The 60,948-nt window shown below is 32.4% G+C and overlaps 2 protein-coding genes across 4 annotated transcripts; both read left to right on the top strand.

Annotated features, from left to right (window-relative positions):
- The first annotated feature begins 996 nt into the window (after positions 1-996).
- Positions 997-36,431, top strand: LOC143058738 (WW domain-containing adapter protein with coiled-coil-like). Of its 2 annotated transcripts, none has more exons than XM_076232189.1 (13): positions 997-1,164; positions 1,319-1,352; positions 5,071-5,236; positions 8,903-9,003; positions 10,243-10,382; positions 11,276-11,334; positions 14,427-14,711; positions 25,121-25,363; positions 26,302-26,367; positions 28,586-29,000; positions 30,442-30,619; positions 32,194-32,321; positions 32,983-36,431. In XM_076232189.1, exons 1-13 carry the CDS (start codon positions 1,124-1,126, stop codon positions 33,074-33,076), a joined length of 1,950 nt encoding a protein of 649 aa, XP_076088304.1. In that variant the 5' UTR covers positions 997-1,123; the 3' UTR covers positions 33,077-36,431. The 2 variants fall into 2 exon arrangements, with proteins under 2 accessions (XP_076088304.1, XP_076088303.1); XM_076232188.1 differs by having other exon boundaries at positions 28,574-29,000.
- A 5,889-nt stretch (positions 36,432-42,320) lies between these two features.
- On the top strand, positions 42,321-47,198 carry LOC143058838 (rhodopsin-like). Of its 2 annotated transcripts, XM_076232315.1 has the most exons (5): positions 42,333-42,428; positions 42,906-42,969; positions 43,505-44,206; positions 45,708-45,813; positions 46,205-47,198. In XM_076232315.1, the coding sequence occupies exons 3-5, from the start codon at positions 43,568-43,570 to the stop codon at positions 46,705-46,707; spliced, it is 1,248 nt and encodes a 415-aa protein (XP_076088430.1). In that variant the 5' UTR covers positions 42,333-42,428; positions 42,906-42,969; positions 43,505-43,567; the 3' UTR covers positions 46,708-47,198. The 2 variants fall into 2 exon arrangements, with proteins under 2 accessions (XP_076088429.1, XP_076088430.1); XM_076232314.1 differs by lacking the exon at positions 42,906-42,969 and having other exon boundaries at positions 42,321-42,428.
- The last annotated feature ends 13,750 nt before the right edge of the window (positions 47,199-60,948 follow it).

Here is a 60,948-nt window from a genome sequence, read left to right as displayed (position 1 = left end):
TATGACTTTGGTCCGATAATCGGCCCTGTGGCACAGAACTCGTTAAATTAGTATACTATGGAGCGCATTAATCAATTTTTAATGCAAACTCATCATGCTCATAGACAAGTAAATTTTGGCTCAAAATGGTCTAGATATATTTCTCTTTCACCAAAAGTTTCATTTCTGCAAATGTGTTGGTTAGTTTAAGTAAACAAGGACATCAAAAACACTATTTTGTGTCAGAGTAGGGCTTCTTTTACCTGTTTACATACGTTCTCAATTGGAGGGAGTAATTGGTGGTCTGTAAATGTAGCCTAGGACATTTGTCCTGAACCAGTCTGCACGGTAAGCCACTAGTCCTATGCCCCAGACTAGTGAAGTTTTATTCGGATTAGTAAGTTTTTGCAAAACTTTGTTTGGACCAATGAGAAAAATGTCAGCGGACTAGTAGTTGAAAAAGTTTTTGGTGCAGACTGCAGTGAACATACATAAAATGTTTTTCACTGTACGTTAAGCAACTAACAACCAATCAATATATTGGACATTGTCTTGGTATAAAACTGGCATTTAAGGTAGCGCCTTCCTCATATAATTTAAGTTAATGTCGGGAAGGCTGTATAGACAGTCAAGGTCGTTAAAAACTTCCATTTGTGGTAAATTTATGATTTTGTCTGATTTATTAAAGGGTGGATGTTGGAAAGAATAAACCGTCTATGCGTGTATTTGATTTTCTTGTTTTATCAGAGGATTTTATTACTATGTACGTCCTTAGTGTATGCTGATACATTGTTAACTGGCGTTGTTTACCTGTACGCAACACGGAGATCGAATCCACCATTTTGAATTTTTAATGTGATCACATGGTTTGTTTTACAACTTTTCTCTGTAATAGGAAATATTTTTTAAGTTTATACTACTGTTGATGTTAAACTACAATTTAGAAGAAAAATCAATTATTTTTTGAATTTTATAAAACCAAGAAAAAGTTTCAATTCATAAATTTTCGTCACCACAGCGAAGACCCGTATGTAATATGGCGTCCAGTCAACTGTCAGGGAATGTTGGACAGTTCAACTAAACTTGCCTATTTCCTCGATATCGATTGCCCGTGCGCTGACGCACTCCATCCGCATATGCATTGATGGTAATGCATGCAAGGAAACAGCCCAGACTCAGTGATGGGTAAAGATGATTACATTTAATATGATTGTAAAGTCGATTGGTCCCTTGTTCCGCCATTTTGTTGTCAATATTTACAAAATTTGCATGAAAAACACATGTTTTAATGTAAAATTACACTTCATATGCAATAATTATGTATTTTTGTGTTTTGCAGGTATACAGATAAGAGAGATTCCCATCTGTACCAGGTAATTTGAAGTGAGAGAAATGAAAATCAGCTTAAAGCATGGTAGAACCAAACCCAGACACTAGAATTATGTTGACATTGCACTTTAATGTTTGACATAGAAGGAACACATAGTTCTTTAGCCATACTAAATATTTACCACACAAAAAAAAGTTTGAGAAATGAAAAAAATCACATTTTCAGAAAACAAATCATGAAAAGTACCGAAGACTTTCAAATCAATTGCAACTTCCCGTAAAGTTTCTATGCCCCAATGTTCACGTTATTCCTTCATAGTAAGAACTGATTGGTAGATGGTGTCATGTTATCCAATTCAGCTTGGGTGAATTGCTGTATCTAATTTTTTAACAACAACATCTTGCAGTCGGCACCGTTGGCCACTAATAGTTTGTTGCCCCAGACTAGCATGACTAGTATAACTTTATTTAGACTATCAAGTAATTTTTAAAATTTTATTTAAACACAAGAAAATGTAGGAATATTGGTCTTCAGGTTTATAGTTGGAAAAGATTGGTGTATACACTGAATTGTGTTTGTCAAGAAAATAATACAGTAATTGATAAACAATGGAGCTAACATGGAAATTTCAGGAAGGTAAAATTATCATCTTGTCATTTCTGCTGCAGCACATGAAAACATCAAAACTTAATCAAGTAAATGATCTGGCTCAATATCTTTAATTGTTTTTCCATAGGCCGTAATGGTAACGTTTTTTCCTGTAGCTCAGTCCATATCGTAAACTTGTATATGTATGACAGCTCGTTTCGAAGCTGTGACATTTTCACATATGTGGTTAAATTTTCGGGGTACGAAGTGAGATTACTTTTTCTGTAAATTAGCAAACCCCGAACATCCTGTTGTGATGCGGCTCCTTGTGGTAAAATATCCCCTTTTTAACACAATAAGTTCTTTGAAAATTTAATACTTTGAACACATTCAATAGCTCCATAGTTTTTACACATTTAATCTATGTTCCTCCAATTTCCTAATCACCACAAATAATTAGGTTCAGTCATTTGTTAAAAATAGAAACATGTCCAATATCACTACACAGAGATTTTTTCTTTACACGTGACTTTTGAGTTCCTCATTTCAAGGCGCATTAGGGATGTTGTCCCATCTAGACAAATCTCAAGTTTGCAGTCTGCACGGTTAGCCACTAGTCCGATGCCCCAGACTAGTAAAAGTTCATTCGGACTAGTAAGATTTTGCAAAACTTTGATTTAACCAATAAGAAAAATTTCAGAATATTGGTCTTCGGACTAGTAGTTATAAAAGTTTTTGGTGCAGACTGAGTTTGATGAATAAGTTATTCAGGTTGACCTTATTCATGTTATTATAAATGATCTTGTTTAAGTTTAATAATTAATTCCTACTGTAGTGTATTTAATTAAGCTTTGGGAAAGTATTTTTTTATTAAGAAATGGTGTTCATCTAAGCATTTGAAATGATGTCATTATGAACTTACCAGAAATTTCATCATAAGCATGAGGTTTACATTAAATAAAATTCTCACTATAACTAAGCCTTACCATATACTATATATGATAAGGTAGTTAACAAATTTAATATATCATGTAGGCGAAACTGTTAACTCCAAATTATGCTTTTTAAAAATAAATTTTCAAAGTTTTAGGCACAGTCTACCATACTGTGGCCTCTAATGTCTTATTAATTTTTTTTTTTTATTTCTTTTGTGAATTTGTATATATGGTTTAAAGCTGATATACAAATAGTATTGCATTTACAAATTAATATATAGTGTTTAGTCTTGATGCTAATTAGTAAACTTGGAATTAATTTCAGAATAATTGGTTTTTGAAAAGTGATTAAATGATGGTGGTGCTTAGTATGACTTAAAAGTTTGTAAATTTTATGAAATGCTTTCATGGTCACCTGTCAGAGTGTCTCAGTATAGATTTTTGGACTGTACACGTAGGTCATGCACACCTTTTCTTGGCTAACAGAGATTCTCAAAACTTTTCAATATTTGTCATGTAACTTATGAAGGAAATGTTGGAAGTGCATCTCGCCATAACAATTTAATCTTTTTCATTTTGGTATAGATAAGTCATTCTTAATTATCTAGAATGTTAAAAAAACATGACTCATCAATCTTTGAGGTCCATGTTATCATGATAATTTAACTTTTAATTCATGTGTAATTTGTCCCTTTTTAAGTGGCAATCGTATATTTCACTCTTTTAAAAACCCATGTCCACAAATTTTACCACTTACACCATGACTAGCATGTATACTATGCATTTATAATTATACCCCCGCTTTAAAAAAGGGGGGGTATACTGTTTTACCTCTGTCTGTCAGTCCGTCCGTCCATCAGTCCGTTCGTCAGTCAGTCAGTCCGTCCCATGAAACTTTCGTCACATTTTTCTCAGGAACTACACATCCACCCTTTCTGTAATTTGGTATCAACATTTATATATGTCAGCCACACCGTGTGATGCGTTTTCAGATTCATCACTTGACAACTTCCTGTTTACCGAACACTTGTCTGATTTTACACATGATAGCCAAGTTGAAAATTTTCGTCACATTTTTCTCAGAAACTACAATACAAGGATTTCTGAAATTTGGTTTCAGGATTTATATAAGTCAGCTATACCGTGTGATGCGTTTTCAGATTCATCACTCGACAACTTCCTGTTTACCGAACATTTGTATGATTTTACACATGATAGCCAAGTTGAAAATTTCGTCACATTTTTCTCAGGAACTACAATACAAGGATTTCTGAAATTTGGTTTCAGGATTTTTATAAGTCAGCTATACCGTGTGATGCGTTTTCAGATTCATCACTCGACAACTTCCTGTTTACCGAACACTTGCATATTTTTACACTATTAATATTATCCACAATACAAGGATTTCTGAAATTTGGTTTCAGGATTTTTATAAGTCAGCTATACCGTGTGATGCGTTTTCAGATTCATCACTCGACAACTTCCTGTTTACCGAACACTTGCATATTTTTACACTATTAATATTATCCACTTGCGGGGTGGTATCATCAGTGAGCAGTAGCTCGCAGTTTCACTTGTTTTTTTCTTAAAATTGTGAAAACCCCAGTTTCTCATTTGTGACAAATAATATGTATTTTAAGTGCATTTAACATGTTTCAATTTAAGGGTATACCATCTTGAGTTAAAATACGAATTCTATGGGTTTTCCGATTTTTATACATACTCCCATGTTAATTTGAACTTCTTAACAAATCCTTGAAGTTTTAGGAAAAGAGAATACATTTTTTTAATCAATGATCTGTCTAATAGTTATGTCTAGCTGTTTGCTGTTAAAAAACTAATGCATACAAATTTTTACCCAAATGTCTTATCAAATTCAAAATTCCATCTAAGGCCTAATAAATGAAGACTTGTGATTCTGCTACATGTACACTATTTTTGGTGGTAATTTTTTAACAAGCAAGTTTAAGGTCAAAAGTGTCCCTTCTGTATAGAAGCAGTCAAAAATTAAAAAAAAAAATCCTATTCCTTATCCTTGTTTGTTCACTAATAACATAATTAAGGGGAAACAGAAGTATTATTTTATTGGGACTAATAAACATTTATATTGTCATTAGAATACATTGGTTGTTTACAGATTTAACAAATGAATTATTCAAGAAAGAGATGATGTAGATGAAATAGTGAATTACAATGTACCATCTGAGACTTGTAAAATTTATTTTCTGTTTATTTCAGTCATCCCAGTACCCATCCAAAAGTAAAGGTGAAGGGTACAGACAGACAGACCGATACAAACGTGAATCCTCGTACGAAAGAGCCAGAGATAGTCCATCACGTGATAGTCCCAGATATCACAACAAAAACTCTTATATTGAGAGGACTAAAGAAAGACTTGAGAAAGGTGTGAATATTTGTTGTTATTTACATGTAGAAACAGTAATACAATAGATAATAATCTTAACACACAATAGTATTACTAGTACTAAACTTACATTGTACATTACTTAACAATAATAAATGGATTAACATGTATAACATCATATCTATGGAATTTGATATACATGTAGTTTACCAGAGGTGAGTATGAATTAAATTTTTGGAAATTTTTTAAATGGTTTGAAATAAAAATTTATCAACTTTTATGGTACCACCATGACCATGATGACACTGGCGTTTTCAAGCAAAGTGATTAATATTCTTTAACAATGAAATGAATGTATAAATTATAAAAATAAGATGATATGGTATTATCAATTAGACAGTGATCCGGAAGGACGTGGGCCAATTGCGCTTATCGACCAGAAATGGCGCATAGATTGACAAATGTAAGCGCCGACCTGGCGCACAATATTTTTAACTTCGTTTGGAAACGTTTAGATATCGTCAAATGGATTTCTGATCGTGTTTCATGTTGCCATGTGTGTGTACACAACTGTGTAGTGTTTCCTCCAATGATTGGAGCACCTATATAATTTTGGGAAGTCTCGGGTGTTGTCCTATGGTAATAATAACAACATGCGATATAACTGATTACCCCAAAAACGTAATAAACCATCATTCATGATATAATTTTTTATAAGCAACTTTAAAGTTGTGAAATTTCGCTATTACAGACGAAAATTTTTCTCTAATTGTAATCTTTCATGTTAGCTTGCTATTGTTTCGATTGAAAAACCCAAAAGCCTATTTATGAATATAGTATTTGTCTCCATAAAAGGCGCTTAACTGTCCTTGTCAATTGTTTTGGTCTTTGGCTCGTTGACATTTGGTAAATTCAGCGAAATTATTTTTGTGTCTTATCAGTTAATGTTACTCTGTACTGTTGTCATTATGATGAAGTAATGATAATACAAGAAGTGCAGAGGAAATGTCAGAAATGTCCTCTAATACAGAACGTCTGGAATAAGTATGGTATCGACGAAGACCCAATTTTAATGTATAAAAAGCACGAACATGAACAAGGCAACAGTACCAGGTTTAACATTCTTAATAAAGGTTATCCTATATACATGATATATATTGCCCGGTTTGGAAGAAGTTATTGTATATTCATTGTAACAAAATCACAGGAACAATATCCATGATATTAATTAGAATCATACAGGTAATTACCACTAGTACTACCTCTTTGCTGAAATATACATTTTTAATTTTTTTTGTAAACAAATGGCCCACTCATTTGACAACACGGCCCATTAATTCTAAAAATGGCCCATTGAATCTATTTTTGGGGGGCCCTGGGCCCATAGAGAAAAAATACTTCCAGATCACTGATTAGAAAACTCTCAACCAGAAACAAAATGACAAAGAAGTGACAACTGCATGTCTACATACACCAATTAACCATGACCAAAACTATGACCCATAAAAATCTAAGAGAAATGCCATAACAGATGTTTAACAATTTAAACAAGAATGGTGTGGGAAACAAAACCCAAATTTACAGCATTAAACAACATTCACTGAATTGCAGGATCCTGATTTCCAACAGGCACATGAATATAACATGTATAACATTTAGTTTAAATATTTAAAAAGTATGAATCACTATATCTAAGTCATGAATGAATGTACATTGTAAGTTGATAATTATAAAATTAAATTCATCATTGAGCTGTATTTATCTACATTGTAACATGTATAAGGTACAATACCTGTTACACCGAAACACTTTCATATTAATCTACTAGTTTCTTTAGGAAAGAAGTACATGTAGGCCCTGTACCACCCCTTTTTGGCCCAAAGTTTTTTACAAAGGTGTAATCAGAGGCGGATCCAAAACTTTTCCTAAGGGGTGGGGGGCGGGCACTGACTGACCTAAGGGGGGCCCGCTCCAGTCATGCTTCAATGATTCAATTTTTCCCACGAAAGGGCCCCCCCCCCCCTGGATCCGCCTATGGTAATATTATAAACTCTTAGTGATTTATTGGAAAGAAGAATACTTTTGTTACATAAATATGGGCTGTTTTTGTTAATACAATGGACATGCATCAGGTACTAGGCTAGCATCATTATTTCATGCTATATAATAATACTGATATCTTCAAAGTTTAAACATTTGTACTAATTTTAAGACAGCTTTTGTCTAAAATGGAAGTGAATGTACTTCATTTGTGTTTGTGTTCATGCTGAATATTTAAAAAGATGTCGTATTTATTGATAATACATATTTTGTCTAAATGTTGAGAGTGAACATATGAAGGCTTCGAATTCCATTTTTGTCGAGCCTTTGACTTTAGTCGAAAAAGCGAGACATAGCGATCCTACATTCCGTCGGCGTCGGCGTCGTCGGCGGCGTCAACAAATATTCACTCTGTGGTTAAAGTTTTTGAAATTTTAATAACTTTCTTAAACTAAACTGGATTTCTACCAAACTTGGACAGAAGCTTGTTTATGTTCATAACATAGTGTGCAGAAGTAAATTTTGTGAAAATAGAATTCCATTTTTTCCGTATTTTACTTATAAATGGACTTAGTTTTTCTGCCAGGAAACATAACATTCACTCTGTGGTTAAAGTTTTTGAAATTTTAATAACTTTCTTAAAACTATACTGTATTTGTACCAAACTTATACAGAAGCTTGTTTATGATCATAAGATAGTATCAAGAAGGAAATTTTGGAAAAATAAAATTCCATTTTTCCATATTTTACTTTAAAATGGACTTAGTTTTTCTGCCAGGAAACAACGTTCACTCTGTGGTTAAAGTTTTTGAAATTTTAATAACTTTCTTAAAACTATCCTGGGTTTGTACCAAACTTAGACAATAGCTTGTTTATGATCATAACATAGTATCCAGAAGTAAATTTTGTTAACAAATAAATCCAATTTTTTTGTGTATTTTACTTTTAAATGGACTTAGATTTTCTGCAAGAAAACAACGCATTCTCTGTGGTTAAAGTTTTTAAAATTTTTAAAATAACTTTCTTATACTATTTTGGACCTGTACCAAACTTGGACAGAAGCTTGTTTATGATCAAAAGCTAGTATCTATAAGAAAATTTTGTAAAAAATTTTGTACCTGTGTATCTGTATTTTACTTATAAATGGACTTAGTTTTTCTTCCAGTTTACGTTACAGACAGTCTGCAGTTAAAGTTTTCAAAACATACTGTATTTTTACCAAACTTGGACAGAAGCTTCTTAGAATCATAAGATAGTATCAAGAGGAATATTTTTATTGATTTTATTCCTCTTTTGTTGAGCCTGCAATTAACAGCATAAGTAGGCGAGACACTGGGTTCCGCGGAACCCTTAAGAATTTTTCTATTCTCAAATTTAACAAGTGGATAGAGTTGTATACTGCTTGATATCAACTCTCATTATTTAATTTAAATAGTACATGTACGAATAAGCATGCACAAGACTGGTTATAATAATGCAAATGTATAATGATATTAAATAACTCAAGCTGTTATCATGTTATCAAGCGATATTCAATTCTTGTTTGTCATGCTTGATATTGAACATATAAGTATCACACTCTGTGTCATGTCTGAGAAAATTACATAAATTTGTAACTTTTAATAGCAAACATATTGTATATAAATATTGTAAACTTTATTTCAGGATCAAGTAATGTCAATCATACATCCAGATCAAATGATAGAAGTCAGAATGGAGGACATTTCAAGTCAAATAGCCAAGACAACAGAGATAAGAAGACTGAGGTGAGAAACAATGGGCCATTCCAGTTAATTTCTAACAGGTGGGGATGGATGGGGAGATTTTTTTTATATACGTATCAGAAAAAAACATCATGAAAAACTACCTATCAGATCTATAAATTAAGACCTATCAGATGTAGAGTTTCTGTTCATATTGGGTGGATGGGCTTTCATGGGAAAAAATGACCCATCAAAATTTTTTACTGCAAGGATTGTACCCATCAGAATTTTAAATACAATACAAGATAATGCATGATACGAAACTGTCTACATTCAAAAGCACCCCTAAGATCTGACATACATGACATAGGCATTTTTGTAACCCCTAAGATGTAATTTTTTTTTTTAATAATTTCCTGCTGAAAGACCCTCAGAAGTTTTTTGTATATAAGTGTACGTGTCAGATGAAAAAACCCAAAATTTCACCCCTAAGATGTATAAAAATTACACCCCTCAGAAAGGACCATCCATCCCCCTTTAGCAGATTATAACTGGAATGGCCCAGTAGCTTGAAATCTAGTCAAGATGTTATGAACTGACATCATCACTAATATACCACTAATTTAAAACTGGGTCTCTTATATTGTAATCACCTTGACTCTTCTCAATGAAATGACTTTTAACCCAAAGTTGTTATGACAAGTAAAGACAATTTTATTGTTAAGGTTGACATGGATGATATCATTGTTGTTAAATTTGATAGCATGTTACAGCAAAATGACTTGAGAATGTTGGTAAAGGTAATTTTTTTGGTAAGCTCACTTGCTAGCTGAACCGTGAGGTCATTAGGTTAGGATAATATCCTCCTTTAAGAGTAATATAATCTGACATATATCAAATATATATGTCTGTAGGACTACACTACTCCGAAAGGAGGGTAGTATACCTAATCTAATAATTATTTGATGGTTCAGCTAGCAAGCAAGCTAGCCAAAGATATTACCTTACATTATGTACTTGCACCATTTGTTTTCATGCAACTAGTATACTGGATAGTGGATTGCTAGCTGTAAACTTTAATGTGTTGCATGCATACATGTAAGGTTAAAATATTAATTATATAAACTGGCTGGACATATTGATATATAAAGAGCATGAAGAGGAGTAGTTTGAACAATCTAAATAAAAAATGAACATGATAAGCATGATAAGAGGTACAAAAACAAGCCGTTGCTTTTTTCCTTGAAAATAAACCGGGTAAATATAGAAAATGTTATAATTTACATTATTGTTATATTTTAGCTTACAAAAACTGCCCTACGAGTATGTGGTGATTGGTCAGAACACATCAGTACCTCAAAACATACAATGGGAAAAAAGTATTACTACAACAGCAAGACTGAAGAATCAACATGGACTAAGCCTAAGGAATGGGTTGATGAGTAGGTTTACCGTTTATATAAAAATAAGATGTGACAACTCTCCACCAGATCAAATATCAGAGAAGTTTACAGGTCAAAGGAGGGCCTTCAACAATGATCAAAACTCATACTGTATACTTGACTTCAAAAGGCCCTTTAACATGTTTAATGACAAATGTAGAACAAGAAAACTAACAGCCTGGATTATGTACTAAAACAAATATTATATACAGCAACACATATTAATCTTGTTGAGATGATCAACAATAATCTATAAAAAAAAGCAGCTGAACTAGGCATTGGATGTTGTTCTCAACAGATATAGGAACCATTCAACATATTGTGATCTATAACAAGTTTACAAGAACATTATAACCATTAACTCATAATTTCATTTGAAAAAGAGCAAAAGAGCTAACAGTATTATACCTATATCTAACAGGGTCTTAGTGATGCTCTTCTTACTTAAACATGTTAAATTTTAATCCAGTTTGATGCATACAATTCAATTCAATTCTTTATCAATCAAATGTTTTACAACATATACATGATATAGGTACATGTATAATAAATATATACTAAATATAGATTACAAAAATATATGATCATGACGAATCAGACAGAAGTATTAAATACACAAAAAATAAATACCTATGAATATAATTGCAAATGGCAAATATTTGTAACAAATGAATTACAAATCATCTTACTGAAAACAGTCATTTCTGAGTTTCAGTGCTCTAAATATATAATTTCCTAAGTTGCATAAGTATACGAATAAAGATAAATATCTTAGAATTTTACTAGCAATGCATAATAATGATGTACCATGTACTTACACATGTAATAAAATTTTAATTGACGATCTCATTATCTGTTTATGCTTGTTACATTTTAACCAATTTGATTTTCAGACCAGCGAACAGGCCAAGAACAAGTACATCAAATGATAAATCTTATACATCCAGCAAATGTAAGTTTATATATGTTACAATTGTTTCAACCTTAAGTACAAAGAATGTAGAATAAACCTTGTGCACTTGGAGTGGTCAGGGGACAGCAAACAGAAATGACAGATTTAAACTAGTTTTGTAAAAATTTATAAGTATACTCCAAGAAAGGTCTCTCATCTGACAATGTCTGATCATTTAAGTTTGGTTGCAAACAGTAAAAAGCACCAATATTGTCATTGTTGGTTGTTAATATGATGTCATCTGAGATTATTAGCACATTTACAGTGAAACAGAATTCGGTTCTTGGAATGTTGTTTTTGGAAAGTTTGCTATAGCTTGCTATAGCTACTTTCCCTAGGCGTCGGCCTCAACTTTCGGTGAGACAGACTATCGCAATGTTCTGCTCCAAGATAATGTAGTACTAGTGTTCGAATTCTGATTCTTAACTCTTTTGAGTTGCTACTCTTTTGAAAAGATTACAGCTTGAATAAAAAAGGAATGAATGTTCACCTACAATTCAGATGAATTTAACTTCATTTTGAAAATAAGTATCACAAACACTACTTTGCAGATCGGCCATTGGCTGAAGAGAAAATCAAAAAAATTCTACGCGAGACCGCGTTTCATTCATGAATATTTCATGAATGAACATTTCCCGCACTATTTTTTTACTATGTACGATATTTACAACTGTTTATTATTGAATAAGTAAAAGCCCGAGTGCATCGAAAGAGTCCAGTATGGGAGAACATGTTGATATTTGACAAATGCAAGTTATCGGATAATTGACAAGTGATAATGGTTTGATTCATTTTAACAATACACTGGTGATAGAATATAAAATAATCGATAATTATACATGGCTTCTGTCTCACGCCAAAGACGAGTAAAGGTAAATACCGGCTTTAATAGAAAAGTGCATTGTGTTTGTTAAACTGACATCGATCTGAAAGTTTTGATGCCAAAAATCATTTGAAAACTTGTAATTCCGTTATTTAAATACAAGCTGTTTCACATTCCAATGTGGATATAAGGACCTTCACTCGTTCAGCATGCTCAAGTTGATCAAACCGACAACAGAAAAACATTGTCTTAATGAGAATTAGTATCATAATAGCATCCGTATAATTTAAAAGCAACCGAGTCATCATCTACTTCTTAGAAGATTATAGTTCAGTGTATCAAGACCGAAATCAAGCTCAGTAAAGACAAGTGCTGTAGAAATTATTAAAATGATTTAATAACATTTGTCCATGTACTAGCAAAATGACTTTCTTAGTGCTTAACAATGCAGAACTTTTTATCCTCACACTTTATTCCTGGGGCAGTATGATTCTTTAAGATTGACCTATAATTAACAATGTGTCGTCCTAACACAGAGGCAATGATTAATAGTATATCAACTGTTTACAAAATTTAGAATTTTTTGAAATTCTAAGGCTTTTCTACCTCGGGCATAGATTACCTTAGCTGTATTTGGCAAAACTTTTAGGAGGTTTGGTCCTCAATGCTCTTCAACTTCGTACTTTATTTGGCCTTTTTGACATTCGTGGATTCGAGCGTCACTGATGAGCCTTTTGCGGACGAAGCGCGCGTCTGGCGTATGTACTAAATTTGGTCCTGGTATCTATGATGAGTTTATTTGTAGCTTTCTTCGGTAATACATTTATCAGGTGAACATAAAATGGTCTTTTGATTTAGAAGTATAGATATATAAAACAAGAATGTGTCCATAGTACATGCATGCCCCATCTGCACTATCCTTTGCTATGTTCAGTTGATTATGAAAATGGAGTAAAAACTCTAATTTTGCATTAAAATTAGAAAGATTATATCACAGGGAACATCTATAATACTAAAATACCGAGGTCCAATTTGTCAGCCGTCATGGGGTAAAAAGGACAAATCAAAGAATTCAATTTCATATATATCCAATATAGGACAATGGTGTTGATTAAAAATTAAAAATTTCACCACTCCAGACCTTTTTGTTTTCCACATAATTAATATTGCCAATAATTAACAAGTTCCAGGTCGAATCCGATACCGATAACAATAGTATATTCACCTGTTACCATTACCTTATCTGTACGTTTCTCATCTGACAGGGACCACCAAATGGTGTATTTCGGATTTTTCTCTATACACGGGTCATAATCACAGGGTTGACACTACTAAATTCAAATATTGTCAAATTGTTCCCTATTGTAGTATTTAAAGCAGTAAGACTTTCTAAGATGACAATACGAATACAAAAATCTGGACTTAAAATAAGGCGTATAGGTACAGTTTTCAACTTGTTAGCAGGCATGACATAATACAGAATTAATAAATGTAGGTCAATGGTTGATTAAAAAATACCCCATGCGTTCCAGGACCTTTTGTTTTCCAAATAATTAATATTACCAATAATTGATAAGTTCCAGGTCGACTGGTTGAAACAGAAAGATTTTGAAAGCAGAGAAAACTGTGCATATTATAATCGGCATGACTTTATCAGATGACAATCCCAATACTAAAATAAGGCTTATATACTTTAATTCAGTCACGGAACCGCGATATCACGGATGTGTTCTAGTATGTACTAAGTTTCAACATGTTCAAATTGATTGGACTTCAACTTTATCAAAAACTACCTCGACCAAAAACTTTAACCTGAATGGGACAGACAGACGAACGGACGGACACACAGACCAGAAAACATAATGCCCATAAATGGGTTATAAAAAGTGATTTTTGAAAAGTGCTGGCGAGACAATTGTTTAGTTTGAAATAATCGAAACTGTGATTAAATACATATTTGAAATAATACACGTCTGTAACCTATTTGAAATAATACACATATACAGTTGCAAAATTTCCAGAGGTGCTATCCAGCACTTTGATTTGTTAAACTAATGAAAGTTTTGAAAAGTTCATAATAAGGTGATCAGGTATGTAATTGTTGCTTTTTACAATGTACATAAGTTTTCAAAATCAACAAAAACAAGAATGAATTTGGACACTGGGGAAACTGAATTTCATATCATCAACATGGAACTATTTGAATGAAATACAAATATAAAAAGGCAGATTAAGATTTACCTAATTGTTTTATTTCTGTGTTTTCTAGCTGCTGATGTGTATAATTCCTCACACAATGATAACAGGACATCAGACAAAAACTCACTTAAAAACTCTGATTTTGATGCCGGGAGTGGAAAACCCGACAAACAGTTTCTTATTAAAAAATTTCAAGAAAGTCAGATCGACTATCGGACTAGTCAGCCTTCTTCTTCTTCTCATAGAAGTGACCATTCTAAGTTGGATCATAGACGAGATAGTTATGACCATAATAGGCGAAGACGAGACAGTGAAGGAAACAGGTCTTATGGATATCGGACTCCAAAAAAACATGGTGAGTTTGTAAAGAAGAGTATCTCTTCTTGGATGATAACATAATGATATTTATATGGATTATATAATTCAAATTTGGTAAGTATACTAGTTTTATTACTTCTTAGATTATAGATACGTGTTTCTCTTTGATTTATTATGATCAGTTACTTTTTGCTGAGCTTCGATGAATGTTGTGGAATGAGCAATCTGTTATTTTCTAGTGCTAGCAGTATTTGAACTTTTTAAGAACTTACAAAATGCCATTGATAGATTGAGCAGAAGATGACCCCTTTTTACTCAGTTCAGTGAATATTTAATATGTAGGAATGCGTTGCATTATCATCCTTGCATTTCAGTTTCATGCAGAGTATCCCCCTTGTAATGTAGTGACCTGAGTACTTTTATATTGTTAGTTAAGATTTCACTGACTTTAAGGGCACGATAGGCAAAGGCAGTTATTGTCATCACTTGTTGCACGTTGTCATAAACTTTTAAAGCTTCTCTGAAATCACTAGGTCAATTTTAACCATAACCTTCTTAAATATTCATAGCATTCCTACAGTAGCAATAAAATACAATTCATTTAGCTTTTGTCATGTTTGTTAGGCCAAACAAAATTTTGTCATTCCAATTTGTTTTCAAAAGGACTGTCAAAAGTTGTTGAAACTTCTAAAATATTTTGGTAGAATATACATTTGTTGTGGTAGATTGTATACTTTAAAAAAAAATTACACGTCTCAAAGTTTAGTAAAGTAAAAAAGAAAATATTATTCACTATTCTTTATGCTAATAAGTCTACGCCATTTTCATTTTACGATTACATAATTGCTTTAAACAAATAAAACATGTAAAAGATTTAAAAGCAAAATGTTGTTGATAATTCTTTCAATTGCACATTGTTGCATTAAAGTTTATAAAAAAAAAAAAACTACTTGGTCTTGACCTCGTTCTTTTTATCTGTAAATTATATTACTCCTGTTACTTACGAAAAGAGACATACTTGCGTAAAAATAAACGGAAACTAACGCTGAATATAAAATGTGAGCAGTTTAAAGAAAATTACATGTCTCAAAACTTGTATATGCAAGTAAAAAAGAAAATACTATTCACCATTCGTTATGCTTAATCACAATGTTAATAAGTCTACAGCATTTTCTCTTTGAGATTTGTTAGCATTACCAGAGACATGTAATACTTTAGGATAAATAATGCATTTCGGCTACAACAGGAATACTTCTATAGCTGCATCAACTCGTCGTTGCATAATATTCATTTACGCACAATGAATGTTAACTTCTGTGTTGTATTTAGGACAGTGTCTGACAGTGATCTTTAAATATTTTTAAAGCAATTAATTGCTGTGGAAAGACATGCACATCTCAGTGATCAACAGGGCGTGGTTAAACTCTGAACTTGTCTTCGCTCACAATATTGAATGCTAAAAATATCAATTTTGTCCACGATATTTTTATTTGGCGGGAAATATTATCACGTAACAGTAAACCTTGGTGACATTTCTGGATGACTGTGGGAAAATTCATTCAGGATTTAAGCTTGCTTTTTAATGATTGACATTTGTTTGCATTAAGATTGAGGCTCTAGAAGGTCCTTTCACAATTGATTAACCGGAATCTAAAATATAATCGTTTTCTGAATAAACAAACACTAGCCTTTTAATTTTACGTTTCTCAGTGAACACAGAACGTAAACGTGGACATTATTTATACGTCCATGGTCAACAATATTCGTTAATGGTAGATGAAAACACGATGCATGTTGTTCAGTTCCTGTTGGGCTTTGGTAGATTTCCTCTGTGAAAATGTGCAGATCGTTAAAATCCAATCCACATTTTATTTTCACGTATTTCTTTCACGATATAATTTCATTTTAATATTCTGTAGTGAAACCCAGTTTAAACATGTTAAATATGGTTTCCTTTTTTAATTTATGGCATGAAAATTACAAAATGGCACGTTATAACTGCATCAGTAGAATTCGTAAATTCGACTTATTAAAAGACTTTTGGAAATACAAAACATGGATATAAAGTGAAGCCTTGTTTCTTCTAGAACTCAAAAAAACATACAAATCTTTGTTTAGGAATCAATTGACCAAGCTGCATGATCCAGATGTAACTGAACATGCTGAACATAACTGAATTATGTTCACTTCTATTGAAAATGTTTATTCATTGAATTTTAAATCCCAAGTGATTAACATACATGTATCTTTTTGTCATCTCATAATTGACAAATGATTGATGATCAAGGTATAAATTGTTGAACAAAGGAATTGTTTTGTTGTGAGTTATGCATCAAATTAGACTTGAAATAAGCTTGGATTTTTTTTAACTAAAAAAAAACTTGCTATCATTAAGCTTTGTTATCATGGTTATCACAAGTAGAATGTGTGCTTTTGTAGATTTCATTACATTAAATGAATAGGAAAAAAAGGAGGTCCCAGGGACTAAACTCGCCCAGTCGCCCATGGCGACCAGATTTTCGGCTGGGCGAATATATTTAGCCATCCTGATTGCCCAGCTGGCGACTGTAAAAAATTGAAGTAAATCCTATTTGTACCCTTCCCCCCCCCCCCCCCCCCCCCGCGATATTAACGAAGACTGTTCCCAAAAGGAAACCTGTTTTGTCTTTTCAAAGTGATGTAGTAATATAGAATATTTCCGAAAACCAGTAGGTTCTTTCTAATAACCTAAACCCAGTCGAACAGCTATGTTTTCAATCCGAAGTGACGATATGTCATATACCTCCTTCAATCAGCATGTTTTCTTAACTCTGCTAAAATTTCTACGATTATTTCATTATTGAATAGTGTTTTCTTCTAAACTGTTCAGTAAGCATCGCGAAAGGGATGTTTTCTAATTGTCCTCGGAGTCATTACAAGCCTGTGTTAGATGGTAACTTGTCCCTGAATCGATATTTACAAAAAATACCAAAACGCAAAGTCTCGTAAATAATTATCCCAATATTAAGTTTGATATCCAATTTTCAATTTAAACTTCTTGCAAAATATATTTTGAACAACACTATTAGAGGATGGCTTGGATTGAGATAGTATTTATTAAAAATAAAAACAGCCATGTTGTCAGGTCAACACTGAACAGGAAGTTGAAAAAATTGAAGGGAGACAATTTTGGCAGGAAATAACCTAAAATAGATATTGTCAAATCTTATAATACATTTCTGGTGGCAATAATTTAAATATAAGCTTTATTAAAAAAAAATGTTTTGTTTCATACCATGAACATACATTTAAAGAAGAATCAGAGAAATTTGTATTTGAACATAAACAAGACTGTACTTCCTGTTTTACTTCTTGTATTTATGATCCACCTTACATGGGGGCACTTATAAAATGCTTTTAATTTTAACAATTATGGAGAGAAAAAGTAACAGTTCTAAGCTTCTGCAATATATGCAATGTATTGTTGCATCAAAGTAATATAATCCTCTCCCATCTCACCTGTTTTATTTATAAAACTCCTTACTTAGGAGCACTAGCACCCTTCTGCCCTGAGATTCAAGCTGGAACACTGTTAGTAAGTATATAATAAGTTATTTTCAGTTTTATTTTCATTTAGTCTTTTTGTATAAAGATTGGTTGGGCTCCTAAAATTTCAACTGGGCCCCTGAAAAAAATATCTTAGGGGCCCAGCTGGCCCCTAGACAAAAACAGTTAAGTTTATAATTAGTCCCTGGGTCCCTGTACATGCTGTATACTGTTTTTTTTTAACACCAAAAAACTGGGGTGTACACTGATTTAGAATACAGGGAATACCCCACTTTTCTTGACTTGAGCCTTATCTGTTGAATTTCGTACAAATTCAGTATAGAAAACCATATCAAGGAATAAAATAAAATAATTTGCCTACCCATACCCTAACAACCTCAGTCGGGAGAGGGGAAACAAAGATATTTTTGATATTGGCTTAATAAAGGATCAATAACAGAGATAAACAACACATGATTTTTTTTCTTCATAAATTAATTAGGTTGTGATTATTGTGTTGTGTTTGGGTGGGGAATGTCTCTCAGTGTTGTGTTTTTATGAATATCATATACATGATATATGAATATAGGGCACATTATTAACAAAACATTTTCCCTTCAATCGACAGAGTTGTCACTTTACAGCAGAGATGCAACTAATCGTCTGACCCGTCGGACCTAAGGGGCAGAATTTATGCAGGTCCGGCAAAACTCGTAGCTGTGCAGGACCTGATGGCCGGCAATATTTAAGTCCGCTTGGGTCCGCCAAAACTGAAATCCCCGTCGGCCCCGGCAGAGTATTTTGTTTATAAAATTGCGATCATCTTTAATAAAAGTAAATGTCCTGTTCCCCCGCATTTTCTAACTCCGGGAACCAGTATTTCCGCCCAGTAATAGTCTTTCGTACCTTGTCCATCTCGCCCCGAACAATTCTCCGTATTTCCGTCATGTTTTTTGTTTTAGAAATTCGCTCTCTAGGAAGGAGGTCTATTAAGCATAGTTGATAAGTTCAGGAAATATGTCATGGCCGATAAAATTTGTAAGTGGGTCGAAACCCGGTAAAAGACCAAACCAGTCACCTATTCAAGTTGATAAAGCTGTAAAGCGGTCTTTGTACGACTATGAGTCAGATTTTGAATTTGAACAGAATGAAACTACCAATGACTATCTTGTTTCCAAGTACTCTTGTGAAGAATAACTTTTAATCAGATCAATATTATGTAATGTATTATTCAATAAACTACAATTGTTATGAATCACAGGTTATTTTAAAATAATAATAATATCAACAAAATCAAAATTAACGTTTGTTCAATAGCATAATTTCATTTGATTTTTGAGTGAAAATATGGGTCTGGCAGAAATTTGATGGGTCTGGCAAAGCTTGGTACCCTGTAGGCCCCATTGTCTGACAGGAAAAAAAAACTGTTTGCATCTCTGTTACAGTTTCCAGTTTCTTTTCTGAATTCAAATAACTCAAGTAGGTAATGTACCGCAGGTAGGGAAACATAATATTTTACATTGCAAAATAAACATGATAAATTGAAAGTAACAGAGTTCACTTGTTGATCCAATAAATTAACTCTAGGGTTAAGATTGGACAAATTACTGTTAAAAAAAACAATTTGTTTTAAGCCAGTTGATTTTATTTATTGAACAATAAACCGGAAAACTTCTCACTGAGTAGGTCATAAAAGATACTAATCGCCTTGTTATTACAGCTAAGATTATCCCTTAATAGCGATGGTTAATCAAAAATGTATTAATTTAATTAAGAAATAAGTTATCAAGGCTATGCATTTAGTTTCTGCCCAAAGTCTCAAGAGTTCCCTAGGGCTAGAGCCAACTATAAATGAAATAATTTTACAAATAACAAACATATGTTATTACCTGATTACAGATTTAGAAAATTTTAGGAGAAAATCTGGAAGAAAACCCAATAGAGTTATATCTCTGACTGTCAATTGATAATGACATTTGGCAAAAACATACAAGAATAATTATCTTATTTTGAATGATAATATCACATTTCTATCTGTCAAAGAAAGGATATTTTAGTACTGTGTTTTAAAGTGCACAGGTGCAATCAAGATTGATTAAATGCACATACTTATTAGATAATAAATCTAACTAATCCGATTATGTTGTCATGTGTCATTAATTTTCAGTACATCAGATGGGCAATAAACCAATTAGCAGCCACACGGTGTTGGGAGAGAATCTTTGGAGGAAATTGGGAGTATAATCTGAAAACGGTGATTAGAGTTAGCGATTACAAACTCTCTGGGCGTACTGTAATTTCACCTGGCCTACATTTATCTATCTATCTAAACCAAACCGGCTTGTGAAATAAAAATAATACGTTTTTATACAACCGCAAAAATTAAAAATTTTGGATTTAAATTCATTCCATTTAACAATGTTTAAGGTACAGTCAAGCATTTGTAAACAATTTTTACTTTTTATTTTGAGAAATGTCTCATGATCGTTCATTGGCTTGTTCAACCATGCAGACAATGTAAAATATGTAAATTAAATCAGCTGTCAAAAATATTGATCTACGCATCACATCGATGTTCTGACATTGACTTCCGGTAAAGTTACTTGTCAAAACAACGGCTCAAAACAATGTTGTATCATAAATCTTCTAGGCAAAACGATGTTTCTGGGATTGAGGGGATACAATTAGGACGCGTCCCAGGGACTCACGGGTTTAAAAAATGATGCGTCCAGCTCAATTTCCATGTGTCCAGGACGCATTACGCTTCTTAACGAGAACCCTGGTCTATAGTAAGGGGTTCGATATACCACAGGGGTCAAAATACCATGGCAAAGTAAAATTTTCAAAACATCTTTTCTATCATGTTTAATTCATACAAACTACTTATTAGAGTATTATTACTATGTAAAGGAGTTAAAATAGCTAGAATTTTTTAAATGAGAGGTCTATAGTAGGGGGTTCAATATACCGCAGGGGGGTCAAAATATCATGGCAAATTAAAATTTTCGAAATATCTTTACCAGCATGTCTAATATGTATATACAAACTTCTTATTGTTATTACACCAATAAGTAGTTTGTATGTATTTTGGTATTTTTACCCCCCTGCAGTATATGGAACCCCCTACTATAGACCTTCAATTTCCTAAATTCTGTCAATTCTAACTCTTTTATGTAGTTAGAATACACCAATAAGTAGTTTGTATGTATTAAACTTGCTGAAAAAGTTATTTTGAAATTTTACTATGCCATGGTATTTTGACCCCCCTACCAAGGTATATTGAACCCCTCTGCTATAGACCTGAAGCATCTTTCAACCCACTGAGTGCACCTTGATTGACTTTGTCTTTTACCTCTGTTCCTGTTTAAAGGATAAAATCTTTGAGTAAAAATGGTCTGAATCGTGCTTTGAAATCAATCTACTTTGTCTTCGACTTCGAACAGGTTGGGCACAAGTCAGAAAATGTTGGATATGTGGATTCCCTGCTTTCACCTCTTGTGTAAACAAGACCAGTTTAAATGTGTTTTTATTTTTCAATTCATGGCAGGAAATTTACAAAAGGGCATGTTTTACGTTATACATGTAGCTGCGTCAGTTGAATTTGTAAATACTTAAAGTATTCTAGGAACAACAAAACATATAACATGTATAAGTGAAGTCTTGTTTTTTCTAGACCTCGAAAAAACATGCAAATCTTTTGTTTAGGAATTAATTGACCAAGCTGTATGATCCAGGTGCCACTGAACATAACTGAATTATGTTCACTTCTATTGAAAATTTTTATTCATTAAATTTTAATTCATTAACATTAAGTCATTAACATATCTTTTTGTCATCTCATAATTGATGATCAAGGTATGAATTGGTGAACACAGGAATTATTTTGTTGTGAGTTATGCATCATGTGCATCAAATTAGACTTGATTTTTAACTAATTAAACACTTGCTTTCATTACACATTGTTATCACATGAAGGATGTGTGCTTTTGTAGATTTCATACCATAAAATGAATAGGAAAAAGGAGGTCCCTGTATACTGTTTTTAACATCAGAAAACTGGGGGTACACTGAATACAGGGAATAACCCACTTTTCTTGACTTATCTTACCTGTTGAATTTTGTAAAAATTCAATATAGAAAAATTATATCAAGAAATAAAATAAAATAATTTGCCTACCTACATGACCTACCTACCCATACCCTGATAACCTCAGTAAGGGAGGGGAAACAAAGATATTTTTAATGTTGGCCTTACAATGTAGTTTCTCTCTTATGAGTAACAATAGGATAACTATATTTGGTATGAGCATTCTTCATGCCTATCAGACAATTTTCACTTGACCTCAACTTGTTTCATGGATCAGTGAACAAGGTTTACGTTTTGGTAACTACATGTCCATGTATAAGCAATATGTATTCCATTTAAAGGCAACTAACAGGCTATTAATTGAACTTGGGAATTATTTTTAATTATGGAATTTGCATAATTTCTTGTCCTTGAAATTTAAAAAAAAAATCCATGCTTATTCTGGACTTGAATGTTCTGTGCTGCATACAACACTTTCCTTTACAAAGAAGATAGTACATTTTCAATAGAAAGTACTGTGGTGGGCACAATACTACATGTATCTTATACAAAATACATTGTATGGAAAGTGTTATGAACCGCTCAAACATTATGATTAAAAATAATTCCAAGTTCAAATAAAAGCCTGTTAACTACATGCAGAAATGATCTTTTGCTGGATGAGCCTGTCAGTGTTTACAGTTTATTCAAAATAAGCATAAACTTAAATTAACTGTTGATCTGGACAAAACCTTAGATCATTTTAACTTTAAAGAAGACCAATAAGGTTACTTTAAATTGCTGACCTCTGTCTGACTGTAAAAGTAGTTGGGGGAAATTAATATACAAAGAAAAAGGTATAGTTGATCGTTGTAGGAAAATTGCAGAAAAATTTGTCAAAATATGGAAAATTAATGAAATTAGCATTTGAAGATCAAAGGAAACACCAAAATCACTTCAATAGGTCATTTTAGGTGATTTATCAAATCACTGAAATAGGTGAAAATGAAATCACTTGTTTAAGTAGTACCCCTAATTTGTTATCAGTAAGGTGAAACCTGAAATTTTACAAGAAAAATAGTCTTAACTACTGGGAAAATCTCTTTCAAAAGAGTTAAATCATTATGTAAAGCCTTCATTATAGCATTTGATTGCATAAAGAATCAAAAGGTTATTTTTTTTTAATTTTACTAATAATTAAATACAATCTTAACCTGTTTGTTTTGAAGATTCAGGTAAAAATACAAAATCACAGATTTTCTTCTTAGCTACTTAAATAAGTAGATATAGGAAGATCTGGTATGAGTGCCAATGAGACAACTCTCCATCCAAATAAAAATTTATAAAAGTAAACCATTATAGGTCAATGTTTTAGAGTTTTGACGTTTAAAATTTCAGGGTCCACTGAACATAGAAAATGATTTTTCATTTTTTTATTATAAGCCTTTTAAAGCTTACTGTGCAGTACGGGTTTGCTCATTGTCACATGGTGATGATCATATATTTTTGGATCCCCTTCATGATTTACCTTTTACACAAAGCTTTGGGTAAAAATGGAGTCACTTTCTTCTCAGATTATGATTTAACAAATTAATGAGAACAATGTTTTTGTCACTTTTTGGCAGCCTTATGACATGTATGATGTCTTGATGATCTATACAGAATTCAGCTAACGTTAACAAGATGTGTCGCACAGAGCATCAGGAGAGAAAATCTTGCTCCTTAATTATTAACATTGATATTATCATCAATACTTGGTTCTTTGGTGAACCAGCAAACACGCTGTTCACTCATAATTACTATCAGTGTGTTTCCATCTTATATTTATATAACTATAAATCAATCTGTTTAACATCACCCTGTTCCACAGTGATTTATCTTCAACATGTTTAAGGTGGTACCCAACACTTTCACTAAAATTAATTTGGTTCGTTTAATTTTCATAAAAGTCTTTACTTTGATATGACCCTTAAGATGGTACCCAACATTTTCACTAAAATTAATTTGGCTCGTTTAATTTTCATAAAAGTCTTTACTTTGATATGACCCTTAAGGTGGTACCCAACACTTTCACTAAAATTAATTTGGCTCGTTTAATTTTCATAAAAGTCTTTACTTTGATATGACCCTTAAGGTGGTACCCAACACTTTCACTAAAATTAATTTGGCTCGTTTAATTTTCATAAAAGTCTTTACTTTAATATGACCCTTAAGGTGGTACCCAACACTTTCACTAAAATTAATTTGGCTCGTTTAATTTTCATAAAATTTTGACAATGTATTTACTTTGACCCTTTAACAAAAATATAAAAATTTCAAAAATTTTGAACCAACCGTTTTGTCAGAAAAATTACACTGGTTATATAGCAGTTTGACAAACACCAACTTTGATCATTGAGAAGCTTGATATTCCCTTTACAACACAATGTAATTAAAACGTTTAGCCGACTTTACAGAGTTATCTCCCTGTAGTGTTAGGTACCACCTTAAACAAAAAAATAAAAATTTCAAAAATTTTGAACCAACCGTTTTGTCAGAAAAATTACACTGGTTATATAGCAGTTTGACAAACACCAGTTTTGATCATTGAGAAGCTTAATATTCCAATTACAACACAACATAATCAAAACGTTTAGCTGACTTTACAGAGTTATCTCCCTGTAGTGTTAGGTACCACTTTTATGCATTAACAAGCGTTCACCCTGTTTCACAGTGATTCACTTAACATGCATAACATCATCAGATGTGTATTTTAAGTAACAATATTGTCTTTAAATTTATAACCTAATATGTTACATGTGTTAGATACATTAAGTATATCAATTAGCAATTTACCTATACATTTTTTATTTCAGAGCATCATGAGGATATGGACATATCACCCAGTAGTACACCTACTAGTTCTCGGCAGTCTAGTTGTGCTGGTACCCCACAGCTAGGACCAGTATCCACGCCAGCCTCCGTCACCACTCCTGGATCACTTAACCTGTCCTCAAGGATACCAAGTACTAGTACGACAGGCCCTTTAATATCAGCTCTGCCACAATTAATTACACAACTCAGTGGTGTCCAAAACAATCAGGACTTAACAAATAAAGGTAGATACATTATAAATTTACATCAGTGCTTCCTGAAAACAATTGAGGAGCATATGTGCGTAGTTATATCTTTCTTCTTAATTGTTACATGTGAATTACTTGCTTGCTTCATTGAAAGTGAACTCACAGAATTTCAAGCCTTTCATTTATTTTCAAAGATATTCTATAAAACTACTGAATTAATTTCAACAAAATTTGGGGCAAAGTACCTTTAGTATAGGGTATAATGTACATGAAGTGCATTAAGTTTTACCTTTGTCTGTCTATATATCCGTACGTCTATCCATTCCCAAAGTTGGTTTCCGTTCTCTAACTTAAGTTTGCCTCTATCAAATGTTATGAAACTTATAAAAAATTATTATTACCACAAAACACAAATCAAGTTTGAATTTCAGTGGTGTCACTTTAACCATTCTATATCTTTATATGCCCCTTTTCAAATGGAAAATTGCTATTTACATTCTCTAACTTTAGTTTGCCTCATGCATCCAAATGTTATTAAACTTATACACAATACTTAATTACCATATAACTGAGATCAAGTTCAAATTAGGGTAACATCAGATTCACTTTTACCGTTCTTCAGTTATGTCCCTTTATAACTTGATATGATATGATATGCAAGCAAAGGCATCATATTTGTCCCATTCCCCATTTTTTTTTTTTTTTTTAGAAAACAAGCATTGCCATCATGGTTTAAAATAGTACATATGCAATGCATTACTGTCCTATATCTTGAAAACCATAATAGATTGTTAAAGCTGACAGGTAAACAAACAAAAAATAGCCTAGAACACCCACCTTCTATTTTCACTAAATTTCTTGTTGCGTTGTATCTATAGATTATATAAGGGAGACAAGCTCTTTGGAGCCTTTTGTTATTTATAATTATCTACAGAAGATAGTTAGACTTAAACACATATATTTATTATCCACAGCATTGCAGACATTACATCAGTTGCAGGAGGTGATAAAAAGACAAATTGCACAACAACAGACTCCAGGTTAGTGGCTATTCATAAATACTGTAATCAATCACTGACCATACCTCATGGGGGATCAAGGTTGCTAGAAACTTCCCTTGTCATAATCAATCTTTAATACATGGTCAGGGTTTAAGCTAGGATTTTGAGGGCTTAAGTCACTTTTGGGCGCTATAAAAATCAAATCTTTTTTTTTGTGTAACAGCAAGGGACCAAGGATTTATATTACTAGCTTCATCTTTGACTTTGTCAGATTTTAAAGGACTTGGGCATGATTGGCAGTCAGTATTGTATGATGTGACTGTATTGGCCCTTATTATGAAAGATTCTGACATGGGATGTGCAAACTTAGTTCACAATTTCTCTTCAGTTTGTTCCAGAGGACATTCCTGATCAACAAAAGTTGGATTCATTTTTTTTAAACAAGGAATCACAGCAGAAATTAACTTGCATTGATTATATCACTGCATAATCCGTATCCTTATAAAACTTCTAAATCTATGTTTGGTTATCATTTCTATTAAGTTGGAACTGTATAAAATCCTTTTTGGAACCAGTATAACGACTGAAAGGAGGTTGTAAACAAATTAAAAATAGATCACGTTTACTACTTTCGGTTTCAAATTGAATTGAAAACGTGAAGTGACACGTGGATGATAAATTCAAAACGAGTGCGGATTCATCAGGAAATTATCATTTTTGTGGTTCAATTTCTTTTAGTAAGAGATATATATTTATACCCCCGCTTTAAAAAAGGGGGGGTATACGGTTTTACCTCTGTCTGTCCGTCCGTCAGTCCGTCCATCCGTCCGTCAGTCAGTCCGTCCCATGAAACTTTCGTCGCATTTTTCTCAGGAACTACAATACAAGGATTTCTGAAATTTGGTTTCAGGGTTTATCTAAGTCAGCTATACCGTGTGATGCGTTTTCAGATTGATCACTTGACAACTTCCTGTTTACCGAACACTTGTATGATTTTACACATGATAGCCAAGTTGAAAATTTTCGTCACATTTTTCTCAGGAACTACAATACAAGGATTTCTGAAATTTGGTTTCAGGATTTATATAAGTCAGCTATACCCTGTGATGCGTTTTCAGATTCATCACTCGACAACTTCCTGTTTACCGAACACTTGCATATTTTTACACCATTAATATTATCCACTTGCGGCGGGGGTATCATCAGTAAGCAGTAGCTCGCAGTTTCACTTGTTGTCTCTCATTTAATTGATTCTAAAGGATTTCGTATTTTACATTATTAATCAAGGTCTATAAATAGTCATAAATACTTTCACGCATGCGTAGCACACAGTACAGGAAGCACCTGTTTAACTCGTGAAGACTCCGGTGACTTTTTAAACATTTTGAATAAAGTTTTTGATGGCATTTATATCAATTATGACGAAAATGCATTTGAGTGACGAATCGACGACAAACGAACTTCAAATTGTGATCATTTGAGAAATATTGAAATTCAAATGCGAACTGTCCGGGGTTAACAATTTCGATCAAATGACGAAAACTATTGTATAATCCTGGTTGTTGAAATGCCAACTGACTGATTCTCCTGGGGAAATAATTATGATGGTCAATTATGAGGTTTATTAATAATTAACGGATTAGTGACCCATCTGATGGCAATAATTGGATTAGTTGTAATCACAACTTATAACACCTGTTGAAAGTGTTAATTACGTGAGGGTCATAAACTTGTCAAAAACATAAAGACAGGTAGATTTATAGTATTTTAATGTGAAAATATTTTTACACTTTCAAAATTTAAGTGACGAAATTGATTTGAAATACTTTCGTCAATGCGAAAACCCCTTCTTAAATTACGAAAGTGACGAGGGCTAGCAAAATCACTGCATGGTTCTTATTCAACATTTACAACAAAAACTAAACGTTCCCCTACAAAACAGTAAAAATTATACACGTTCTGTATGACTTGTTCTTCTGAGACTTAGTCATACATGTGATTGATGCGTTTCAGAAAGCTGTTTTCACTTTTCTGGTGGATAGCAGGTATTTCATTTATTTCTAAATGTGTCTAGTAAGAAACTGTTTAATAATGACTATTATTATTTTAACATAAAAGTTTGTGGAATTTAGACATTTGATCTTCAATATAGATTTATAGCTTTATACATATTATAACTTAAAAAGTTTGTTTTTTTTGTATACAGAATTCCTGTTAATAATAAATGATGAATAATACATTTCAGACTTTGTTTTAGGTCCTGATGGTCACACCCCGGTTACTTCACAACAGCAACCACATCCAGCCACGAGGAGTGCTCCAATTCAAATCCCAATCACATCTAGCCACCAGCACTCAATGAATAGAACACATCCCCAACAGACAATATCCAATCCTCACCTTCAAATGACGTCACATGTGCCAGTCCAAAACCAGGGATCAATTTATGGCCGAGTGATGTCACAGCAACCAACACCTCCTATGAATGGAAGGATGCATGTCCAACAGCATTCCCCTAATATGAGAATGGTAACGCATCCATCACCACACTTAGATATGTTGCAAGAGATATCTATGGATGGTAATCACATGACATCACATCATTTTTCTGTGAAAGGAGATGACAGGCAAGGAGGAGAAAGTCCAGCATCAGATACAAGCAGAACATCATGGTAAATTTATGTAGTATAGTCAAAATAAAGAAAATTATACACAAATTTCTTTGGTAGAGATTATTCAAGAAACATTTTTCAGTCATGCACACTGAAAACAACTTATTTTTCTTACATAAAGAAACTTATATACAAAATGAAACATACTTTTTAGGTTTTATTGCATTTTACATTTTTGTCAAGCCTTCGACTTTAGTCGAAAAAGCGAGACTAAGCGATCCTACATTCCGTCATCGTCGGCGGCGGCGTCCACAAATATTCACTCTGTGGTTAAAGTTTTTGAAATTTTAATAACTTTCTTAAACCATACTGGATTTCTACCAAACTTGGACAGAAGCTTGTTTATGATCATTAGATAGTATCCAGAAGTAAATTTTGTGAAAATAAAATTCCATTTTTTCCGTATTTTACTTATAAATGGACTTAGTTTTTCTGCGGGAAAACATTACATTCACTCTGTGGTTAAAGCTTTTAAAATTTTAATAACTTTCTTAAACTATCCTGGATTTCTACCAAACTTGGACAGAAGCTTGTTTATGATCATTAGATAGTATCCAGAAGTAAATTTTGTAAAACGATAAATCCATTTTTTCCGTATTCTACTTTAAATGGACTTAGATTTTCTGCCAGCACACATTCGCTCTGTGGTTAAATTTTTAAAAAATTTGATAACTTTCTTATACTATTTTTGATTTGTACCAAACTTGGACAGAAGCTTGTTACTGATCAAAAGCTAGTATCTAGAAGGAAATTTTGTTAATATTTTGTACCTGTGTATCTGTATTTTACTTATAAATGGACTTAGTTTTTCTTCCAGTTAACATTACATCCAGTCTGCAGTTAAAGTTTTTAAAACATTTATTAGATTCATTAACTATCCTGGATTTTTACCAAACTTGGACAGAAGCTTCTTACAATCAAAAGATAGTATCAAGCGTAAATTTTTATTGATTTTTTCCCTCAATTTTGTTGAGCCTGCAATTTACTGCAAAAGTAGGCGAGACACTGGGTTCCGCAGAACCCTTACAAATTTTTAAATCTACTGAAATTCTTCAATTGCATAATGAAAGAATTTTAGCAGATAGAACCTTAACATATGAAAAATTTATTAAAATGTGATAGAAATCAGCTGAGGCTCACAACCTATGTATACTTTAAATGGCTGGGTAAACTAATGAAAAAGGAGTGAAAGAAAAGCAAACTCTAGTTTAACAATAATTTGTACCTGAATAAAAAGTTGTATTGTAGACCCTACAGAAAAACATATTCTAAGACAATAATTACTTCCATCTTAGAGCTTGTAAAAAGTAGATTTGGAATGGCTTTACCTCCCTGCATTTTTCCAAGCTTCTTATACAATGTCAAATTGATTCTTTCTATTAAGGCAAACATTTTCATAAATAATTGGTGTTTGTAAATAAGTTTAACTTTTGTATTTCAGCATGAGTCCAAATAGTACAACAAGTTCTCAGAATGCATGTGTAGAGGCAGGTCCACTAACAAACATGGGTGTTACTAAAGATCCAGCAGCTGATATGATGAACTCTTTAAAACAATATTACAATGAAAATTTAGTTAGCCATGTGTCTGGCTGGCAGGCTGAACATGCAGAAAGACAGGTAGGTAGATTTTTAATGCTTCATGTGGATGGCAGATGCAGTCCAACAGGAGTCTACTTTTAAGTGTCGGACATAAATAATCAGATACTACAGTCGAAGTAATTTCTCGGTCCCGGCATAATTCCGGTTTGATCAATGCATTTTAACCTCTGATGAGTCGAACTCGTATGATTCGAATACTCTGTTAAGTCGAGCTAATTCTTAAGTCCCATCGATGTAAAATTGATGTAAATTGACTGCGATGTCTAGAAGTTCAAAATTAAAAAAAAAATTGAAAGAAATAAAAACTTTAAAAATAAAATTCATAACTTATGTTTTCCTTGTTTAACCTATTCATTTCCATAAGTGATTAAAGCTGTGTAAACATACTTGTTTGTAAAACAGTTAAAATGACATGTTTATGATGACAGCTAATCAACACCTTTGTTGATCGTCCAAGCGGAACTTGAATGTGCTGAACCTATTTCACTTGGTATAAAAACGAAATGAATTTTAATGACCCAAGCTGAGATTAAATTAACCAAGAATAAGAACAATAATTAAATGGATTAAAATATTTTATTAATTATCATGAGTCGGTCTTTTTAATCTATGAACACTGTTCACATTCTTTCAAGATTAGTTATGAAAATATTTTCGCGAGTGATTCCATAATTTATAGTGATTGACCTTTGTAAATATTTGTGTATTGATTTTATTTGTGAATGTTGTGGGTTGAATCTTAAAAATACAGAACATAAATACACAATCATATATTATCATATCGAAAAAAGCACAATGGTCAATAAACATGCATCTAGTTTACAGAAATCACATATTGGTATTTCATACATTTAAAATATATGACGTCACACTCGACCTGGGTTGAGTCTAACCTCGATGAGTCGAATACTTTTGTCTGGTCCCTTCGACTACATTTTCGTCTGGTCCCTTCGACTACTTTCGTCTGGTCCCTTCGATTCAACACAACAAGGTTCGACTGTACTTACATTTCTTATAGTTTAAGTATTCTCGATTATTTAATTAATTGATATAGATCTAGTGTGTTTCTAATAATTTCCCAAATATTTTTTATATTTCACCATCACCAGGATTAATGCACAAGGCAATGCCTTTGTTACCCTCTCAACTAATGTATTTCCCAAAACATGTATTCCTTTTTATACCCTCCACAAAGAAATTTGAACATTTTTGTGATGTGGTTGCTTTTGCTTACATCTAAAAGAAAGAGAATAATGGAATTGGATTTCAAATTTTTTAATCATTACATTAACATTTGGGTGTAATAAGACAAATATATTGTGTTCCGAAGGGGATGTTTGGGAGACTTCAGAAGTATTTTGCTTGACATGGCTGCTCAGGAAATTTGACCCTCTTTTGACTGATATGATTACCAATACCCATGATACCCTTCCTGGACATGGCATACATCAATACTATTTTAAGATTTGAACATAAGTAATGTAATTCTATTTTTTTTTTTTTTTACTTACTGATTTATTGTTTATATCTATTGCTGTAAGCATGAAAATGAGTATATAGATATAATGTAAAAAATGTGAATTCTTTTTCAGGCAAATAGATATTGGGAAGAAGGTTTAAAGATTGGTAGTTTTCATTGCAGTCAAGTTAGTGTTAATTTAAAGAGAGCTCGATCATTAGTGAGGCTGGCTGAAATACAATCTACACTTCATGAACAAAGGTAAGAACAAGGTCAATTTATGGCACAAAAACTATTACACACCAAATCTTGCAAGTGTGTTTTATTGACATATAAGGCTTAAGCAATTCAAAGAACATCAGAAAAGGCCAATGAACATGATGAAAATGAAACAGTTTAATTCAGCTGACAAAAAGGCATTTCAGCTACTTTTGCCTTACAAATCCTGAAGGTAGCTGGATAACCAATATATTGTACATAGATGTTTTATGATCTTAAATACCTCATAAGTTACATTTTCTTGAGATCTGTCTCCTTCACAGTTTTCAGGAATAACATGGCTAACTATATTTATTATATTGATTCATTACACAGTGATACAATGTTTAAAACCATCATAATCAGTAAAACAAGGGCTTTGGTTACTCAATAAAATACAACAACTCAGCGACATTTAATTATATAAGTTCAATTATCATGATTATGGAACAGTCCAAAGCCATGAAAGCATTTTAGAAAAAAGTCTACAGAAATGAAAAAGAAGTTTGGTAGATAAGCATTGGATAATATCCTAGTAGAAAGTACACATACTTTTCTTCCCAGGTATCAGAGAAGGGATTTAACCATTTTAATATGTCTGTATTGACTGCAATAGGTTTTATTTTGAAATGCATATTATGTAATAACTGATGTCTTGTTTTAGGATCCTGTTTTTAAATCAACAAGTTCATCAGTTAGAAGGCATGAAGCCGCCATCATTTTCCTCATCACAGCCATTCACGTCATCATCACAGTAACAGGTTATATAGTGTGTATAAATGTGTCCAGTGTAAATGGTCAGATATAAAGGAAATCACAGACTCAACTTCTATCATTTGGTATTTAATATCAGACATTTGTTTTCTGTAAGATGTTGTTCTATCTCATCAATGGTGAGGTATTATTTTTTTCTCAGTTAACATGAAATTTGACTTGTTATAATGAATGAGTATAATATATCATTGAAGTTTTTAAATGGTATTGAGTGAAATATATATTAATTTGGCTTATGTTATTTTAATTCTTAAAGTTATACCTGTTACATCTAACCTGTATTTTTGGAGACAACCCCCAAAATTTGGAAAAAATCTTATTTTCTTTTTCTGTTGTTGTATGCATTTTTATGTTGGTTGCATAATAATTTGAAATATAAAATGTGTAATATTGATTCTAAACTTTTAAAAAAATGTTGAGAGCAAACAATTCATAAAAGTTTTTTTTAAGTGGCAGCTTTTCCTGGTTTTACTTTCAGTTTAGAATTTTTAGAAGTAAAAAAGATATATTTATTACATTTGTTTGTTTGCATGATTAGGGAACTGTCTCAAAGTCTTCATTTATTCTTATCTTATTGGTAGAAAAACTCTTGAGCATAAAAATGTGGAAAAGTGGGAGTTAGTCTACTAAAATTAATGCTCTTATTTGAAGTCCATTGTAAAAACACTACTTAAGTAACATTTTGATTTCAATGACAGAAATGCAATGATGCTATCTTCTTTGATAAGTTTATTTTCATTAGAAGAAGTCACAATATCCCTTACATGTATTGAAATCACATAATGTTTGCATATTCTTGGCTTTTAATAATAATTTTCATAATCCCTGAAGATTGTATCAACCCTGACAGTTAGCAATGTGCTGTCTTTTGTAGAGTTACATATTTTTTATTTATTGACGTCTAACAATGTTATCTAGCTAGAAAGATTGTATTCTGCCATATTATTTATATTATATCACTATAAGATTTTTTTCTTCATTTAATGAAAGCATAGGGAATCCTATTTTTTTTTTAAACATTATATGCACTGGGGGTAAATCAAGATAGAATTATATCAGATTTGGAACATTAAATGTCAGTTTTATAGATATTTTCTAGACCAAGGCCTTATGAAGTAGTTCAAACTCTTTTTCTTCTTCTTCTTATCAGTGTTAAGTTTATTTTGATACATTTTATTGAGTATTACAGCTTGTTAAAGTTATCAACTTCCAAAGCAAATAATATTTCTAGCAGAAAGATATCTTGAGCAAATCTAGAAAATTGGAGATGGATGATAAATGCCTGTATCAACCTCAAAAGTAAACAAATGTATACTATCGTACTAATACTAATATAAAATAGGTGAATTTGTATTAGATAAAAATCTGAATAATAAATACAGTAAAAAAGCACTTCTATACAGTTTTAGTTTATTGTATTGGATATAAAGAAAAACAATGTATTTTTCTGATGAATTATAAAGTCCAATAAAGGTGAGTGTAGATTGACATTTTGTTTCCCACAGTACTAATATTTGTATTATCTCTGTCTGATGGTATTTAATGTATGAATGGAATGAAAGTTAATTATATATGGATACTTTGTATTCTATGTTTGTATATTATGGTCTGTATGGAATGTATGATAACTTGTACAGTTTATAGTTCTTAGCTTTGTCATTTTAGATAGGATTGGATTGGGAGCATTTCATTTTGTGATTTTTATAGGTCATTATTTAGAACTTTCTATATAAATTGGCAAAAATTGCTTCTTAAATTAAAAAAAAAAGAAAATTTGGAAGGAGATGAACTTTTGTTTCACTACTGTTATGCTATATATATATGGGATTTATTGGAAAAAGATTTTAACAATTTACCATCAGTTGTGGATGTTACTATATCTCATATTCCTTTTTTCTTAGCTTTCACAAATTTTACTTCTCTGTTTTATTTTTTCTATAAAAATCTACCTAGCAGAAGTAGCCATGTAAAAACTAAATTCAGTAGCAAACCAAAATTAATCTATGTTCAAAATGATAATGAAGAATGCTTTATTTGATTCAGAATGTAAAGGATGTATTAATGCTGATGTCTTGTCCTGATTAATTAATAAAATAACTTAAGCTTAATAACAGCTTCAATCATAATTAATATTATTGAACTTGCTTCCATAAAAACTTAGTTTCTTGAAATATTAATGGCACTAGGGAAAATGAGTTCCATTTGCCTAATAAGTATTACTGGTTATTTCCCTTAGAACATAATAGCTTTGAAATATATCTGATCTTCAACTATTTTACCTAATAACAATAAAATAACTTATATTTGATGTGTTTTCTAGACTTGATTGTAAGGATTTGGCTTTTTCAACTATATTCAAGATCAATATGGGCTGATTATTTTTCATTGAAAGAATTGACAGCAAACTGAAAAAGTAGTCAAAGCCTTGTTATATAATGGCATTTTATTTTCAAAACTTTCATTGAGAATATATTCAATAACTTTTTAGGAGAGTGAAGTGTAAAAGCAATAAATATTTTGAAAAAAAGAAACAAAATATTCTATGCTCTGTGCAAGATACTTCATCATTATTCTATGGAAGAGTTAGAACTACTAGCTAAAACACAACTCAGATAAAATAATGTATAAGGTACACTTAAGGTTTCTTTTTTACTAAATTTATTCTTAATTTCTTGATTTTATTGATTTAATGATATGAATGACCTTCACCTATGAAAGCTTCCATCTAATTATCTTTAAACCTGAGGTATTTTATAAAGTCTTTGTTATGAATCCATCACCACATTGTGACGGTGGATATCACAAACTTTATTTTTATCAAATGTGTACAACCTGCATTTTTGGAAGTTGAAACTAGCATAAATGTTTTTTCTGCAACTATTACATATTTTTTAACTGACTTGAACCGAACACTGAATATGGGAAAGTGAAAAAAATGTACAATTACCCAAGGAAAACATATAAATAATAATATTTAACAGATTGAAGAGATACTTTCTCATGCCAGTCTGGAATTAAGAATTACTTGTAAACAATCTTGAAACACGTTTTTAAAATGTTTTGCTACTAAATGCTGACATTTACAATGATGTAGGTTGTACACACCAGATACTTACCTTCTGTTTTAAGATAATATTATTTTTATACATGTATATCTGTAAATATCTTAAGTTAAGAATCACTCAAGAGAGTTTCCTATGAAGATATTCATGGTGATAACTCTCAACTATTAGTGCTTTTGTTTCACATTATGTTGTATATAAAATTTTACACTATATGAATATTTTGTCTTAGAATGTGTACAAGAAAATCTATGAAGAATAAAGGTGATTAAATGTTGATGTTTTCTTTTTTGGTTTAAAGCAGGTCTTGTTCTGTTAAAACCGAATGGAGATGCTTTGTAAATGAACACCCTGTTTGCTCTTGTTCCTAAATTTGAAGAGAAACAGAATATAACAATTTCAAGTCTTTGGTTTGACCGTCCTCAGCATGTTGTATCAAGATATACTCTGTTCATGTTGTTCATAAGATTAAAGTTGTTTTTCCTGTACACTAGTCATTTTGTGGGACCTTTATAGCTTGGTGTTCATTGTGAGCCAAGGCTCTGTGTTGAAAGGTGTACTTTGACCTATAATTGTTTACTTTTTTATCATAGCCAGGGGTGGAAATTGGCGCTGGTCTGGAGTTACAAGACCAGTAGAATTTGCGTCAGAGCAGTAGATTTTGTCAGCTGGTGGTCCGGTGAACCAGTAGAAATTTGTCGGTAAAAATCAACGATTGCATTGCAATCTCAGTTTGATTATCCCCCAAAAAAAATTAACTGTGAAATCAATTACACGGTACTTGGGGTACAATGTATTACAATTGATCAAGTTAATAAATATATCTGGTGAGCGTCCTTCACAACACAGACATACATGTGGAAGTTTTGTAATTATTTAAACCACTGGACAAATTTTTAAAAAAAATAAGTGACATTCAAAAGGAAGATCTAAACGTTTATGAAACATTAATATGAATTAAAGATCACAAAATGTTAAATTGTTGTTTCTCACTGAATATATAGCATCATTTGATCTGGTCCCGGCTACCGAAATGTGGAAATTTTTTGGACAGTGCTCCTGACAACCATGTCCGGCACCCTATGGTTGTCGTGAGGATTGTGATGATATGGAAGACAATGTTGACATTTTTCTTGTCCTTGATCCTGATTATGATAAAGAAAATCGTTGAGATTATCAAAGTCTTCAAAATCAGGATCAAGACTCTCTTTTTCTTGTCTTAACTTATGTAAAAGAAAGCATGAAAATAACAGTAAAAAAAGTACACAAAAAAAGTTAAATTTGCCCCCTGATCATAGCATTCTAAACAGCATTTCACTTAACATTTCAAAGTGGGGCAAGCATCAGAGAATGGCCGCTAATTTTAGTTCAAATTAAAAGTGACATGCAATAAATTATAATACTTTTTATACGACTGCAAAAAAATTTTGGGATCGTATAATGGTATGATGACGTTGTCTACATCGTCAGAAGACACATTGGTTGGTGAACAATAACTTTAGTTTACATGAATGGATCTCTCTGAAATTTAAGAAGAAGGTTCAATACCACAAAAGGAAGGTTAGAATTGATTTTGGGGATGATGGTGTCAACTGTTTAGGAATTACAAACCCAAAACAAGCACTTTACTGCTTTGAGGATAATAACTTGTATATAAGTGTTTCAATTGCTCTGAAATTGTACCACAATGTTTAATACCACAAGTAGAAGGTTTGGATTCATTTTGGGGGTTATGGTGCCAACAGCTTAGGAATTTTAAAGGGCCAAAAACAAGCATTTTTGTAGTTTCTGCACAATAACTTGCATGTAAGAGTATGGATCTCTCTGACATTGTACCACAAGGTCCCATATCACAAAAGGAAGGCTAGGATTGAGTTTGGGGGTTATTGCCCCATTCATGCAGGAATTAGGTGCCAAAAACAAGCATATTTGAATGGTTTTACACTAATAATTTTGGGGCCCTTTATAGCTTGTTGTTCCATGTGAGCCAAAGCTGTGTTGGATAGAGAGTTGTCTCAGTGGCACTCACACCACATCTCCCTATATCTATATATCTAGTTTCCAGATAATAACTTGTGTTTAAGTGTATGGATCTCTCTGAAATTTTACTACAAGATTCAATACTACAAAGGAAAGGCAAGGATCGCGTGACGGGGTAATTGCTCTAAGGGGTGGTTCAAAAAGTGTTTGGAGGTCCAATTTTTTATTAGGGATTCAATTTTTTTTTCAAAATTTTTCAAATTTCAAATTTTTTCAAAGTTTCAAGAAGAAATCTTTAATTGCACAGTATTGCACAATAGATTTGTAAGATCTTGACATTTGTTTTGTGTAAGAAACCTATATTATGTCAAAAATTTTGATAATCCAAATTCAGACAGTATCAAACTTGAATATTGTGTCCAAATTTGGCCTGACTGTTCAGGGTTCAACCTCTGGGGTAGTATCAGGCTGCGCTCAGCAAAGCATTTTATTAAAGTTTTAATTCTATATTTTTGAAAACTTAAAATAGATATGTCTACCTCCACTGACATTATTCTTTCTTTGTTGCTGTTAACATCTCAAGATATGCAAAAATGGGTAGAAAATGGCAGTTCCCAAATCTTTTTCTGCATTTTAAACTATAAACATATCTACAGCCCACGATCATATTTATACCTGACATTCCTTGAGTATAAATGTTGATGCAGTTCAAATATCTAAGGGCTTATCATTACTTTTGAGATACACAAAATACAGTGCCATGATATTCTATGAATCCTTTCCATGAACATTTCCAGAATTTTATCAATGAAATTTTATACCTAGATATAAGTTACAAAATAATATTATACTTGTGAAGAAAATTACATAGCTTGTGCAAGGTGCGGGAACCTTAAACCCCATTCTAAAAATATTAATCATGTCATTGTGAAAGTAATCTTTAAAATCAAAGTTATCTTCCTTTGTCCATAATTGTAGTTGAATCTACTACAACCAATGCTTTGTACAATGCAATGTTAAATTTTACTTTTCCCTTACCACTGATAAATTAAAGCAATCTTTACCATTCAGTGCTTACAAGCACTTTGATTTTTGTTATTTGGAGAATTTGATGACAGATCTTTGATAGTTTTTCTTACAAATTTATGAGGACTTAACTAGCATGGTAACAAAAGGCTCAATATACTGATAAACTACAACATGGCCTTTATAAGTAAGAAGATGTGGTTTGATTGTCAACTTCCATGGAAATTGTTTAGCCATGTACCATCAGTCATGGTTCATTGACTTTGAATATTTGCTAAACTGACATGTTAAAGTTTTGCTATTTTTTATTTCAACATTTGCACTATATAAATTACAAAAAAGCGAGACATATCTCTGTGATAACAGTTTATTATTGTTTAAGTTTAAATCTGTTTTTCTTAAGCTATAAGCAATACTATTAAGTTAACTTTATGACTGTAAGATGTATATATCTGTCTGGCATTGTCATCTGACCTTGATCTCATGTTTATGGTTAATCTTAAGTTTTCATGGTAAAAGTTTTATCTTGGACACTAGACATAATATGGCAACCACATAGATCGACTGTAAGGTATACATGTCTCTCTGGCAAATTTCATCTGACCATGACATAATTTTCATTTTTGTCGAGCCTTCAACTTTTGTCGAAAAAGCGAGACATAGCAATCCTACATTCCGTCGGCGGCGGCATCCACAAATATTCACTCTGTGGTTAAAGTTTTTGAAATTTAAATAACTTTCTTAAACTAATCTGGTTTTTTACCAAACTTGGAGAGAAGCTTGTTTATGATCATAAGATAGTATCCAGAAGTAAATTTTGTAAAAAAACTCATTTTTATCCGAATCTTACTTATTTTAAAATGGATTTAGTTTTTCTGTCAGGAAACATTACATTCACTCAGTGGTTAAAATTTTTAACATTTTAATAACTTTCTAAAACTATCCTGGATTTCTACAAAACTTGTACAGAAGATTGTTTATGATCAAATGCTAGTATCAAGAATGCAAATTTTGTTAAAGTTTTGTACTTGTTTTTTCATATAAATGGACTTAGGTTTTCTTCCAGTTAACATTACATACAGTCTGCAGTTAAAGTTTTAAAAAAAAATATTAGATTCATTAACTATCCTGGATTTTTACCTGTATCATGTTAAGTTTATGTAATAGTACTTGTAGTAAATCTTTCTTTCTAGGACTATCAACCCCCAGCTTTGTTTTATGATCAATGCTTTTGAATGGGGACATATGGGTTGAACCCTGCCCCTTCCCTGTTTTTCTTAATTGGTTTAACCCGTCTCTGAGAGGACTTCCATGTTATAGTACGAAGTCAGTAAGTTCATTTAAAATTAGTTTATTTGTTGAAGAGAATATGTTTTAAAATGAATAACGACAGTTAACAATCGTCGACGACATGCAGATGATATCAATTGATTGAAAGAGTAAATCATGACCCCAATGATCCAGATTCATTTAACTGAAAATTCTACCATTCGTAAAGCAATCTTAAATCTCGTAAGTGTTCTTATGAAATTAATTTTATGGCAGTGGCTATTTTGCCGTCTCTGGCAAAATAGCCTATGTGGCGCTATTAAATTGATGAAAACCTGATACAACTTTAATTATAATCTATAGTCTATGGTGCAATAAAATAATATAAGATTAATAAAAAAATATTGTACACACAATGCATAGAAATCTAGCTATTGACAGCATTTATTCTATGAATATTGAATACTGAATGTATATACATCTGCAATTTTTGAAAAAGTGATGCAGACGAAAACTTGAAGGAACAAGTGTTATGTTCAGTTAATGTCTGCAGTGGTAGCACCTTTCTGGTGCCAGATTTTAGATATTCACTAAAAAGCAAAGCACTGGTTTTGTTACGCGCGTTTTTAGCTGTTTGAGGTTGTAGGGTGTTACTTTTTGTTTCAAAACTAATAGGATATTTTTATCAAAAGTTTTAATCAGAATGTCGGATTTTTTTTTATATGTGTTCGTATGCTCTGCTTATGAGTATTGTATATATTTTTAAAAAAGAAATATTTTTTTAGATTTCCTATTAAAGATAAAAAAAAATAAAGTACTAGTAACAATTTTAATATTGAAGCTTTTTTTTTAAATATTCTAAAAAGACATGTTTTATAGAGACTTCTTAGTAAAGTAAAGAATTTCAATGTTTGATATGGACGTTTTGTATAAATGTTTACAGAAGACATAGTTGTATAGAGATTTTTTATTAATTGAAGAATGTTTCAATATCTTTTCTATTATTAATTTATATACTTCTATTTTAATCTTAATTAAAACCGTCGAAATAGCAAAAGTATATAAATTACTATTCTGCCAGAGCCGGCAAAAAAGCGCCACGCAAGGAGGCTATTTAGCCGGAGCTGGTTAAATAGTCCCTAGCTAAGAGCCGAAAAATTTGCCACTGTCTAATTTTATAACCCAAGAAAACATCCCCATAAGTAAGGTAAGTGTTGTGTCATCTTAGAAAATCGGGTATTATACCCAGGTTATAGTTCTAATATAAAGGATAAATCGAAACGGGGGGAATGGGATGAGTTTTAAGATTCAGAAATGCAGTAGATTGTTCAATTTTCCATTCATTTTCTTTTTCTTTAGGGGTTCGACGAGTGGACTTATTAAAGCTTACTAAGCCTTGACATAAGATTTAAACTTTCAAACCTGTTATATTTAAAAAAACTAAATCATGCGCCTTAGTTGTAATTATATTCTGTGGTGTCGGGAAATCCACCATGGCCTTCATTCGATTTTGGGGTCTTCTACCATGTTTGAAATGCCATGTCCAAGTAAAATACACGAGTAATTAGAAAATGTGGCATTTATTTCTGTCCTAATTTGTCAAAAATTTCTTTCATGTCGTCTAGTTGTGAAGAAGATCAACCAATCATATTCATCAGCATAAACAAGTTCTGAATTTTAGACCATGCAATACCTTTTTCATCAAAAACTAAAATGTATAAGTTGCTGTCTTTTAGTCCATAGGTAAACAATTTCACGTGATAAAACATGTGTTGAGAATTGCTTTTCTCACCTGTCTGTATGACACACGCTATTCTGACAATAAATAATAATTAATAAGCACATATTGCTGCCAAAACATTTGAGAACTGTCAACAACAAACTGAGCGATACGACGTTCCTTTCACACTTCATATTTCATCAAATTTTCGAATAACCGTAAATTGCATGCATATAACTAATTCTCACAGTGTACTTTAGAAGAATCGATCATAAAATAGTAAGTTTTTGTATTTAGACATTTTAAATATAATGAATTATATATTTTTTTAAAGATTAAGATTAAGGAAGATAATTCTTTAAATCAGTAACACGTTTGTAATTGGAAAATTTACCAATGCCTCTTTTAAAAGGGACCGTGCAATATTCATCAGCCAGGTGAAACTGAAGAAAAGCTTTCTTGGACGTTTATCTTATATATTGAGCATTGGTTTTATTTTTGGTTTCAAATGGTTAAAAGGGAAATCCCAGAATCTGCATTTGTCAAAAGTAAAATCGATATCTTTGTCAAAGGCATGTTATGACCTATTGAAGTCTTCTATGATCTTCTATGTACAAAAAACACAAACCTTCGAGTCTTACCACGCAATATCAATATCAACATGATCAAGTAAAGTTAATTAGACATTGATCTTAGAATGGTTATAAATAAAATATTGTAATAAAATTGCATTACAAGTTTAACCTTTCTCAAAAGGTATGGAGTGGCAGTATCATAAATTACGTCAACATAAAGCAGATGATCGGATCTTGAATACACTGTATGTAAAATATAAATTAGTCATGATGTAGAATGCGTCCGATCGCAATCTAATTGAAATATTGATCTCTGATTACGTTATACTACATTGATCTCTGATTACGTTATACTACATTGATCTCTGATTACGTTATACTACATTTTGATCTCTAATTACGTTATACTACATAGTATCACGTAATCAGAGATCAATATTTTAATTAGATTGGTCCGATCGGAAACCAATTGCTAGGATATAAATCAATAATTACAGAATTTAAGAGAATACTCGGTCCGATGTTCATTGATAAATTGACAGAACAAGATAGTTTATAGTTAGAGCAATCGTTTGTCCAAAACATCAGAGATCGTAACCACTGTTTCCTCTCCCGTTTTGAATATTTACAAAAAGTAAAATTGATAGTATACATATCAACATAATCAACTTAGCAAATTATACAAGATGTCGACCCCATTGTTGGTCAGTTGGAATCTTAGTCTATCAGTTTACTATTACCTTAATTCAGTTTTAGAGAAGATAATTGTCTTCATTTCAGAAAGCAAGATGTACTGATAATTGGTAACATATAATTATCTTAGCATTGACGAGCATAAATATCATGAATTCTACAGTCCCAGATCTTTTTGAAATGATTGTCGCGCCACAGACTTCACCTTGGTTCCATTACATAACCGGTATTGTATTACTTATAACAAATATCGGATCTGCATTAACTAATGGATCGGTTCTCTTTGTACTTTTCGTAAAAAACAGAAAACTGCTAACACGGGCTAACCAATATATAGCGACAGTATGCTTGATTTCTTTCACAATGTCAGTTTTTGGTGCACCGATGGTGGTCGTGTCATGCTTCAATGAAGGGTGGCTTTTTGGTGACACTGGATGCAAATACTACGCCTTTCTGATGTCATATGGTGGACTAACTTCTATGTTACTGCTCTGTATGGATTCAGTTGATAAATACATTTACGTCGTAAAACGTGAACTTTCAAGTCGATTGACCTCCAACTTTAGTATCAGTGCCATAACTGGGTCCAGTGCTGTTGCTTTAGGATTTGCAGTAGGTCCTCTCGTCGGATGGAACCAGTACATTTACGAAGGAATCGGAACAGCCTGTGCAATAGACACTATTGGAGAAAACAACAATGGTCAATCATTTGTGATTTCATTGCTTATTGTTTTCTTTGTCTTACCTGTTTCAGTAATGATATTCTCATACGGGTCAATTTATGTCAAGGTATGTGCCACGTTTAATAACTGAAGAGTGTTACAACCTATGCTTTTATTTTCCATATAGATTAATTTCATTTGAAATAAAATTTCAGCACTAAGACTTGTCAAAAGTATTACGTATACAGACATTTTCACATTCATTCACATGAAACCAATAGTTTTCAATCTTTCTCTCACAGTAAGCTAAGTTTAGTACTTTCAACAATGAACTGTCACCTAAATATCAGGTCCGAATAAAGTGTAAATGATCAATAGTGTCCTCAATACGATTGAATAAAAAGTGTTTGCTTTGGTAACCTTTTCTATGATGAATAAAAGGAGATATGGGGTATACATCATTGAGTCAGCAACCTACATAAAATCATGATTAACGAACACGAATATTCGTCGACTAATTCCACAGTCACAGGAAGCAACTTCTCTTGCAGAAAGCTCGACATAGGGTTTGTGATCCGGCGGCGGCGTTAAATATAGTTTATTTCAAACCAAAAGCAATACAGCTTACAGGTATAAGGTAGAAGACCAGGATCCTTAAGCTTCATACTTTGTATATAGATGCCTTATGCTATGAAGTTTCCGTCTGTCATATCTACATGCATTGACCTTGACTTTGACTTCATTTTCATGATTCATTGATCAATGTAAAGTTTTTCCTGGTTAAGTTTGTTTCTTAGATATGCAATAGGTCAACCATCATTTGCATAACTAATATCACATTACATATAACAAAAATAAGTATCTTCATTCACAATTCTAATGTAACAACGTTTGTAACGTTAATTTTGATTGGATAACGTCACTTTTTTACATGGCATCAATTGACAATTGATGCTATAGGACGTACGCGCAAGCGCAGACGGCATATGACAGATTTTAATTACATGTTTTAACGGTGTTTTCTGTCAGTTTCATTAGAATGAAGATAACAATATTGTATTTTAAGCTCCGACGGCATCAATTGGGGATTTGATGGTCGCAAATACCCGTTTACTGTCTCCGCTAACGCGTCGCCAGTAAACTTAATTTGCGACCATCAAATCCCCAATTGATGCCGTCGGAGCTTAAAATACAATACAGTTATCTCCTAATTGGATCGAAATCAGCGCTTTCGACCCGATTCGAGAAAAAAAAAACATTGGCCAATCATTTGTGTCTATTTACAGGTTGTCTTCTGCTCTTATGACAATTTTGTATGGATCACTTTATATGTCTAGGTTAGTACGGGTTGGGAATAAAGAGCCATTTAAATATTAATCATACTACTCAAATAATAAACACACACTAGGATTTTTTAAACTCTGTGTAAATTTAGTGAATTAAGGTAACAAAGAATGAACAACGATTTTCCAACACCCCCTTTTGGTTGCGACACTGGAAAGGAATCCTTGGTAAAACCAACATGCAGTTTTATACAATAAGTTGATAATGTAAAAAAATACTTTCAAGATACGAAAGAAGTATTTTGACCGTATGGTTTGACCATCTTATTGACTTGTATGTTATAGGTGATAACGGAGTCCAAAGGTCATTTAAGGTCCAATTGTAAGCGGACAAGGATGAACCAACTGACAATGGAAAAAGAACTGGCTATTACAGTTATAATAATTATAGGTTTGTTGATATCATAACCAACAATTGTTGTGTATTTACTGCTATTTTACTGATTTTTAAAAACAATGATAGAAATGTAAGAATGCTGAATAACGTGCGTAGCGGGTTATTTAACAGTGTGCACCACATTTTTTATGTTATTTCGAATGGACAGAAAAAATATTACAGTCATTTCTTATAACTTAATTCTAAATCCATTTTAAACCGTAGAAAACCTTAAAAAAACGTTGATGACGTCACGGTCACATGACTAAATTATGTCTATGGTCTGATAACAAAATAACGTCAGCCAATCAGAAGACGCAGTTACATCCAAAATTAAATTATTTGAAAACAAAGAAGAAAGCCCTGGATGATTGTGCTGCTATAACCTTTAAATTTATTTTTTCAGGATTTTTTCTGTTATGTTACTCTCCTTACGCAATTTTACTTTTTTGGAAAATATTGAACAAAGACGTTACTATGGATCCCATGTTAATGGCTATTCCTAGCATGATGACCAAAATTGGTGGAATCTTTACACCGTTTGTTTATTTAGGACGTAATAAAAACATAAGGCAACAAGTCTTAGACTTGTACGCATTCTTCAAACAATCTGGTACCGTTACCCCGGATGTCACTCAAATTCGAAGCATTGGACCACCACATCAAATTAAAATCATTATTAAAAAACCAACCCTCACAGAAATCGAATGCATATCGAAAGAAATCACCGAATATGAAATCAAATCTGAGGACCGCCTTCAAACTGCATGTCAATCACACACATGTGATCAACACAGTGATCAACTAGATGTCATCTCAACTAACAGACATTTCATTCGTAATGTACACACATTTTTGCCGGACATACTAGTATCAAAACTGGAACCAAAACCAGAAGCTTGGACCTGAATGAAATGTGCCAAAAAAAAACTTTATGCATGGATAAAATCCTGAAAATTATAGAACTATCACAATTCTTAGCTGCAATGGAAAGGTATTTACTTCAGTTCTGAACTCAAGACTTTTAATTTTTTTGGAAAATTATTTTTTGTTAATTGAAAATCAATCAGAATTTAGAAAAGGCTATTCGACCATAGATGGTATTTTTGTTTTACATAGTCTTTTTCATGTTTTTAAACTTTTGAAGATGCGAAAGAAAACAGTTTTTTGTGCCTTTACTAACTTCGCAAAAGTCTTTGACACAGTCTGGCGATCTGGTTTATGGCATAAACTACTCGCGAATTCTATCAGTGATTATATTGTAAATATGTACAGTAACATTAATTTTAGTATGTAATATCAGTGTATTTTCTGAGTATTTTCCATGTAACGTAGGTGTGCTTCAAGACGAAAGTATCTCATTTATATAGTTTTCATTGCATATCATGATGTTAAGAAAATTCCGGAAGTAATAAATATTTATTATATCATTTATATGTTTCAATTAATTCTGCACTAAAACGACTTGTTTTGGTTGAACTGGATGGCAATACACAATTTGTTCAATTTAGTATGAAAAACCCGTGGAAAACCCACAATGATATGTATGTACAGAGAAGCACAATGTAGCACAAAGGAGCACAAAATCACCACAAATGACATTAACAAAGTTGTTCACGTGTGATATCAGTTAACATATCCAATCGGTACTTATTCATCGTAGAAGGTGTAATATACTACCAAATCATAGAACGTCAAAGGATAAACCTTTATTCATGCCAAGTATTTCTTTATTTTAAACAAAGTAAATTAATCACAATGTTTTAAATTGTGCAAATTTAATCAAGACTAATAGGAGAAAAGCAATGGTGGTATTACACCTTGGACATGTAGAAAAATCTGTCCGTTCGGATTAAATCTTAAAACTTAAGTACTAAATAAAATTGAGAAAGGAAATGGTGAATATGTCAAAGCGACAACCACCCGACCATAGAGCAAACAACAGCCGAAGGCAACCAATGGGTCTTCAATGTAGCGAGAATTCCCGCACCCGTAGGTGTCCTTCAGCTGGCCCCTAAAATATGCATAATAGTACAGTGATAATGGACGTCATACTAAACTCCGAATTATACACAAGAAACTAAAATTTAAAATCATACAAGACTAACAAAGGCCAGAGGCTCCTGACTTGGGACAGGCGCAAAATTGCGGCGGGGTTAAACATGTTTATGAGATCTCAACCCTCCCCCTATACCTCTAGCCAATGTAGAAAAGTAAAAGAATAACAATACGCACATTAAAATTCAGTTCAAGAGAAGTCCGAGTCTGATGTCAAAAGATGTAACAAAAGAAAATAAATAAAATGACAATAATACATAAATAACAACAGACTACTAGCAGTTAACTGACATGCCAGCTCCAGACCTCAATTAAACTGATTGAAAGATTATGTCTTCATCATATGAATATCAGGTACAATCCCTCCCGTTAGGGGTTTAGTATCATACTATCATAAAATATATGAGAAGAACATAACCCGTGTCATGCCAACAACTGTTTTTTTAGAAGTAAATGTGTTTAGTTCCGATGCAAAGACCCTATCAGTGAATCAATGTTAAAGCCAAAATATGCAATCTTTAATGACCTGACAACTGTATCGTAACTATATCCCCTTTTAATAAGTCTATTTAAAGGTTTTGTTAGTTTCTGAGGAGAATACTGACATTTTTGTGCTTTATAAAGAATATTTCCATAAAATTTTGGATGTGAAATACCTGAACGTATAAGATGTCTGCATGTTGAGTTATATTTACGAATTATTTCCTTATACCGGTGATAAAATTTAGTAAATGTTTTGACCAGTTTGTGATATCGAAAACCCTGGTGTAATAATTTTTCAGTAATACATAAATTTCTCTCGCTAAAATCTAATACATTGTTACATACACGAGCGAATCGTACAAGTTGAGATATATAAACACCATAAGATGGTGACAAGGGAACGTCACCATCTAAAAATGGATAATTAACAATAGGAAATGAAAAATCATCTCTTTTATCATAAATTTTTGTATTAAGCTTCCCGTTTATGATATAGATATCAAGATCGAGGAAAGGGCAGTGGTCATTGTTATCATTAGCTTTATTTAAAGTAAGTTCTACAGGATAAATTTCTTTAGTATACATACTGAAGTCGTCATTATTTAGAGCCAATATATCATCCAAATATCTAAAAGTATTGTTAAATTTTTGTATCAAATGTTGTTTTGATGGGTCTTTGCTAATTTTAGTCATAAATTGTAACTCATAACAATACAAAAACAGGTCCGCAATAAGTGGTGCACAGTTAGTCCCCATTGGAATTCCAATAACTTGACGATATACGGAATCTCCAAAGCGAACAAAAATGTTATCAAGTAGTACATTTATAGCTACGACAGCATTATCAGGTCATTAAAGATGGAATATGTTGGTATTAATATTGATTCATTCATAGGGTCTTTGCATCGGAAATAAACACAACTATTCTAAAACAAGTTGTTGGCATGATACGGGTTATGTTCTTCTCGTACATTTTATGATGGTATAATACTTAACCCATAACGGGAGGGATTGTGCTTGATTTCCATAGGACAAAGACATACTCTTTCAATCAGTTAAATTAAGGTCTTGCATGAGAGTAACTGCTAGTAGTCATTTGTTAATCTATGTAGCATTGTCATGTTGCTTAGTTTCTTTTGTTGCCTATTTTGACATCGGACTAGGACTTTTTTAAACTGAGTTTTGCTGTCGTATTGCTGTGTTTTCTTAATTCTATGTTGGCTAGAGGTATAGGTGAAGGACACAAAACATATTTAACCCCGCCGCATGTTTGCCTGGCGAATGTCAAAAGTTAGTATTCTCTGGCCTTTGTTAGTATTGTATGTTGTTTTTAATTTAGTTCATTTATATGTTTTTGAGTTAAGTATGAAGTCCATTTTCACTGAAATAGTACACGTTTTTATTAGGGACCGGCTGAGGCCCACCTGCGGGAGCGGGATTTTCTCGCTGTGTTGAAGACAATTTGGTGGCCTTCGGCTGTTATTTCATCTTTGGTCGGGTGTCTCTTTGACATAATCCCATTTCCATTCTCAGTGTTATTATATTGGTTCTTAAGTCGGTTTAACTTGTGTCTGGTATTTTTTATATCATTCATTTGAAACAAAAAAATGTTAAATGAGGGTCATGATTTTTGATATTTTTTTTTTTTGGGGGGGGGGCTTAATTTTTTCTCATTGTAGTCTTTTTACATGTCATTCTTTTTTTTTTATACTTTTTGAGAAGTATTCTCTATTCTTATACTTAAGCACCTCATCATTCTCTATTCTTTTTTTTTAATCATCTTTCTCTATTTTTTTATTATTTTTTTCCTATTATTTTTGGTTTTGTAAACCCCAACCCACACCCTTATAAATTGAACGCAGTATTGTTATATTAGAATTAAATGTTTGATAACGGTATACCTTTTGAAAAAAATGACAATTTTTCTTTTATTAACATTAACCTTCAATTTCCAAAGTTCACAATAGTTATTCAAAGCGTCAAGTTGCTTTTACAAGCCATGTTTTACTCTGCCAGTAGAGCTGTGTCATCAACGTGTGGAATTTGAAACAACTTTAAATAATAGTCTAACTCAATTTCTTTGTCATTAGAAACTGTTTTTAACCCGCCTTCATCTTTGTCTTTTAAAAAATGTAAAAGATGGTTTATATCACTAATTAAGTAAAAGTAATTAGATATAAAAAGATGTGGTATGAGTGCCAATGAGACAACTCCCGACCCAATCCACAATATGTATACAATTGACCATTATAGGTCAAAGTACATCCTTCAACACAGAGCTTGGCTCACACCGAACATTTATTTTTGAAATGTCAAAAAACTTTAAGTGTGAGACTGATAAATATAAGTGTGAAACTGATAAATATAAGTGTGAGACTGATAAATATAAGTTTGAGACTGATAAATAGCTTGAAACTGATAAATAGCTTGAGACTGATAAATAGGTTGAGACTGATAAATATAAGGTGAGACTGATAAATATAAGTGTGAGACTGATAAATATAAGTGTGTGAGACTGATGAATACAAGTGTGAGACTGATAAATATAATTGTGAGACTGATAAATATAAGTGTGAGACTGATAAATATAATTGTGAGACTGATAAATATAAGTGTGAGACTGATAAATAGCTTGAGACTGATAAATAGCTTGAGACTGATAAATATAAGTGTGAGACTGATAAATATAAGTGTGAGACTAATAAATAGATTGAGACTGATAAATATAAGTGTGAGACTGATAGATATAAGTATGAGACTGATAAATATAGTTGTGAGACTGATAAATATAAGTGTGAGACTGATAAATATAAGTGTGAGACTGATAAATATAAGTGTGAGACTGATAAATAGCTTGAGACAGATAAATAGCTTGAAACTGATAAATATAAGTGTGAGACTGAGACTGATAAATATGAGTGTGAGACTGATAAATAGCTTGAGACTGATAAATATAAGTGTGAGACTGATAAATATAATTATGAGACTGATAAATATAAGTGTTAGACTGATAAATATAAGTGTGAGACTGGTAAAGAGCTTGAGACAGATAAATAGCTTGAGACTGATAAATATAAGTGTGAGACTGATAAATATAAGTGTGAGACTGATAATATAAGTGTGAGACTGATAAATAGCTTGAGACTGATAAATATAAGTGTGAGACTGAGAAATATAAGTGTGAGACTGATACATATAAGTGTGAGACAGAGACTGATAAATATGAGTGTGAGACTGATAAATACAAGTGTGAGACTGATAAATATAAGTGTGAGACTGATAAATAGCTTGAGACAGATAAATAGCTTGAAACTGATAAATATAAGTGTGAGACTGAGACTGATAAATATGAGTGTGAGACTGATAAATAGCTTGAGACTAATAAATATAAGTGTGAGACTGATAAATATAATTGTGAGACTGGTAAAGAGCTTGAGACTGATAAATATAAGTGTGAGACTGATAAATTGCTTGAGATTGATAATTAGCTTGAGACTAAATTCAGGCTAATTAACTATAAGATGGTCAAGAATTAAAAAAAAAATAGTTTGTCTTTTATAATTCACATAAATTGATATGGCTTAGAAGTTATTTGAGAAATATCCATGCAAGTTAATTTGAAAATATTGACCACAGGTAGATTTAGATAAATTATTTACCGAGAATATGTTGAGAAAATTTCAAACAAAATACGTGAAACTCAAAATGTCAAGTAATTTTCTTGAGTTTTCAACTTCTGTAGAGAGATGAAATATGACTTTCAACTATTTTTTATTACGCCTCAGAATACAAGTAAGTAACATTATGACAAAATTTTATGGCATCTGGTCAACAGAACCTCATTTCAAATGCATGTTAACTTCACAACCCTCATTTTTCATGAATGTAACAATTACAAATATAAAAAGGAAGATTTGGTATTATTGCCAATGAGAAAGCTCTCCACAAGAGTCTAAACGACACAAAAATTAGCAGCTATAGATTACTGTACGGCCTTCAACAATGCACAAAGCCCATACCGCATAGTCAGCTATAAAAGGCACAGAATTGAAAAATGTAAAACAATTCAAACGAAACCAGATGCGCAGCTTTATACGACAGCAGAGGTCGAACCCTGAACAGTTGGGGCAAGTATGGACACAAAATTCAAGCTTGATACAGCTCTGAATTTGGATGGTCATTAAATAGTTGACACAGCAAAGGTTTCTGACACAGAATGAATGCAGTCTAATAAACTTTAAAAAAAAAATCGCTTTGAGTAAAACACTATGCTGTTGAATATAAATCCCTTCAAAAAAAATATTTGAAGAAAAATTCTTTTTAATTTCTGAAATCTGAAATGAGAAAATTTTACCCCCACCCCTCCCCAATCCCTTATTCCAAAAATAATCTAAATTCAAATTTCTAATTAAGTTGGCAACAATAACTACTCATTTAAATACATCATAAAGTATTAATATATAAAATAACTTACAGTCATGGTTAAGATTAATATTAATTAACAGTAAGAAACTTCTTAAAATAAATGTACAGCTACACATCTCAAGACAATTATCACTTCCTATAACATAATTTTGAGCAGTGTAAGGGAGGTAATCAAGTTATCAAACATATATATATAACAGTAGTTTTTAAATTTTAATTGGAATTGGATTACCTCCCTTACACTGCGTTTAAATTGTCCTTTAACCAGAAAAACTTGTTTCCCCCCCCCCCTTTTTTTCCCTAATTGCTTAATGATTTGATCCATTACCCCTGTAACCATCCCTTAGTAGTATGGAAACTTTTGGTATAATTTCAGAGAGATAACACAAGTTATTGACTGAAAACTACAAAAAAATGCTTATTTGGGCCCTTTTTTAGCCCCTCACTTATTGAAACCCCCTTGAAACACAAACCCCAAAACTCAATTCCAGCCTTTCCATTGTAGTTAGAAACCTTGTGGTATAATTTCCGAGAGATCCATACACTTAAACTCAAGTTATTGTCTGTAAACTAGAAAAATGCTTCATTTTGGCCCTTTTTGGGCCCTTTATTCCTAAATGTTCAGGGATATTGACCCCAAACTGACACCAAGCCTTCCCTTTATTATATGGAACCTCGTTGTACAATATCAGAGAGATCCATAGAGTTAAACAAAAGTTATTGTCCCGAAACTTCAAAAAAGATTGTTTTTAGTCCCTTTTTGGCCCTTAATTCGTAGACTGTTTGCCCAATAACCCTTAAAATAAATCCCAACCTTCTACTTAAGGTCAAGGATCAGTAAATAAACTAGTCCATAGATTTTTTAAAAATTTAGAACTCAATTAGATATTGAAAATATACATCAGAAAATGTAAAAAAAAAGTATATGTCACCGACTTCGTTTTCAAGAAAAAACCATTTTTAAAATGGTCCGAGAGGGTACTAAATTACATTGAATATATAGGGTAAATCTATATTTTTCTTCTACAATTTTCGGTTTATGGTATAAATCACGAGAACCGCTCCATAGAATTTTTTTTTAAATTAACATTTTTTTCCTCTTTGTCTTACGAATTAGATGATATTCAAAAAAAATATGGTCACCGACTTCGTTTTCCCTGTAGAAGCGACGCAAACCCAACATTTTGGCAAAAAAAAACATCAAAATTCGTGACGTCGTAATTTTTATTACATAACGTCAAGTTATCATGCTAATAATTTCCAACGTTCTTCGTGTTGATTATGCACGATGATTATGTGTTTCGTATTGATAGATTCTTTTTATCATAAGAGTCTGGATAATTATCATAAATTTTTATTTAGTATTACCAATATTCTTTATTCTTTATATTTTAGCACCCCATTATACATTTTTTTTTTTCTTTTTTGCATTTTATTCTGCAATTTTTGCCCATTATTCTGTATTCCGTAAACCCCAATCAGACCCTCTTTTATGGAACAGTTTAAAAAGAAATTATACGTTGTAAAAAATGTGATGTATGTTCATTATCAATATACATAGCTAAAACAATTACTAATTCAGACAAAAATACGTTGTAAGTACATGAACGCAAAAATGGTAAAAACTTAAAAATAGAAATCAACAGGGTAACTGTCTACAAGTTGACGCAATAAAAGATGTAATTGAAGCTATATTTTTTATGCTCCCCCCTCAACTACTCAACTACCCCTGTACGTCTGTCCGTCCGATATTCCGTCTGGCCACCCGTCCTTCCGTCCGTCCGTCCCCCTTTATAGTTTATAGTTATTCCGCAAAACATCTACAGTTTGAATCCTAGAACGTACTTTGCTGTCTGTTTGCATGTGGTCAGGGTTTTGATCTTTATTAATATTTGCTCTAATGATAGTTGAACTTTGTCATTTTTGGGTAACCAATTCATAAATCTCTTCGACTATCTTGCCGTAAGTCATCTGTTTACACGTTTTCTCCGTTCCGATATATGATTTGGCAACTTTTGGAAAAAAAAACGGTTTATTTAGCAGCGGAACATGTAAAAGCTTGTGTTTTGGTACTATATCACGACAGAACGTGTTCTGTCCATATACTGCTGCTTAACATCGCATATATAAACAAAAATTATATCAATGATTCTACAAATTCTTGAAAGAGTGTCGTGTGGTTATTTATACATCTTCAAGTTAACTAGTAAAACACGCAGACAAATTGACATCTTTGTTAATATCTTTTTTGTTCTGTATAAAATTAATTGTATACAAGTCTACAAAAACGTTTTAAAACGTTTACTAAATGTTTATTGTTCCATAAGTGTACATATGTATGTTCGAAGTATATATAGAATCAGTACATGATACACAACATGCGACAAATAAAGGGGGTGGGGGTTAGTTATTTTAGGAAACTAAATTAAACTAAGGCTTTGATGAATGTAAACTTTAATAAAACTGGAAGTTACATAAGGGGAACAGGAAAATAAGAATATATTGCATCACTTACAACCTTTAAATTGATCAGTGATTTTTTATTCATTACTGACCAGCAACACCGAAAGTAATCCAACGATTTTTAAGGGTCAATATGAAGTGTGGACCTTAATATTCTTTATCTTTAAATATAACGCTTATTCTGTAAAATCTTCAATTAACGATTTTGTAAAATTCTTCTATCATTACATGATTTCTTAATTCTGTACATGGTCTACACTATTATATTAAATAATTATTTTATTTTCCGTTGTTATTCTTTATAATTTTGCAAACTTTTTTGTTCAATTTTGACATTCGCCAGTATCCGTTATTCTGTAACTCCCTTTGAGATCTAATTATGTGTGACAATAAATTAATGTGCTTCTCTCTCTGAATTTCGCTTTCTCTCAAGACATTGCACGGTCTTTGTAGTACAGTGTATTTTCCAGAAAATACATCGTGTAAAAATATTTCCGAGGAAACCAAATATACGGAGGTTGAGATATGACATAAAAACAGATGTACATATTTATGTTTAATATGCCTACAAAAATACCCCCCCCCCCCCAAAAAAAAAAAAAAAAAAAATCGCACACAGGCTGAGACATGACTGGTAATAATGTGTTTTGTTATTTAGTCCATCTACACAAATGAGGGGGACCTTAAACGGGACTCCGGGATCGGGTGTTTTAAGCACGGGATTTCCGGATTGATCCTTAATGGATCCGGCTATTCTTTTTTTCGAATTTCGGTATGAAGGGATTGAAATTCAAATTTCTATAAATTGGGGACCTCGGGATTTCGTGTTTTTAAGTCCGGGATTTCGGGATCAGGACCCCTACACCCCACCCCTGAATCAATACTATTAGGATACTAAGTCCTGTATAAATCTCCAAACCATATATTTATACATGTATCTATTTAAAGATTTGTGTTCTATTTTTAACATCGAAATTGCGGACGTGAAAGAAAGCACCATTACAAAAAAAAAACAACGTTAGACTACTTAATTTAAGTGTATTATTATAGTTTATATAAAAAAAAAATAGTGCCATCCATGACTGACTGACAGCAGCGGCGAATTTATGACCAGTATTAGTTTATGTGGTTCATTTCCTTTTCTCTAATTTGAAAATATTTTTACTTGTTCCGACTGGTGTGATAATTTTCAAAATATGGGAGAAAGTCTTACCGTACAATACTAAGTTTTAACTTTAGTATTAATGTCCCAAACTTGCACCCCTTCTGCTTATTTTCTGCTAGACGATGTCTTTTCCCAGTGAATATAAGGTTTTTGAAAGGACAGTTTTGACATACTACACATAGAATACTTCCGAGACCACACTGTTTTTTCTCATCACAATTATGTAGAAATAGTAGGGAGCAACAGTTTTCACACTTGTTTTAACTGGTCGGCAGATATACAAACTCTACCACCCTACGTCCTGATTTTCATTTTGAAGATCGTCTTCAGGACTGTTTTCATATTCATTTTCAATTTTTAGTTTTAGAAAAACAAGTTCATTCTCCTAGAAGTAACATACTTTCCGTCAAATTTACCGTTGACATTGTACCATCGAAAAATTGCAAAATCTGGTCAAAGGGACGTGATTCGTACAAAACGTCGCAATATTTCGCGGAATCCGCTAGACGGCGTTCATTTACTGTTACTTGACCTTAATGGTATGAACATTGTGTACAATTTCAGAGTAATTGAAATACTTATACACAACTTATTGTCCTGAAAGTAGATAAATGTATGTTATGGGCCCCTTTGGGCTCCTAATTCCTAAACTGATGGAACCATAACCCCAAAATCAATGTGGTCATAAACATTGTGTAAAAATTTTATTGATTTCTATTTACTTATACAAAAGTTATTATCCGAAAACTACCCGTCTTCGGACGACGCTTACGACGACGACGCTGACGACGACGAAGACGACGACGTGATACCAATATACGTCGACCGCAAAATTTTTTGCGGTCGTATGAAAATTAACGGCCAAATAATGTACCAACAATGAACGAAAAACAAATATGTACACAGCAACAAACTACAACTACTGGGTTAATGGCTCCTGACTTGAATGTCAGAATGTGGTTGGGTCCCAACGCTCCCGTAACCTGGGATAGTAGTGTAACAGTACAACATAAGAACGAAATATAAAATCAGTTGAAAAAGGCTGAACTCACCAGATGGATACAAATAGAATTATTTTTAACAAAAACACAGAGTGGATTTGACTGGGTACTTTTACATACCAACAACAAAGAGACAATAAGTATAGATCTGAGAGTACTTGCAGTTACTGACAGCTAGTTCATAGCCAATAACAACTAATTAAAAAAAAACATTGTTCTCAGACTAAAACTAATTTTCCAGACATGTAACCATTATAAAACTTCATTTCCCATAAATGTAACTATTACAAAACTCATTTCCCAATGAATCTTTATCTCCCAATGAATCTTTATCATAACGGAAATCATGCCTTTATTCTTCTTAACAGGTTCCGGAGCGTAAAAGGATACATGAATATAATTACTTCTAAAAATCGGTTTGAATAAAGGCATGCAACAGTAGTATACCGGTGTTCAGTAGTCATCAATCGATTGAGAGAAAACAAATCCGGGTTACAAACTTACTAAAACTGCGAGAAACACATCAATTATAAGAGGAAAACAACGAAACATAAGAACACTGAAGTGCATCAAAAAACAAACGACAATGCAACATACATAGAAACGAACCATTAGATAACAACTGCCATATTTTGACTTGAAACAGGACATTCTAAGAAAAAATGGTGGGCTCAACCTGGTTTGTGTTGTGTGCCAAACCTCGCGCTTTATTGCAATAATAAATATACCTCTAAAATTGCATGGTGGGAACAACGTATAAATGCAAAAACACTCAAGACAGGAAAGTACATAGATAAATAATATTATAGTACATTTCGACATGTTAACCATAGAATAACAACGAATAATTTAATTTTGGATATAACGCGTCTTCTGATTGGCTGACGTTATTTTGTTATGAGTCCATAATTTAGTCATGTGACCGTGACGTCATCAACTTTTTTTCATGGTTTTTACGGTTTAAAATGGAATTTAGAATTAAGTTATAAGAAATGACTGTAATATTTTTTCTGTCTATTCGATATAACATAAAAAATGTGGTGCACACTGTTAAATAACCTTCTACGCGCGTTATTCAGTGTGCACCAATTTTTTTTATGTTATTTCTTCAAAGACAGAAAAAATATTACAGTCATTCCTTAATTAACTAAATTTAATTCAGGACAGTACACGAAAACATAATAAAAGAATTACAAACAGTGTGTCTGTCACACGAATATATTAACGCCACAAAAAGTAGCATTGCAGGTAAATTTATTAAAATTGGATATAAATCAAGATTAGGTTTCTAATTAATGTCATTTGATTTTTTTTAATACAATTACAAGAATATTGATATAGAATAGTAATTGTGCAACAAACTGCACTGTCTAACTATGTCGACCTTTCTTCCTAATAAAACTGTTTAAAACAAATAAATCCTGTGCACATAGTTGCTTTAAACTAAGATCATACAAATAAACTGGGTGATTTATTATCTTTACTTTTACATCCGAATAGAAAATAAAAAAAAAGAAGAATCACAACTAGTGTACAAACGATAAGACTCAAAACAATATCCGATCAAAACTACAAATAAAACATCGTTACTAAATACATGAACTCTGGATATACAAATTCGAGAATAGGCCACGTTCAGTACTTAAAAGACCAGACGACGTAAATGCTAAACCACAATCTAAGAAGTGGAAGAAATTTACTTAGTTAGTATAGACACAGAGACATTGTATGGATCAACCAATTCGTGATGGTGTCCATAAAATTTACGGAGTGTTATTTTTAATCTGACCTCCTCATAACTTTGTTGGAGCAGTTTCTGCGTAAGGAGTACACTAATGTTTATGAAGTCCGTATAGTGCGGACATGCATGAGCATACTGTATCAATAGTAATCAAAGGTACCAGGATTAAAATTTAGTACGCCAGACGCGCGTCTCGTCTACATAAAACTCATCAGTGACGCTCATATCAAAATATTTATAAAGCCAAACACGTAAAAAGTTGAACAGCATTGAGGATCCAAAATTCCAAAAAGTTGTGCCAAATACGGCTAATGTAATCTATGCCTGGGATAAGAAAATTCGTAGTTTTTCGAAAAATTTAACTGAGATATGTAAACACCATACAATGGGGCAGGGGGTATGTTACTGCTAAGAAATTGGAAATTGATAATTTGAAGTTTAAATGGAAAAGTTGAGGTTTCAATCAAGCATGGAGAATAGTAGTGTAAAGCCTAGACAAATCAAAAATCTTAATGTTGTTGTAAAATTGCAGAGATGGTGATCTAAGATTTAGCAGTAGATCTTAGAATTAGATGTTTAGTGGAACATCTTGATTATCTAGCTATGTATCGTTCTTTATACGTAGTTTTGTGAAGTTTTAAACCTGTTCTGAAAAAAACCCCACCTAATTAACAAGTTATGAAGTAATGTAAACACATGACTTTTGTGTGACTTTCTAATCGTTACTTTCTGTCTTTCGTTTTCTTCTTAGTTTCGAACTCTACAATTGAATGTAATTGACTCGACTGCATCTCAACCAGACGAGATGCCACTCCTTTGGCCAAAATTAAAAGTCCAGGAAAACTATATGGTATTTACATTGAAATTAGGAAAATTACAAATATGTACACTCGTTATCCTTGTGTGTCCATTTCAGATGTGACAGGGTCCAGAACATAGTGTTCACTCTGGCTCTGAAGTTCTCTAATGATCTGGACACCACTATATATTCTGGCAATTTGTTCAATTCTCTTGTTGTTCCAGGGATGAAGGATTATAATTTACATCTCCATGAGTCTTTTGTAGACGAAACGCGCGTCTGACGTTAGTGTAAAATTTTAGTCCTGTTAGACAAAACGCGCGTCTGGCATATATACTAAATTTAGTCCTGGTATCTATGATGAGTTTATGTACAACCACTGGGTCGATGCCACTGCTGGTGGAGATTTATTTCCCCGAGGGTATCACAAGCCCAGTAGTCAGCACTTTTTGTGCTGACATGAATTGTCATTGATATGGTTATACTTATAAATTTACTGTTTACAAATTTTTGAGTTTTTTGAAATACTTAGGCTTTTCTACCTCAGGCATATATTACCTTAGCTGTATTTGGCAAAACGTTTAGGAATTTTGGTCCTCAATGCTCTTCAACTTCGTATTTTATTTGGCATTTTTAACTTTTTGGGATTCGAGCGTCACTGATGAGTCTTTTGTACACGAAACGCGCGTCTGGCGTATATACTAAATTTAGTCCTGGTATCTATGCAGATGAGTTTATCTATGATGAGTTTATTTACTCTAGATTGTCTGCGTTTGTGGTTGCCTGTGGTCTAACTGTTACTTGATGCGTTGTACTTCGATGTATCAAAAATGTTGTTTGATCTTTTAACACAGCACAAAACGTTGTTTCCAACATCTTTGTTTGTGATCTTTCCTCTGAAGGTGGTCCAGTAATTTATTTACACATCCCGGAAAATTGTCCAGATAGAGACATATAGAGCCATAGACAAAGCGAGCTGTTCGTCTCTGTACTTCCTATATATCTCGTGTGATAG

Source organism: Mytilus galloprovincialis, chromosome 14 (genome assembly GCF_965363235.1).
Source record: "Mytilus galloprovincialis chromosome 14, xbMytGall1.hap1.1, whole genome shotgun sequence".
NCBI classification, from domain to species: Eukaryota; Metazoa; Mollusca; class Bivalvia; order Mytilida; family Mytilidae; genus Mytilus; species Mytilus galloprovincialis.
Note: the sequence above shows the minus strand (reverse complement) of the source record. Positions and strands in the feature narration are given on the sequence as shown.

Coding starts and splice junctions, on each gene's coding strand:
- LOC143058738 (XM_076232188.1), top strand. CDS start 1,124: ATGGTAATGCATGCAAGGAAACAGCCCAGACTCAGTGATGG. Junction 9,004..10,242: donor ACAGAGATAAGAAGACTGAG/GTGAGAAACAAT, acceptor GTTATATTTTAG/CTTACAAAAACTGCCCTACG. Junction 25,364..26,301: donor TCAGGACTTAACAAATAAAG/GTAGATACATTA, acceptor TATTATCCACAG/CATTGCAGACATTACATCAG.
- LOC143058838 (XM_076232314.1), top strand. CDS start 43,568: ATGAATTCTACAGTCCCAGATCTTTTTGAAATGATTGTCGCGCCACAG. Junction 44,207..45,707: donor ACGGGTCAATTTATGTCAAG/GTATGTGCCACG, acceptor TGTATGTTATAG/GTGATAACGGAGTCCAAAGG. Junction 45,814..46,204: donor TACAGTTATAATAATTATAG/GTTTGTTGATAT, acceptor TTATTTTTTCAG/GATTTTTTCTGTTATGTTAC.